Source organism: Pinus tabuliformis, chromosome 9 (assembly GCF_031772625.1).
Source record: "Pinus tabuliformis cultivar Carrire ecotype Pingquan chromosome 9, CPIR1, whole genome shotgun sequence".
In the NCBI taxonomy this organism is placed as follows: domain Eukaryota; kingdom Viridiplantae; phylum Streptophyta; class Pinopsida; order Pinales; family Pinaceae; genus Pinus; species Pinus tabuliformis.
The window spans coordinates 521,306,455-521,378,543 of record NC_142307.1 but is presented as its reverse complement, the minus strand read 5'-3'; positions in this window follow the sequence as shown (position 1 = coordinate 521,378,543).

Genomic DNA, 72,089 nt, shown 5'->3' with positions numbered 1-72,089 from the left:
GGACCAAAGCGAGTAACGATTCTGTATAGAAGAAAATGACCTGGCAGATTATACTTTCATAGGAGGAATTGAAATCATGGCTCTATATCAAGAAATAGTGTACCCTCTTATTTGACGGAGCTTCGAAAGGCCATCCAGGAGCGACAGGTGTGGGGAGGTCATTACTGATCCTGAAGGAAAGAAGGAAAAGGCTCAGGCTTATGCTTTCTTGCCTACTTGCTTTGTCGAAAATAAAATTATATATCTAATTGTAGAGATGATATAGTGTTTTCATGGTTTTGGAATGATGTCAAACCTAAGTTTTTAACTGCACCTACTTGATCATTAGAAGAAGGTCAGAAAGTAAATAGTAGATGAATTCTATCAACAATTTGCAGTTCACTTGAACCCCAAAGGACAGAACCAAGATCTTCATAAGGGATCTGCATAAAGGACATGCTTGTTGGGGCCTGACCCAGGTTCAAATGTGATTTAGCCAAACAAATCCCGGTACTACTGGCCCTTTCGGCAATAGTCTGCGGAGCGCGGACTGAGGTTTCACGCGAAGTAGTATGGGAGGGTGCTAGAACTAGGTTTCCGCACCTTGGAGATGTCTGATGAGTTCAAGTGGTCTGCGGTTCGACCTTGCACGCATGTCACTACTCGCACTTTCCTGTACCTCACAGCCTAAGATGCTTCCTTCGCGCAACCCTACTCGAGGGCCGAATGCTTTTATTACCCAAGTTCTTACTAGTATGCCAATGTTAGTTGATTATTTTAGCCTGCTTCCGTGCTTTAAGTTATACTTAACAACATAAATTATTCATACAGGTGTGCGCAGTAAATAAACAATATATTTGTAATTTATATCAAACATGCATTAACCCAAAAACAGATATATCGAATTATGAGAAAACTTCTCTTTATTATTTCTTCCTCAGTTACTGACTCGACTCTGCCCTGCGCACTTAGCTGCGGACTACTAGGCCTCTGAGCACTCACCTGCAAAGCCTTCTCCTACCCTACGACCCAAGACACACTTAGTCTCTTGCTCTTCTCTTCTACTTCGCTATGCTTTCTTAGTTATCGTTTACACTTCGAGCCTCGCTCCATTTATACAATCCCATGGTCCGCGGACCATTGGTAGGCCGACATTACATTACAAGACTAGGGCAGACAACCCTGTGACTCTATCATACATTTCGCGCTCGGCACCTACAATTCGCGGAGTCTTTGCAACAATATTGGGTCAAAACTTGGGCTTTGAGCCCCAAAACATGCCTTGGGGGGATTCCATGCCCAACAGGCCCACAACACAAACATCGTGACTCGCCCTCGAGTCACTCTGTCGGCGCAGCGATCTTTACATGGAGTCCCTCCAACTGTTCTCGAACTGTATTGAGGTCCGCAGTGCACTGAGTTGTTGCTTGTTGGTTCTGCTGCATTCGCTGTTCCGAGACCTTTGTGTCTGGGGTGCTTCTCTGCATTAATGTGTGCATCCCCTGTATGTGCGTGAGCTTTCCTTCAATGTTTTCCGTGATAGTGAAAGCCTCGTCGATCCAAGGTTGCACTCATGCTTTGAGAACTTCCTCCTTGTGTCGCGCCGCGTCCACCTGCTCCTTCAGTGCTTTGGCTTGCTGCATCCTCGCAAGCCTCTAGGTGAGGACTACTATCTGCGTAGTTCCTCGGACATTGTCATATTGTTGTTGGAGTTCTTGTGCTTCTGTCTCTAAGCGCTGGATGTTGGGGTCCTCCTGCAGAGTTGTGAGGAACTCAAGTGCTTGTTCCAACATGCTAGTACAGTCTCGCACTGCACCTCTAATTTCCTCTAGTCCCGTTGCGATAGCGCTAACGCACTGTTCTCTGACTTCCGGGGGAGTGGATGGCTGCGCCTTTAACCGCAGCTCGACAATCGGAAGATTCAGCTCCAGTTGAACCTTTGTCATTTCTTCCCGGGCCTCGCGAACTCCTGTTGCTAGCCTGTGGATCTGCACCTCCGTTGGTAGATCTGCTAGGATGGCCAACTCCGCGACACTTAAGCAAGCGTCGCCTACCACCTGCACCAAATGTTGATTTTGCGACACCAATTCATCACGCTGCAATCTGAGTTGTTCCATGTTTATCTTTTGCTCACTGAGGACTTGGAGCGCGGGGCTCTCCCTAGCGCGTAGCTCAGTCGTTATCCCATCTTGTAACAGATATAGTGTCTCATGCGGAAGGACAGCCAGATTAAGGCCAATGACTTTCATCATGCTAACCAAAAATCTATCGGCCTCATTTGCTATCACTAGGGCCCCTTCTGACAATACTATTGTGTTTTCCATCTGTGCGTGCAACATCTGCTCTGCTGTCGAGGATCCTGCTGCGAGGTGGGTTGAGAGGGTATCCACCTGCGTGGGATGCACCTGTAACTCCTACAACAACACCCTAAGGGTCCCCAACACAGTCTGGTGCTCTTGCATAAAATCCTGAAGAGCCTCAGTGGTGACATTGCTTACTGTCTCACCGATGTCTTGGAGATCACCCTCGGTTAGGAATTTCGAGGCCTTCACCTTCTTCCTTGGTCCTGTTTGCTCTGCCATGTTTGGGCGCTTCAACTGTGTGGACGCGATCCTTGGGTCCGCGCTTCCTTCTGTTGTTTCTGCTTCCTCTACCTCCTGCCCCTGCGAGGGCATTGCTTGGCCCTCGCCCGCCTTCGCGGTTGCTTCCTGTGTTCTTGCAGCTGCTTTTGCGGCCTTTTTCTGTTCGGCGGTGTTACACAGTAATTTGTCACTGCCTTCCTGTCAGTCACCCTGCTGTGCCAATCACTAAGCTTCATGAACTGGCCCAAAAAAAAAACCCATTTTCCTAAAGTTTTGTTCATCAGCGTGTCTGTTTGAAAAATACCCGCGCGCTGCCAGCTCGGAAGGACATCACTTTTCCACGCTGGTCGCCAGCGCGCCTTTCCCGTGTTCTTCCGCGCTGACATGACTGTCCTAGTTATGTGGACGCGGCAACATCGCGTCAGTTTCCTCATAATCCGCGCTGATCCAGTTTGGGTGAATTTGTTCAAACAACCAGCCTTCCAGATAACTCCAGGCTTGGTTGTTAGCTTTGTGAATGTCGACTCCCTTCTATGGCATGTCTGTTCGACCCTTTCCAACAACTTCCCTTGAAGATAAGCTCATCCTTCCACCCTTATAGGAGACTCCTTCTCCTATATAAACTCTCACCATTACCATGGGCAGCTAGGTTTGGATAGTTAGAGATAGCTTGGATTGTATAGAGCTTATAGTGCTCAGATTGCTGCTACTATAGGTATTTGGTGTGCTAGGTGTGGAAGTGATTGATTGCTTAGGGAAGGTTGTTTTGTGTTGCTTGTATGTGAGAGAGAGTTGTTTGTCTTGGGAGAATCATCCTCAAAGGTGAATGCTTGAGATACATGCTGACTGGCCCCTCCTGGGAAGGTTACCGACGTCAGAACATTTGGTTGTACTCTTCTCTATTCTGATTAATAATAGATGACTGCTATTATTGTTCCATTCTCATTTGTACTTGCAATGGTTAAATGTGAATTACATCTTTTCTGACTGATGTATGGTTGCTTTTACTAGATTTCACGCTTGCGTTTGTTTCCTCTTCGTGTGTGCAGGTATCTATTCGCGGAGATCGCGGAGGATTGTGACCAGTCAAAGCGAAGGAGCGAAGGCAACATCTCTTCGTCAAACGACAGCGCTGGAATCCAAGTAGGTGCTCTTTACCTCTTGTTTAATTGTAATTAGGAACATGCATAGCAGCATTGTTTGATTGTTGCTAGACCCTTGCTGGGCTAGTAGGGATCGCCTCTATCCGTAGAGGGGATTTACCTCATCAACAATTTGGCGACTCCGCTGGGGACCAGCCTTTTTGTCTCTTGAGTCCACTTTTGTGTTTGACTTTGATTGATCTCTTTTCGAGTTTTTTGGGATTGTCTCTTTGCTTATGAACTTTCTGGGTATTTCTGGGAAGCATTTTTATTGTTAAAAGGCTCTTGCCTTAGGTTTGGGGAGTTTTTATTTTTGGCCTTGCTTGTTTTTGCTCTCAGCGCGTTTTAATTCCGAACAGCCGCGCTGACATCGCGACCCTGTTCATTGGTTTTCTATCCATCGCGCCTGTACGTCTAACAGTCGCGCTGACCTCGTTTTTAGAGACAGCGCGCTTTATTCGTGTCCTTCCGCGCTGGAATCGCGGCCCCGCTTCTTTGTGGTTTTTGTCATCGCGTCTGTGTGCTTTCTTTCCGCGCTGACCTCGTTTTTCTGAGACAGCGCGCTTTATCCCTGTCATTCCGCGCTGACGTCGCAAAGTTGCTACAAGCCTCCCCTTGTCAGCGCTGAGTTGCTGAAGGCTACCCGCGCTGATCCTGTAAAGTTCATTTTTGACCAAATTGGCCTCTTGAACCTCTTGCTGTGACTTTCCCTTCTTCTCTCCACCTGTCTGATGACTTGTTTTTCATTGTCTGAACTCTGAACTGCTTGATTGCGGAGCTTGGTTCCATAGGGTTCCGTTTTTGCTCAGTTCTTAAGTTTGCAAATACCTTCCCTTTTTGCTTTCGCTGCTTGGTTCGTGTTTCCATCGTTACTTTTGCAATTGCTGGATTGTGTTGGGTCTCTAGTTGACTGGTTGTGACTCTCGTCCTTCGGGTGTTCGCTTTTCTCCATTGATTTCACACTCTAGCCCTAGGACATCTAGAGGCCGTGTGTGTGTCAAGCCTACCGTAGGGATCTTGTTTGCTTGTTCGACCAGCCGATTTCAGATTTGTTTATGCACTTGTTCAGTGATTGTTGGAGTGTTTGGATTGTGTTTCCGAGTGGTTTTTTTCGCTTCCTCCTTGCTTGCAATCCTCGCTTGTCGAGCAAGAGCTTAGATCACATAGCTCGTGCGGATTTTGTTTTCCTTTGATTTGGAAGCTTTGGTTGAGTGTTTCGCGAACTTTGTGTGCTTTCATTAAGTAGTTTACTTGGTGTTCCGGTTCCTCCAAATTCATTTAGATGCTTTGTGTCATTGAAAAGAAATCAAACTAGTAGCTTCGCTTTAAAAAATTGAAGAGGAAAAGAACATTTCGTTGATTTGCATCTTCAAAAAGAAAAAGTTTCCTTTCCTCGCTTTAGTTGCATTAAGTTGCTTGTTTGCTTGTACTTGTTTTGTTTGATTAAAAATTCCTTGCCCTCTCGTAGCTAGAATTCATCGAACAAAACAGAATTTTTTGGCATATAGATTGCATCTAGGTAATTGTGAGCGAACATACGATAGAGCTTGAAATCGAAACTTAATCTCAAGATCAACTGTAAAATGAACCAAATGAATCTAAAAACGCATTGGAACTAAACGCAAATATCTAGAGGTCTAGGTTAGAGACGTGTTCCGGCGTCTTTAAACATAGTCACTGTTGTTTCACATTAGGTTGGGTGATTCCTCCTTCTGTGACTCGATAGTGGTCTAACACGGACTGCGCTCCCACGTACTGTCGCGTATATAGGGAGACCCCACTAGGCTTTTATCCTTTATCCATAGGAAGCCGAGTCGGCCGCCCTACGATTCGCAATGCAGTGAACACAGCATTCACGAAGATCGACCACCCGTACCCTAAAAAGTATTATGTGGTTTTGCGAAAAGTTTGGCACACCCTCTACCTAGAATTCCAGAGCAGTCAGTTTTGATCCTTTTCGGACTCCCTAAATGAAAAGGTGCCTGTGAGCATCTTGTCACTTCGTTCTCATTAAACATTCGAAGGAGACTGGAGTCATCTTTTCGTCCTTTTCTCGACTCCTGAAACATGAAAAGGTCAAGTTTGGTTCTTGTGTCTTAAAATTAATTTGGCCATGATAACATCACCTGTTTTAGATCTTGTGTGCGTTAGCTTGAGTAGGTTTCGTTTTCGTTTGCTATGGAAACTTTTCCAGGATTCACTAACCCAGGTTCCCCCTCTGATGGGAACTCAGGACAATTCCCTCCTCTTGGGAATGTTGGTGCTCCGTATATGGCGACGTTGTCCCTACCAGGGTTAACTGTCGGGTTGCCTGTGTGGTTGTTTTCAACCTCTTTGGTCCCTACTGTTATCACAAAATCAGTACTAAGGGCTGCTACCTAGCAAGATCTCATGTAACTATTTCAACCAGACTTTAGACTAAGGATTAGCCTCCTTAGTCAGAGAGGGCTCTCTCACAGACTTTTGATAAGAATCAATTACAAAAACAGATGGCTAACTCTTCACACATTTCATGAAAATAAAGCTGGTTGGAAAAACAAAACAACACTTCTTCCATTGGGCTCATGGGGTCAAAAACTTCTGCAGTAAACTATTGATCACTTAATCATAGAAGCCAAGGCATATAACGTTTAACACTCAAAACATCTCTCGAAAAGAACTCAACTCATAAATAAACACAGGAAGTCTGAGCACTAGGTGAATTCAGAGTGATTGTATATTTAGTGAGCTGTAAAATACATAAAAGATAATGAAAAAACCACACATGTTCTGAGCCATAAACATATAATGAATCTTGGGAAGAAAAAATAACTCTTGTATTATTGTCAAAGTCTTCTTACACAAGCTGATAAAAACTCTGTTTTTTTATAAAATCTCCAACCTTTTTTACATCAGAGTCATTTCTATATATAGGAAAACAAAAATACAACTACTTGAGACTCCTCCTCCAGCATGAGGGGAGCTCGAAATCCTATCATTAATTGCCTTATTCATATCTAAACAAACTAATTAATTACAAAGGTATTGCGCTGTGAAAACATAGAGTCCCATTCCCATTGAAACTCTAAGTCTATCTCCTCGTGTGCATTGATGCTTTCTTGAACTTTGACACCTGTATCATTTCAGTAATAGCCAATACATGCTGGAGAAACATTCACTGAACGAGCAGCTTCGGATACTTGTTGTGTGGATGACTCATCAGTTGATGAAGATCTGTGCCCTATTTTCACGGTCTCTGCCTCCCATTAGTCTTTATGCACTAAAAGACTATGCTCCAAGCCATTTAATTCCTTTAATAACCACGCATAATCCAATATGTCTTATGATCTGGACACTTTGTGAGCTGAACAGGTGTACCACTCAAAATTTCGGTAACCCTACCAGAACCCTAAAAATTCGGCTATAAAGTAACTTTAGGAAGACTTTAACAAAAATTTCACCTTTTCCTTCAATACTTACACCTGTCACCTTTTGAATATCTGGATAGCTTTGTATAATCTCCATGCTGGCCTCGAGTCATCCTTTTCAAGATTTGCTGACCTCAGCATCAATTTCATTTTTTCTCATAAAACAGTCATCTACAGCAGTTTCGTAGCGCGCTACGAAACTGCTGTAGGTAATCAAAACAGAACATATGAATCTTAAAGCACTGATGACTTAACTTCGTGATTTCTTCAGCTACTTTGTACAGGTGTAAGGGATCCAAAAAGTTTCAAAATGATGACAACCAAAATTTATCAAAACTTGAAAAGCAAATTTCCTCTTGGATTAATCAGCTAGTTTACCTAGCTTCTTCTTCAAACTGCTGACTTCTTCCTTCAAAGCCTTGTTTTCTGCTCTTAAGCTTGTGTTCATCTGTTTCATGATTTTTGCCTGCTTCAGAGCTGGCACTGTCCACAAATATGCATCAGACACTGAGTCATTTTGGCTCATTAGACTTGTTCTGCCTTTTATTACAGCCTTTTTATAATTTGCATATCTCACTGCCCTTTCCTTAGAAACATTTTTAATCTGAGGCACTTCTTCTTGTGTTGTTCCTGCCTATTGCTTGATAGCAATGACATTTCCACCTTGGCTGATGATGACTCTATTACCCTTGTTTTTACTTCTGGCTGCATGAACTTTTCTGGTCAAAACCTCAAGTACATCTGTACTAGGCACTTCTAAAGGTGCCTTCTCTTTCTGCGCTTTCTCCACCTCTTTCATTTGTCTTCTTGTGACTGGCCTACGTGGCTTGAAAGCATATTCTTTACTAGGCTCCTCAAATCTCAACCTTTTTGAAGCTCTTGGTTTCTTGGTACTTTCGGGTGAAGATTGAGTGAGGTCAATATGCATTGGCTGCACTGGGTGATCTTGCTCAAACTCTATTGGTTCAATCTGTATTGGCTGATCTTGCTCAAGTTCAATAGCTTCAAGTAAGTCACTTAAACTGCCTTTTGAAATAGAGCTTTCTTCCACAGTAATTGACTTACCTTTCTCCTTGTTTAGTTGACCTCTGGTTTTCACCCTTGAAATCTTTTCAACTTCACTTGGTTTAGCTTCATCCTTCTTTTTCTGGATCTTCTGCTTTGATGACTGAGGTGTCTCCTTAGATGATGACTTAGGTGTCTCCTTTGCTGCCACTGACTTCTCTGATTTCCTTAACTTGGTTTTAGGCTTCTTTTGGTCTGTCACCTCTTTTCTGAGCTCAGCCAAAGTAGGTTCTTCACTCCTTTCTTTCCTTTCTCTCACAGGCAATGGAGTGAGGCCTGTTTTGCTTGGAAAGCCAGCCATAAAAACAAATGAATCCCAATCTCTGCCAATCTTTTGTAAACCATCCAATACTAGCAACTTTACCAAGCCATGATGAAACAAGGATGTTTCACAACCATCTTTCTTTAACTGGATTTTATCACACATTTTACTAATGCTTCTGAACAAATAGAAAGGGATATCTATTGAAGCCTTACCTGTGAAATGCAACAAAAGTTTGAAGTGATAGGAATAAACTTTATTGTACCTTCCCTCGCATGTTAGGTATTTCTGGATGCATGTGAGGAGCATAGCATAATGTTCTTTTATGTAACTCCTTGGCACCGCTTTGGTGAGGTCCTTATTTGCATACGGTTCCTTCAAAAACTCTTTACAGGGACTCATGTCGAATTTAAAGTTTTTGAACCATTCTTGACCTCCCCTCGGAATTTCAGTGACAATGGAAATGGCTTCAGGAGACACAGGAAATTCTAACATTGACACCTTTGAATTCAATCCAGTAAAATTCAATGCGAAAGCCTTCGTTACCTCTACATGTCCTCCCTTCAACTTCTCGCAGAACCTCCAGCAACCAGCATTTCGAAAGGCTCTTGCTACACCTTCATCCCTGAGTGTAACATCAAGCCCCTCTGGCTCTATCCTCAGGCACTTACCGGATCGATGTTCCCTCTTTTCCATCTTGCTTCGAATATCTTCACACAGGGAACTAATAGCAGCTACAGCTCGAAAACAATCTCGACTTTGGAGTGCAGGCTCGCTTGCAATGATCCCTTTAAATGAGAACTCGGGCTTCTCATACAGCAGACATGTTTACACATTATGAAAAACACATTATGACACAACCATACCTCACAAAATCCCTTAAGATGATATTCATATGCGTGATTCTGGACCTTATGGCGGAATGATGATTTGTCATGACCTGGAGAGGACATCAACTGACAAACATGAACGGACCTATGACTCACCCCTCCTAGATTTGACATTTCAAGAAAAGGTGCTACAAAAACCCCGAAACCCCGATTTCGTAGCGCAGGTAGTTAAGATTTAACAAAACGCGCTACGAAATGGCTGGTAAACAATACGCTGCGAAAAGACGGAAACATCATTGCGCAGCTAAATTGACCAAACAGATTGCGCTGCGAAACTGCGCAAAGTACTAATGACGCAATCAAGACAAGACATGCCTTAACTGACAATGATAGAGGGTATCTAACGATTTTTTACACGAACTTACATCAATACCTTTTGAAATTCAAATTTCAAAGTGACACACACACATATAAACCTATTCACAAAACTGAAGATTTTTATATGAAACTTGTGGACAACATTACATACATGAACTATGGTTCTAAGTGATAACACCTACCGTATCGGCTGTTAGTCCATCAGTCCCTCCACCTGAACAACGTCATGTTGATCCTAAGGTGGATCTCTCCCCTTCGACGCCTACTTCTACGTCGTCCTCTTGTACTTCGCTTGGTGAAATTCTCGATGTGAATAACCAGGTGGCTAAGAAGAAGAAGAGGAAGACCAAGAAGAAGAAGTCCCCTAAGGGAGAGCCTACGCACAAAGTCCCCCTCTCGAGTCCAGCTATCCACTCCAGTACACCTGAAGTCGGGTCACCTTCTGCTCCTCCGCGGAAGGTTAAGTTTCCTTGTCGATTATGCAGGGAGGACCATCTGCTTCGTGATTGTCCTGGCATTCCCAGGGTATTAGAAGTTTGGTCTCACGATCCGGCCCGCCCTTCATCATCCACTGATGATCATGGCGATGCTACCTCATCAGTTGGGAATGGTAAGGAGAAAGGGAAGCTTCGAATCCCCTGTCGACTTTGTGAAGGCAAACATCCCCTTCACCTTTGTCCACTCATGGATAAAGCCTCTGCTGTGTTGGAAAGTCTTGCTGCTCCTCCGAATCCATTTCCCGCTGGTTATCAACGTCTTTCTGCGACTGCAGATCGCGCCCCTGTTGACAAAGAGATTGCTTCAGATTCCTCTCTTGTCCAGGCTCCTCTTCCCGAACCTGGCTGTCCCCAGCCTGTTCCAGACCCGCCGTTGGTCGGAAAGAGTGTTGATTCGAGTTCCCCTCCTCTCAAGCACTCTGTTTCGGATGAACAAAATTCTCATGTTCTTCTCGTCTCCTCAGATTCTCCTGAGCTTGATAAAGGTTCTCCTGAAACCTCTCCGGAGAATTTAGATTTGGTTCTTTCCGAGCAGGGGGGCAACCATATGGTTCCCCCACGAGGTAGTTCGGTCATTTCCTTTGATTGGAGTCGTTTGACTACCCCTCCCCTTCCATCCCACGTGCCTTTCTGGGACACCGCCTATGCTTGCAATAAGGCGCTGCCTGGCACTGTGTTAGACGAAGGAGCATCGGTTAGTCTTATGCCCGTTACTACTTGGCGAGCTTTGGGTTCCCCATCGCTTGTACCTGTCGCACCGCATCTCACCGCGTTTGACGGAGGAACGAGTCAGCCATTAGGGATCCTTCCAAAGTTTCCTATTACTTTGGGGGGCAAGACTGTCTATATAGACATCTCAGTTACCCAAGGTTCTTTAGACTTCAGTCTTCTCCTTGGTCGTGATTATGTGTATGCCATGGGAGCCCTTGTTTCTTCACTTTTCCGTGTGGTTTGTTTTCCACACGATGGAAGAATCGTGACGTTCGATCAATTATCATTCGTTCGTCCACAAGCCCCTTTGGCGCACTCGTCCTTCCCTCCTGGCTTTCATCCACAAGTTGCATCTGCCTCGTCGCAAATCAACTATGTGGCCACCTACCCCGTGCCCGTACCCAGTGATGACACCATCGTGCATAGTGTCCTGCGGGCATTAGGTCCTGATTTCCAAGATGTCGGCCTTTCCTCTGGAGCCACTTTCTTGGGGGCCTCCACTTCCCGTTCATTATGATGAAGTTCGGATGGAGCATAGTTCTTTTCCAGTGTCAAGCTCCTTAAAAAATGAAACTGGGTTTGGTTGGAGCATAGTTCTTTTCCGGTGTCAAGCTCCTTACAAAATGAAACTGGGTCTGGTCGGAGCATAGTTCGCTTTCCTGTGTCAAGCTCCTTAAAAAATGCAACTAGGTGTCGGAGCATAGTTCCTGATCTTGTGTCAAGCTCGTTAAAAAATGAAACAAGGGTTATGAGGATAGTTCTTTTACTGTGTCAACCTCATTAAAAAAATGAAACAACTCCCTTTTCAGATCGAGTCTTTGATTAAGAACTCGTAAAATCCCAGTCGAGTCTTTCCAAGATCTCGAAAGTGAACCTTCATTCCATCCACTTTGTTGAATGCAATGAAGCTTGGGGGGCATGTACCTCGATTTTCATTATTATGCTAGGGGCATGCGAACTTATAACAAGCATAGTTTTTCGTTTCAAGCTTGTGTAAACATGAAACCGAATCCAAGCAAAGTTCTCCACGGTTCAAGCTTGTGTAAAAATGAACCCATACCTGATTTACATCTCGTGATTGCCTTTTATCTGCTAATTTCTACTAGATGAGCCTTGGTTGTTTCATTCCATTGCTACCATCTCTTTGGCCGATCATATGCTCTCACTTGGTTGTTTATCCTTTCCTGAGGAACCGCAGCGATGAGTGGTTTTGATTAGCCAGCCTCTTGACCATTACATGTTTTGAGCAGTTCCACCATCTCTGGAACCAGTTGCTACCTTTTATACCACTCGTTCCTCTAGGACGAGTCACCTTTAAGCTCTTTTCTGACTTGTAAAATGTGAAAAGATTGCCGAGTATTTTTCCCTTTTTGACTCGTTAAAGAGAATAAAAATGGAGGTCTGCTTTCAGCTCTTTTCTGACCGTTTAAAGATGAAAAGATTGCCGAGTCCCCCTCTCGACTCGTTAAAGAAATGAGAGGCGATCGCCTTTAAAGCTCTTTTTTCGACCGTTTAAACTAAAAAGATTGCCGGGTGTTTGTCGTTTCGCACTCGTTATTGGCTCCAAAACGACGTACTTCCGACTGCTTTTTTACTTTTTCGGATCGAAGTTACTATTTACGAAAAGTACTCCTCGATCGTAATGGTCGGGCGGTTCTTTCGAGCTTTGTTTTATACTTTTTCGGGCTCGAGAGACACAACTTTACGAAAAAGGCCCCCCCTGGAGTCTCCTTTTCTGCTGTCTTTTCAGACTCTCGAAACAAGAAAAGATGCCGAGTTTTTCCTTTGTCAGGCTCGTTAAACACTTGATGACATCGGATATTGTCGAAATGACACTCTTCAAGCATATGCTATCCCCGTCAAGCTTGTCATCCAAAAATAACCGAGGTACCTGCCAGAAATGGTGGGGAAAATGGAACTGTAATCATAGTCATGTCGGCAGTATGTCGCTCTTGAACATGGCACTCTTCTGCTTCGTGTCTGGGTGGGACCGTCTCATCTTGTTTTTCACTGGCCTCCGTGGGTTTGGGTTATCTTATTCGACCTCTCATCTGCCCATTGCCATCATTACTATACCCTCTGCTCATTTGATGTCAAATACTGCCAAACCCGCTACAGTGCTGCCGATATGTTCAAGAGAAGTTGACCTCTGCAATAATACAACCTCATCTGCTATCTCACACAAATCATTTTATTTTTTTTCTCCTCTGTCTCGCGTCGATGATGTGGGAATCATTATGGCCCACCTTCGATCAAGGTCACTTCCTGTCGACTTCAGCTCATTATCCGGGAAGGTGACTTAGAGACTCCCTTCAGGTGCCTTAGAGCCTGCATGCCCTAATGGGAGGTTCTTCGTGTTCGACGTGAGGTTTACATCATTGGCCTCCGATCGAATGATTCCGTGGGTGTTCGACACCAGCTCATTGATTCACATGCCGCGGATTGTACCTATAGTACCTTGAGGGCCATTGTCATTATTGGTGGTACCTATCGCGTCTGTTAACAATTTTCATCATTGACTGGTAATCAGACGATGTTCATGCATGTTCGACTTCAACCCATGTATTCACATGCTTGAACTTGTACTTTGTTCGGATCGGGACGGAGCGCAAGACCCTGGATCCCTGTCTGTTTATGGTCCAGGTTGCGATTTTGTGGATGATCATTACATGACTCATTGATGGATGGCTGCGCCCATACCTGAGTCTTCATGGATGGCTGCGACCATACCTTATCATTATTATGGTCTCTTTAGCTGGGTGGCTGCGTCCATTCCACAGACCTTTTCGCATGTCTTTTGGATGGCTACGCCCATGCCTCGACTGCATGTACTTGATTATCAGAGATATTTCGGTCCTTCCTGGTGATGTTCCAGTTCGGCGTGTGTTGTAAAGCATTTCACCCCTCCCACTCTCTCGGTCTTCATGCTTTAGGGGGCATCTGTTACACAGTAATTTGTCACTGCCTTCGTGTCAGTCACCCTGCTGTGCCAATCACTAAGCTTCATGAACTGGCCCAAAAAAAAAACCCATTTTCCTAAAGTTTTGTTCATCAGCACGTCTGTTTAAAAAATACCCGCGATGACTGGCGCCCCATAGTGTATCCCGCGCACTGCCAGCTCGGAAGGACATCACTTTTCCACGCTGGTCGCCAGCGCGCCTTTCCCGTGTTCTTCCGCGCTGACATGACTGTCCTAGTTATGTGGACGCGGCAACATCGCGTCAGTTTCCTCATAATCCGCGCTGATCCAGTTTGGGTGAATTTGTTCAAACAACCAGCCTTCCAGATAACTCCAGGCTTGGTTGTTAGCTTTGTGAATGTCGACTCCCTTCTATGGCATGTCTGTTCGACCCTTTCCAACAACTTCCCTTGAAGATAAGCTCATCCTTCCACCCTTATAGGAGACTCCTTCTCCTATATAAACTCTCACCATTACCATGGGCAGCTAGGTTTGGATAGTTAGAGATAGCTTGGATTGTATAGAGCTTATAGTGCTCAGATTGCTGCTACTATAGGTATTTGGTGTGCTAGGTGTGGAAGTGATTGATTGCTTAGGGAAGGTTGTTTTGTGTTGCTTGTATGTGAGAGAGAGTTGTTTGTCTTGGGAGAATCATCCTCAAAGGTGAATGCTTGAGATACATGCTGACTGGCCCCTCCTGGGAAGGTTACCGATGTCAGAACATTTGGTTGTACTCTTCTCTATTCTGATTAATAATAGATGACTGCTATTATTGTTCCATTCTCATTTGTACTTGCAATGGTTAAATGTGAATTACATCTTTTCTGACTGATGTATGGTTGCTTTTACTAGATTTCACGCTTGCGTTTGTTTCCTCTTCGTGTGTGCAGGTATCTATTCGCGGAGATCGCGGAGGATTGTGACCAGTCAAAGTGAAGGAGCGAAGGCAACATCTCTTCGTTAAACGACAGCGCTGGAATCCAAGTAGGTGCTCTTTACCTCTTGTTTAATTGTAATTAGGAACATGCATAGCAGCATTGTTTGATTGTTGCTAGACCCTTGCTGGGCTAGTAGGGATCGCCTCTATCCGTAGAGGGGATTTACCTCATCAACAGGCGGCTTTCTGGGTTACTTCCCGCGCTGCCCGTACTTCAGATATTGCTGTTTCCTTCCGCCTTTTCTCGCCCAACTGTGTGACACGCAGCTTGGCATCATCCTTCTTCTTCTGTGCTGCCGCCCTCTTGAGTTCTACAAGATCGGAGGTGCGCCATTCCGAAGGCCATGCCTCCAAGACAGTGAAAATGGCGTCGTCAGTGGCTACAAAAGGTAGCTTTGTCCACTGCTTTGTCAGATCCTTTCGCGCCCCGATAAATATGTTATGCATGTCTGCCTTGAATTCTGCAAAACTCTACAGACTGTTTGTAATATTCCTAATTAGCCATGGCTAATTGGAATATTAGATTTTTTCTCAATTTTGCCTTCTATAGTTATTTATAAATAAAAAGGTGAGGAAATGGGGACATAGCTCACTTTATGAATAAAGTCACTCCCTAGTAGCACAACGTTGTAACTTAAAAGGGGAGCCAAGGGGGCCCAAGGACCACGTAGAGAAGGGGCCCACGTAGACACTTGGAGGGACTGTGCAGATGGAGAAGGAACATGTGGCAAGAGAGAGGCTACGTTGGAGGAGGTGGGCCTTAGGGTTTTGAGAGAGGCCAACGCTATAAAGGAGAGAGGAGCCTCCTCATTTTGATCATTCAATTATGTTGCATTTCAGCTAGTCACTTCGACTTAGAGCACGCTAGTTGTTTAGCCTGTCTGCAGCGTTGTTTAGTGCATCGAGTGTCTCCGTTCGGAGATCTCACCCTTAGCCCCGAGGGACTTCAAGTGCTTGCTCTGGCAAGGCAGTTTCAACAGTATTTTGCAGGAGGAGTGATTTCTGGAGTTGAGGAGGAACTGAGCATTTTGATGACTGCATAGTCTTGAGAGGGAGGACGCAGTCTCTTTGGTAGGAGCTCTAGATTGGGTTTATGTGGAGGATTTGAGCTGGGAGATTGAGCAAGGGATCAGCCCTTGCATATTGGAGGATTTTGGCAGAATTTTGGGTAGAGTTTTGGAGGATTCTCTTCAGGGGCAGTGCAGAGCCTTGAGGGATTGCGTAGATCCCCAAGGGGATGATTTTTGGGGGTCAGATATTTTAGAAAAGCTTTCTGGGGTTTTCTGGGTTTATTGAGCAGAGGCTGATTCCAAAGTTTCAGCATTTTCTGACGAGGGGAACAACCCCAAATCCTCATTTGATTCCAGCAGTAGCAGCAACATAGTAGTTCTCTAATAGTTTGGACGTAGTTCAGAGAGAGGCCATTTCCTTACCATTTTGAGTGTATTTTTTCACTTGCCTTGTGCAAGTCGAGGTGTTATCTTTCTGATCACCTCTTGTACTCTTTCCATTACTCAATATAATAAAATGGCTTAGCATTTCTCTCTACATTTTTCATGTATCCGCTTATATTCCATGTATACATTATTGTATGTTGCACTACTATTATTTCTCCAGTTAGAGTTTGCTTGTGTTTGAGGGATTCCCCTGATAAGGGATATTACACTGTTGTACATCGTGGGCGACAAGTGCGGGAAGCAGCGCAGAAAGCCGTCGAGCAGAAAAAGGTCGTAGAAGCAGCCGCAACAGCACAGGAAGCAACGCAAAGGCGGGCAAGGGCCAAGTAATGCCCTCGCAAGGGCAAGAGACAGAGGAAGCAGAAACATCAGAAGGAAGCGTGGACCCAGTTACCACGTCCACACAATTGAAGCGTCCACACATGGCAGAGTGAACAAGACCAAGGAAGAAGGTCAAGGCCTCAAAATTGGTCATTGATCCGATCACCCTAACGAAGGGTGATCTCCATGACATCAACGAGACAGTGCGCGATGTCACCAATGAGGCTCTTCAGGATTTTATGCAAGAGCACCAAACTGTGTTGGGGGCCCTCAGGGCACAGTTGCAGGAGTTATAGGTGCGTCCCCCTTAGGTGGGTACCCTTTCAACCCACCTTGCAGCAGGATCCTCGGTAGCAGAGCAAATGTTGCGCGCACGGATGGAAAACACAATAGTGTTGCCGAAAGGGGCCCTAGGGACATTGAATGAGGCCGATAGATTTTCGGTTAGCATGATGAAAGGCCTTGGCCTTAATCTGGCTGCCCTTCCGCATGAAACACTATATCTGTTACATGATGGGATAACGGCAGAGCTGCACGCTAGAGAGAGCCATGTGATTTAAGTCCTCAGCGAACAAAAGATAAACATGGAACAACTCAACTTTCAGCGCGACGAATTGGTGTCGCAAAATCAACAGTTGGTGCAGGTGGTAGGCGACGCTTGCCACAGTGTCCCGGAGCTGGCCATCCCAGCAGATCTACCAACGGAGGTGCGATCCACAGGCTAGCAGCAGGAGTCCGCGAGGCCCGGGAAGAAATGACAAAGGTTTAGCTAGAGCTGAATCTTCAGATCGCCGAGTTGCAGTTAAAGGCGCAGCCATCCACTCCCCCGGAAGTCAGAGAACAGCGCGCTAGCGCTATCACAGCGAGACTGGAGGAAATCAGAGGTGCAGTGCGTGACTGTACCAGCATGTTGGAACAAGCACTTGAATTCCTCACAACTCTGCAGGAGGACCCCAACATCCAGCGCTTAGAGACGGAAGCGCGAGAACTCCAACAGTAATACGACAATGTTTGAGGAACTGCACAGATAGTAGTCCTCACCCAGAGGCTTGCAAGGATGTAGCAAGCCAAAGCACTGAAGGAGCAGGCGGACGCGGTGCGACACAAGGAGGAAGTTCTCAAAGCGCGCGTTCAGCCTTGGATCAATGAGGCCTTCACTATCACGACAAACATCAAAGGAAAGATCGCACACATACAAGGGATGCACACATTAATGCAGAGAAGCACCCCAGACACAGAGGTCTCAGAACAACAGATGCAGCGTATCCAGCAAGCAGCAGCTCAGTGCGCTGCGGACCTCATTACAGTTCGAGAACAGTTTGAGGGACTCAGTGCAAAGATTGCCGCGCCGATAGAGTGACTCGAGGGCGAGTCACGAAGTTTGCGTTGGGGGCCTGTTGGGCATAGAATCCCCCCAAGGCATGTTTTGAGGCACAAAGCCCAAGTTTTGACCCAATATTGTTGTAAAGACTTTGCGAATTCTGGGCGCGAAGTGCGAAATGTTGATAGAGTCAGAGGGTTGTATGCCCTAGTCTTGTAATGTAATGTCGGCCTACCCATGGTCCGCGGGCCATGGAATTGTATAAATAGAGTGAGGCTCTAAGTGTAAAAGATAACTAAGAAATCATAGCGAAGTAGAAGAGAAGAGTAAGAGTCTAAGTGTCTAAGTGTGTCTTGGGTCATAAGGTAGGAGAAGGCTCTGCAGCTGAGTGCGCAGAGGCCTAGTAGTCCGTGCTTGTTGGGGCCTGACCCAGGTTCAGAGGTGATTTAGCCAAATAAATCCCGATACTACTAGCCATTTCGGCAACTGTGCACGGAGCACGGACTGAGGTCTCACCCAAAGTAGTATGGGAGGGTTCTAGAACCAGGTTTCTGCACCCTGGAGATGTCTGATGAGTTCAAGTGGTCCATAGTTCGACCCTGCGCACACATCGCTACGCACACGTACCCGTACCTCGCAGCCTGAGATGCTGCCTTCGCACAGCCCTACTCGGGGGCTGAACACTATTATTACCCAAGTCTTTACTAGTATTCTGCTGTTAGTTGATTAACTTAGCCTACTTGTATGCATTAAAGTATACTTAGCAATATAAATCATTCATACAGGTGTGCGGAGTAAATAAATAGTATATTTGAAATTTATATCAAACATGCAATAACTCAAGAACAAATACACAGAATTAAGATAAAAATTCTCTTTATTATTTTCTTCCTCGGTTATAGGCTCGACTCCACCCTGTGCACTCAGTTGCAGGGGTCTGCGCACTCAACTGCGGACTACTAGGCCTCTGCGCACTCAGCTGCAGAGCCTTCTGCTACTCTACGACCCAAGACACACTTAGACACTTAGACTCTTACTCTTTTCTTCTACTTTGCTGCCCGTTCTCTTTTACACATAGAACCTCGCTCTATTTATACAATCCCATGGTCCACGGACCATGGGTAAGCCAACATTACATTACAGGACTAGGGCGGACAACTCTGTGACTTTATCATACATTTCGTGCTCCGCGCTCGCAATTTGCGAAGTCTTTACAAAAATATCGGGTCAAAACTTGGGCTTTGAGCTCCAAAACATGCCTTGGGGGGATTCCATGCCCAACAAGTCCCCAACACAAACATCGTGACTTGCCCTTGAGTCACTCGGTCAGCGCAACAATCTTGGCGTGGAGTCCCTCCAACTGTTCTCGAACTATGCTAAGGTCCGCAGCGCATTGAGCTACTGATTGTTGGATCTGCTGCATCTGTTGTTCTGAGACCTCTGTGTCTGAACTATTTCCATACATCTGTACTGGTATTTGCTGCATATGTTTATAGTCCCACGCCTTTGTCTGGCTCCTTGGAGCACAAGGACTGTGCTTCTGCTGGCTAGTCAGATAGTCAGCCCACCCGTGTAGGGCTTCAAGCAACTGCCATTCACTTTGCCTGGGAAGGGTTCTCCATTTAGTTTGACTAGCTGGACTGTGCCTCCATCTGTGACCTCCTTAACCACGTATGGTCCCAGCCAATGCATTCTGAATTTTCCCAGAAAATTTTCAAACTTACTGTCGTACAGCAGCACTAAGTCATTTACCTTGAATGTGCACAACTTAATATGGCGATCGTACCAGGCCTTTTCATGCTGCTTTTGTACCTGCTGATGAAAACCAGCTAAGAACCATTCCTCCTCAAGTTCTTCTAATTGCGCGAGCCTTTCCTCCAGAGCTTCGCGGTCCGTCATCCCTGTGAGCGCTGCTATGCGCAGACTAGGTACAATATATTCCATCGGCATGACAGCTTCCACGCCATAAACTAATCGGAAAGGTGTTTGTCCCATCAATTTCTTGCATGTTGTCCTGTAAGACCATAGCACTGCAGGTACGTGCAGGTTCCAGTCGCCTCGCTGCGCGTTGCACACTTTGGTCAGCGTAGTCTCCAGTATTTTGTTAAATGCTTCTACAATCCCATTGGCTTGTGGGTGATACAGTGTACTTTTCTGATGATACACCTCGAACTCTTCTATGAGCGCGCTGATGGTTTCATTCAAGAAATGTGTTCCGCGATTACTCATTAAGATTTTCGGTTTCTGATGATACACCTGGAACTCTTCTATGAGCGCGCTAATGGTTTCATTCAAGAAATGTGTTCCGCGATCACTCATTAAGATTTTCGGTCAGCCAAATCGGGTAAACACGTTTTCAAACAAAAACTTTTCATCTGTAGCGGTCGTGCAGTCTTTGACTGGCTGCACTTCTTCCCATCATGTCAGGTACTCCATCGCGGTGATGATGTAGCACCCGCCCATCTTTCCCCGAGGTTTGATAGGTCCCACAAAGTCGATTGCCCATTTCTCAAACGACTGTAGTGTCATTTGTGGATTCAATAGCATCTCGTCCCTCCACGATGGTTTTCCGGTCCTTTGACATATATCGCAGGCCTTACAGTGTGCTTTTGAATCCTGGTGAAGGGTTGGCCACCACAACCCTACGTGAAGAATCTTTTGTGCGGTCGCTCATCCTGCATAGTGTCCTCCTGCAACGCCCCCATGTGCTTCCACGAGGATCTGACTTCATTCAAATTCAGGTATGTATCTTCGCAATATCTCATCATTTCCCATTTTGTATAGGTGCCCCGCGATGACAGAAAAATCCGTCGCATGCACCACCAATTCCTTCTTCTGTTGGACAGAGTATTCCTTCGACACAGCCCCTGTTGTCAGAAAGTTGATTATATCTTCGAAGTGCCCGTCCGCAATGCACACAACAAAGAGCTGTGCGTCAGGTAATCCTTCCTCCAAACTAGTAGGTTCCTCACCCGTCTCAATACGCGACAAGTGATCCGGTCCTGCGTTCAGGCGTCTAGGTTTTACCACGACCTCAAAGTCATATTCTTGGAACAATAAGAGCCACCTACATATGCGCCCCCCCAACACAGGCTTATTGACCAAGTACTCTAGCGCAAAATGGTTTGTACACATCTTGAAATGTCCTCCTAGCAAATAGTGCCGGTATTTTTGGAGCGCGTACACCATCGCCAACCCCTTGCGCTCCGTTGTGGAATAGTTCTTCTCGGCTTTGGACAAACTGCGACTTGCAAACGCGATAGGATGATCCAAGCCCTCTCCTCCCTCATGTGAGCACTGCTCCCAGCGCAATACATGACGCATCAACATGGACATGAAACTCCACATCCCATTTTGGGAAGACCAAGATTGGAGCAGAGGCCAATTTCTCCTTTAGGACATCCAGGCTCTTCATGCAATCATCATTCCAGAAAAATGTGACATCCTTTTTCAATAGTTTCTCCATTGGCGCGATGATTTGGGCATAGCTTTTGATGAACTTCCTGTAGTACCCTTTGTGTCCCAAGGTAGCGCGCAGCTGTTTAACACTTCGCGGTGCTTCCAAATTTAGAATCACTACAATCTTTGCGGGGCCCACCATCAATCCCTGTTTGCAGACCACATGTCCCAATAGGTTCGCAAAGGGAACGAGGAATGTGCACTTCTTAAGGTTCAGTGCAAACTAGTGTTGTCGGAAAGTATCCAGCATCAAGCGTAAGCTTGCTACGTGGTGCTTAACCAATCCAAAGACAAACCAATCATCCAGATAGACCTCCAGGAACTTGTGGATGTATTCTTTGAATGCGGCAATAACGATGCGCAAAAATATGGCTCACGTGTTCTTCAACCCAAATGGCATAACGGTGTATTGAAAGTAGCCCCATTCCGTTGTGAAGGTTGTCTTGCTCCTGTCTTCCGGCGCGATTTTGATCTAGTGGTACCCTGAGAACCCGTCCGTGAATGAGTATGCTTCTTGTCCGCTAACATTTTCCAATACTTCATCTGTGAACGGTGTCGGGAATGGGTCGTGTACACAAGCGTCATTCAGCTTCCTGAGGTCCACGCATATTCTTATTTCACCCTTCTGCTTTTTCTCCTGCACTACCATAGGGCTCACCCAATCGAATTCTTCCACTGACTCAATAATTCTGGCTGTGAGCATTTTGTCTAGTTTTATGCGAACCTTTTTCTTATACTTCAGATTCATGTGGTAAGGCCTCTGTTTGACCAGCTTCACATCAGGTTTTAGGGTGATCTTCATCATCCCTAAGTCGCCAACGATCCCTTTTAAATCCGTAATTTTGGTCGGGAATAAGTCTTGGTACTCACGGAGTAACTCAACGACCTTATCCACCATGGCATCATCCCAATAGTCATTGAACGTTGCATATTTTGGTTCAACCTCCATCCCAATGTTTACTTGCTTTGTTTTTAGTGGCGCGGTGATGTTAGGATCTTCAATCAATGGTCCTCGCACCTTGCGACAACCTTCAATTTCTGCAATGTTAGTTTTCCGTGGATCCTCATCATCCTCCTCAATATTTACATTGTAACACTCTAGTGCGTAGCTCAGCTGGGTCGCCCATTTCGGCTGAAGCACTTCCATTGGCTCCTAGGGTATTTTGAAGATAGCTACTTTTACTGCTTGTAGCGCATCATCAACAGTATCCCACCAACGATCTTCAAACGTGAAGGTTAACAGGAATCCTTTGCGCAAGATATCCCATTCGCTCGTGCCATGGCAGAGCTCCGTCTCAGTATACCAATTCATGGGTATGATATCCAAGGTATGACAGAACAGATGCACCCATTCAGGTTGTGGCTCTTCCCTGTAGACCTTGGTCCATTTCGCAAGGTGTGCATGTGGATCATCCCATCCATCATACTTGTCTATTAGCCACATCTGCAGTTTCCCAAATCATAGGCGCATCATCCTTCTGCATCCCTACCAGTCCTTAAAATTCCACTGGTGCGTACCCCACCACCTTGCGGGCGTAGCGCGCAGTACCCATTTCAGAGCATCTAACCACTACTGTTCTGGCACCTCTCTTTCAAATTTTTTCAGGAAATCATCCACCGCTGTCAACCCATCATACATAGGCAAATCTCTTACCTCTGTTGTCACGAAGCGCCATGACCTTGAAGGGACATTATGAACAACATCATGAGAACATCCTAATGAACCACATCGGCTTTTGAGGTATATGTAGAAAATCTTTCCACATGATCAACTCCAAAAGATGGATCACCATTAAACTTGGGCACCCTAAATATCATGTTGAAGGTCATATGATTCAACTAACCAGGAATGCTAGCAATGTCCAAGGCGGGGATCTCATCAAAGTAAGACATTTTGTTCGGTTACATATAACAACCATGCAAGAGTCGCTATGGTGAATTCAAAATGCCTTGTGAGATGCTTGCTTCACCCTACAAGCATTGAATTTGAGGTTCAATGAAGAACAAGGGCTTCGTTCTTCCAATGGAGTCGCCAGAGGATGATCTATATTGTCATTGAAAGAGTCACCTCTCCAAAGATTTGACCAAGAAGGTAGAATTGCTTCCTCCCTGAAAACGATGCCAAAAATGTTACCACAAAATCTAGTAGCCCTTGTTGTCGCCCGAATCGTACACCCAACATGACAATGCTTGAGGCAGGGGTTGTCACTCTGATCCCTACCCACTTCATTCTAGCTATATCCTAGGCTAGCTAAGGGGTCTAGTCCCTAGAGGTAGATGGAAAGGGGAGATTTGTTGAAGCATTAAAGCTCTAGGAGATGCAATTACTTATCTCGGTAACTTGAAAGGATTTGATGGGCAAGTGAATTAATGATGTTGTAGATTAATGAGACACTTAAGGATAAAAGAGATGATAGACTAGTGCCTTATTAATAATGCTCAAATTACAAATTAGAAACAGTTGTAAGTAGAATTCCAAGTCATAAGATAGGTAACTGCTGCAAGGAAAATGTTAGTACAACGAGATGTCACAATATTGATATGAAATATGACTTGCAAAATGAATAAATCTTGTACTTTAATAACAATATTACAAGGTAAGAATAAGTGACAAGTACAAGGAAAATACAACTTTTGCAAGTAAATCGATGATGCTCACAAATCAATGAGAGATGACACAATGGATGCAACCTTTGTTATGTGAACTGCAAACTGCCAAGGTACTTCAGTGTGGGAGATGCCCAACCCATCAAGATTAACCAATGAAGTACTTCAGGACTGCTTAATGAGATAATGACAGTTGAGACGGTGAGAGAAAATGCTTTAGTTATGCACTTATTTAGGATGCTTTCCCACTTATGATTTAACAGTTAGAAACAAGTGCTGCGAACACAAACAACTGGGATTTGCTAACAATGATTTTGGATGACAGAATGCAACAAGGAAAGCTAATTATGCAATGTAATTTGCAATGTGGGAGACACTTATGCATATGAGATGCAACTAAAGTATAACCATGCAAAACAAGGCTATCAAGACCAGAGAGAACTTATGCCAATATTCAAATGACTTCAAATATGTCACTGTCATCAAAGATTAGACTGTTGTAGCTTAATATATGACAGTCCACTTTAGATACCAATGCATGTATAGAAGATCCAATGTACTATAGCTAACTAGATGTTAAGAGCACTTGCAATAGATCATAAAAGTGTTGTTGCAACCTCAAATCGGACTTTTACGGTAATGAAATCAGCCACTGTATCCTACTAATCAGTCAAGATCAGTCACTAAAGAGCCCATGATTTACAAGAAGAGGGTTAGAAGAAACAATCAAACTCTTTGTATGCTTAGTGTGTAATTAACTTTGATTTCTTTAGCCCTTTTATTGTTAGTTTTCTTATGTATTTAACCTCTGATTTCACTGCTTCAGTCCTGCTTGGTTGTGACAGTCTGTAAATAGGTGGCTGTGGAGAAGAATAAGTTTACAAGGCCTTGTGGCCTTACTTGGTGCCTGGTGTATCAAATGAAAAGGCCAAGTGACAATTTTTTGGTCTCAATTAGACAATGTAACCCACTCCAAGAGCGGCACAAAATCCTGCACCCACAGAACGTTATCTCTAAAATAACTTAAGTAGGAAACCAGACTTAAAATGCCCAATGCTAAGTTAATCAAGGCCTCTGGGCCTTGCGGCTAGGACAACTTGGCCTAATAACCCTTCCTGCTATCTCAAAAAGTTTCAACAGGCCTGCAAAACCACAAAGTCCACCTTTAAACTAAATGTAACAAGATAAATCATTTTTCAGGCCTACGGCTGAATGAGATCAGGCTAGATATGTCTGCGGCAGAGGAAAACAAGAATTTATAAGCCTATAGTAGAGGGAAATAGTTCAAAATAACAATCTAAAAGCCTTTCGCAAGTGATGGATATGACTGCAACACAAGGGATTAGTCCTCAAGTTGTGATTGCAAATTTTTTATATAAAATCGATGTCAAATCCTCAAGATCCTTGATAGTCCTGCAAAACAAAGATAGTAGTTGAAAATCTCAAGTGTAGCAAGTTGATCAACCTCCAATGCTTGATGTCTAGGGTATTAGGCTCTTTTCAAGGGCTGTGTTAGGGCTGAAAAAGCCAGCTGATAGGCTATTTTGGCCTTTTCAAGCCTACGGCTAGGCCTTACTGTCCTCTCAAACTTTGCGTCTACGTTAAATAAGCTTGAGATCAGACTCTTGTCCTCCCAAAATTCCTCCAGAGACCTACAAACTAAAAACAAGGGAACATTGATAGCAAATATATGATTGTAATCACAAAGAAAATTGTTTATAAATTATTTCTAATGGTGAACTCTCTGAAAACCCTGTTTTTCACATAATCCCATAGAGCAACTACTAGGTCAAGGGGAAACAATGGAGCAATAGCCCACTGTCACCTCAGCTATAGCTCCATGCTCTTCACAGACTTTCACTGATGGGAGGTGACCCGGTATAAGAAGAATCACAAGGATGAATAGATCAATGAATGGTTGAAGAGTGATTCCTAGAGCCTATTCACAAGAGAGACTCAATTAAATGGCTTACTCACTTAAGAAGCAAGGTAACGAGCTCTCTAGGAAGGGTTAAGAGGATACTTAAGCCTAGGTTTGGGGAATATCCTTTGACAAGCAGTTTCTTAGAGCTAAGAATCCATGTGGAGAAATAGCTTCTATGCAATCCTTCCAGAATTTGAGTTATAAGGTTGTGGGACCACAAAGAGCCAAAGCGGACCCAAACCAGGTCAAGGAGGTGGAGTTGCTCAACACTATAGGGTCTTGGCCTGTAAAGAGAGGAGAATAGGATCAAGGAACAAATTTTCCTTTGAAATACAAATGCAATGACCCAAGTGAGGACAAATCAACCTAGGGAAAGAGATGGTCTTGTGGCTAGGGCTTGTCTTATCTCAGGATTCCACTGTCATATTTGCCTCAAACTTGGAGAATAGATCAATGAATGGTTGAAGAGTGATTCCTAGAGCCTATTCACAAGAGAGACTCAATTAAATGGCTTACTCGCTTAAGAAGTAAGGTAACGAGCTCTCTAGGAAGGGCTAAGAGGATACTTAAGCCTAGGTTTGGGGAATATCCTTTGACAAGAAGTTTCCTCGAGCTAAGAATCCATGTGGAGAAATGGCTTCTATGCAATCCTTCCAGAATTTGAGTTATAAGGTTGTGGGACCACAAAGAGCCAAAGCGGACCCAAACCAGGTCAAGGAGGTGGAGTTGATCAAAACTAGAGGGTCTTGGCCTGTAAAGAGAGGAGAATAGGATCAAGGGACAAATTTTCCTTTGAAATACAAATGCACTGACCCAAGTGAGGACAAATCAACCTAGGGAAAGAGATGGTCTTGTGGCTAGGGCTTGCCTTATCCTGATTCTTAGGATTCCACCGTCATATTTGCCTCAAACTTGGAGGACTCCTTGAGAAAACCCCAACGCAGTAATGGACCAAAATTTGAGGGTTTTGGATGGCTATAAAGAATTTCGCTTGATGTCCTATGTGACCTACTAGGGTTAGGCCTAGAAAGAGGGAAAAAGGCAAGAAAAATATTTTTCTGGGTGACCACTAAGAGGTTCGATCAGTGCCTTGCCCTGGGAGAGATGGAGTAAAGGTAAATTTGAAATTTGGAGAGACTTTTACCCAATCAAGGAGTCCTTAGGCAACTTCACATGGCAAATTAGGGCATGAACTCGGTTACCAAAGAATTTTATACTTTGATGTGTAAGAATTGATGCCTTATCGAGGTGTATTCAATGAAATTAAACCTCTAGGAACATTCATTCATCATACATGACACATGTAACATATGAAACACTTCAAAAGTCCCAAATTTCCACAATTTAGCATAGATTAGGGTAATTTTCAGATCTAGAGAGTGAAAATCCCATACATTAATCATGTGACAAGACAAATGTAAAAAATAGACATGAAAAAGAGTGCTTACATGTACAATTAGTATATCCAATAATTAATTCAAGATAAATATGAAGCTCCAAGACTAAGAGAATAGTATCCAAACATCAAAATTCATCCATGAAACCAAACTCGTCCTCCAAAAGGGAATGTAGAAATTTCACAAGACTAATCCAATCCAAGTGATGATGAGAGGAATGAATGAGCCTCTCATCAATTTATATCCCCTCTAAAGAGTTCAATTTTCCTAATTAGGCCTAATTAAGCACCAAATATTAAAATAATGTACAATAATAACATCTCTTGGTGACAAGCCCACCAAGATAGCTCCAAAATAGAAAGAGAAGCCTCTCATGAAGGAAAAATAGTAAACATAATGAGTCGTTGGGCCATTGAGAAGGCCTAGTGGAGTCTAAAGTGTGCCAAGGGGAGAGAATAGAATCCAAATATAGTGAATAATGCGTTGGCCCCTTGATTTCCAAGCAAGTCACATGTGCTGTCCCCAATTGTTTGTGGGGGCACAATAACATCCTCATGGGTCTCCAAGTGGATCGATAATGCCTGTAAACCATCTGTAAGGGATAGGATGATGAAATAAACCCTCCCTTTGTCTCCCGCAGTGAGACACATCCTCATCTGGACCCTAGAACCTCTGCTAGTGCGTGGTACAAATGTGAAGCCAACTGGGCATTGGTGATCTAGGTGCATCATCCTCATCCAAAAAGGTGGAACACGAGCAATCACTGAATGGTGTTGGGGATCCATGAAGTGCTCTCTACTATGGTGGAGGCCCATGGCTCTCAATTCTTACCCTAAAAGTGCCAATGTGGCCCTCTGGAGGGCTTGGACCTCGTATAGGGAGACCAAACCCCAAATGGAGACCACCTTCAATCTTGGATAAGATCCAATGCGTCCCCTTGCCCTCCTGTAAAAAAAAATCATTAGAGTAATCAAAAGAGCAGACAAATCATGGAATCAAATGGACACTTCATGGTGGCATGCCCTTCCATAGTGGGCTTTGGCATGCATAGGTGTCTCCAACTTCAATAGGGGGGTTAACCAAGGGCTCTATTAGGTGGTTTCAACCTTTAAAATGGGTGACATGTCCATGGCACATCCATCAAGTGGTAGTTGGCTTGTGATATAATGATGGAATGGAGTGGGAATCAAGGGAAGGCTCCAAGCACATGCCAAGGTACAAGGGTAGGTATAATAGGGGAAGTCCACAATTGGGTATATGAGTGTAGCAGGGAGCAATTGTGGTACATGAGTTACTCCGAAATTTGCTTTTCCACCCTTCTTCATATGGCTTTTGCCTCTGATTTATTTTTCTTCACTTTTACTTGGGGCTCGAGGGGCTAAGAGAATGATGTGTAGGGTACAACATTAAATACCCCCTTAAGGTGGGGTAGTTCATTGCCTACCAGGGGTTGGGACAATCATGGGTTCCTTAATGTGGAGGGGGCTCATCTAGGGCCCATATGAACTAGTATGATGGCCACAGATAAGGGGTAGAGCTCATGTTTGTATTTTGTCCACATGCTAAATTTGTATGTCTTGGCCATCTTTCGCATTTTGTGTTATATTTCTTATTGTAAGTCACCAAATTATGATTTTTCTTTTCTTTTTAACTGCATCAACCTTCAAGGCATCGTTTCTGGCCCGACCCAATGTGTGGGCAAGGGATGGGGAGGCTAACCCTATGTGGACCTATTACCACTCAAACTAGTAGGGGTCCTAGGAGGGGATCCTATTGAGCAACTACTAGGTCAAGGGGCAATGATGGAGCAATAGCGCACTATCACCTTAGCTAAGGCTCCCTGCTCTTTACGGACTTTAACTGATGGGAGGAGACCTGGTATAGAGGGAATAACGCGAATGGCTGGATCAATAATAAGATATGGGTGATTCCTAAAGCCTATTCACAAGAGAAGCTCAAATAATTGGCTTGTTTGCTTAAAGCAAGGTGATAAGCTCTCTAAGAAGGGCTAAGAGGATGCTTGAGTCTAGTTCTGTAGGATATATCTTGACAAGGGGCTTCCTAGACTTAAGGATCCTTACGGAGAAATGGATTCTATGTAATCATTGTGGAATTTGAATTGTAAATTTGCAGGACCACAAAGAAGCCAAGTGGACCCAAACTAGGTTAAGGATATGGAGTTGATCATTCAAGGATGGGCTTGACCTAATTTGGGAGGAGAATAGGATCAAAGGACTAATTTTCCTTGAGAGTTTAATGCAATGATCCAAATAAGGACACTAACATAAAATCAACCTAGGGCAAGAGTTGGTCTTGTGTCTAGGGCTTGCTATATCTCGGGATTACACTGTTGGAATTGCTTGAAATTTGGAGGACCTCTAGAGATAACCCCAACGTAGTAGTGGGCCAAAATTCAAGGGTTTTGAATGGCTAGAATGAATTTCTCTTGATGCCCTAGGTGATCCTTTAGGGTTAAGCCTAGAATTTGGAAAAATGAAGAAACAGAGGTAAATTTGACCACCAAAGGGTAACGAGGATCAGTGCCTTATTTCTTAGACTCAATGGATTCAAGATACACATAGATCGAGAATTTTCGTGAGCTAAGGAGTCCTAATCGATCTTCGCTAGCCTCTCTAAGGGAAGCAACTAGGTCAATAGGGATTTATACTTCAAATTTGCCAAAGAGATGAAGTTTCGAGGTCTTTCAACCTAAGAGGTGCCTCTAGGAACATTCACCCAATCCCTCAAAGAGAAACGCACACATTAAATCACTTATTCAAGGTCCCAAAAGAATTTCACATTACAATTAACCCATACAAGAATAATGATAACAATATACATGCATTTGACAAGTAAGATAACAAGACAACATCAAAAATGTGACTTACATGAGAGAGAGAGTATATCCATTCATCCATTTTGCATTGGAAAGAAGCTACAAAGACAACAATGAAAATCCAAACATCATAGTGCATCGAGAAACTCCAAATAGTCATCCCAACAAAAAGTGTGAAAATCTCTCGAGAGATACTAATCCGATCCAAGTGATTATGAGAGAAATGAATAATCCTCTCATCTATTTATACAATATAATAGGGGATTCAAATAGCCTAATTTATCTTATTTAGCCCCAAATAATAAAATAATGCTCAACAATGACATGACTTGGTGACAAGCCCACCAAGTTAGCTCAATAATACAACAATAAAACCTCTCAATAGGCAAAATAGCATACATAATGAGTCATCGGGCCATTGAGAAGGCCTAGTGGAGTCCATAGTGTGCCATCATGAGAGAATGGACTCCAAACAAAGCGGATGAGGGTTTGGCCCCTTGATATCCAAGCAAGTCACATGTGGTGTCACCAAGTGGGTGTGGGGACACGATGACATCCTTATGGGTCTCCAAGTGGATCGATAATGCCTGTAAACCATCTAGAAGGGCTAGGATGACAACATAAGCCCTCCCTTTGTCTCCTACGGTGAAACACATCCTCATATGGACCCTAGAACATCTGCCAAGTGTATGGTGCAAGTTCGGGGTCGATTGGGGCATGGTGAACTAGGTGCATCATCCTCGTCCAAAAGATGGAACACGAACAATCACTGAGTGGAGCTGGGGATGCATGAAGTACTCTTTTCTATGGTGGAGGCCCATGGCTCTCAACGCTCACCCTACAAGTGTCAATGTGGCCCTCTGGGGGCTTGGACCCTATATACGGAGACCAAATACCAAATGGAGACCCACCTACAATCCTAATAAGATCCAATGCGTCCCTTTGCCCTCTAATACAGGAAATCATTAGAATAATCAAGTAAAAGAGCTTACAAATCATGGAATCAATGGGCCATTTCATGGTGGCATGCCCTTACATATGTTGATTTTTGTAGCTTGGGAGGTACTCCAAGCCTTATGGATCGAGGGTTTGGAGGAAGGAGATCCACAAGTGGCCTTGTGGGCTTGAAACCCAAGTTTGGGGTTTTGCACCCATCGTGATTTGGGCCAAAACCATGAGCACATTTAGACATGTGATGGATGAGGATGATAGCTCTCATCGAGACGAATCGGTGCAATGAAGATCATCCGATTCCAAGTTGTAGAAATGGAGTTATGAATTTTTGAGAAAAGAGCAGGTCGGCTTGTTTCCAAATTAGACTTGTTGACACCACATGTAGCCCTCATGTTTGTGTATAAATATGAGGTGAGTGAGGATCATTTGAGCACATCCAAAAGTGTCTTATCTCTTGAGAAAATACATTGAAGTAGCCCCTTGATATCCAAGCAGTCACATGTGATGTCGCCAATTGTTTGTGGGGGCACAATGACATCCTCATGGGTCTCCAAGTGGATTGATAAGGCCTGTAAACCATCTATAAGGGCTAGGATGATGAAATATGCCCTCCCTTTCTCTCCCGCAGTGAGACACATCCTCCTCTGGACCTTGGAACCTCTGCCAGTGCGTGGTACAAGTGTGAAGCCGACTGGACATGGTGATCTAGGTGCATCATCCTCATCCAAAAAGGTGGAACACGAGCAATCACTGAATGGTGTTGGGGATCCATGAAGTGCTCTATGCTATGGCGAAGGCCCGTGGCTCTCAACGCTTACCCTGCAAGTGCCAATGTGGCCCTTTGGATGTAATATTCCTAATTAGCCATGGCTAATTGGAATATTCGATTTTGCTCAATTTTTCCTTCTATAATTATTTATAAATAAAAAGGTGAGGAAAGGGGGACATAGCTCACTTTTTGAATAAAGTCACTCCCTAGTAGCACAATGTTGCAACTTAAAAAGGGAGCCAAAGGGGGCCAAAGGACCATGTAGAGAAGGACGCCCATGTAAACACTTGGAGGGACTGCGCAGATGGAGGAGGAGCATGTGGCAAGAGAGAGGTTACGTTGGAGGAGGTGGGCCTTAGGGTTTTGAGAGAGGCCAATGCTATAAAGGAGAGAAGAGCCTCCTTATTTTGATCATTCGAATATGTTGCATTTGAGCTAGTCACTTCGACTTAGAGCACGCTCGCTGTTTAGCCTGTTTGCAGCACTGTTTAGTGCATTGAGTGTCTCCGTTTGGAGATCTCACCCTTAGCCCCGGGGGACTTCGAGTGCCTGCTCGGGCAAGGTAGTTTCATCAGTATTTTGTAGGAGGAGCGATCTTTGGAGTTGAGGAGGCACTGGGCATTTTGATGACTGCGCAGTCTTGAGAGGGGAGGACGCAGTCTCTTTTGGTAGGAGCTCCAGATTGAGGTTATGTGGAGGATTTGAACTTGGAGATTGAGCAAGGGATCAGCCCTTGCATATTGGAGGATTTTGGCAGAGTCTCGGGTAGAGTTTTGGAGGATCCTCTTCAGGGGCAGCGCAGTGTTAAGATATTCCGACACATAGGAAATAGTTAAGTACAACTTGGTCTAGTGTAGAGTTAGGTATAGAGTTAGGTAAAGTGTGTTTCTTTACCGTTGTACATTTTGTAACTTACAATCCGACGGTCACGATATGTAGTGATCCGACGGTTCATTCTCTCCTCGGTATTACCGACACTTGATCCGTGGCTTGACACCCGATTGGTCCATGAATTCTATTTAAAGCGCATGGAGGGTCATTTGTAGGGTAATCCGTGCATGAGAAAAGCTTATGTAAATTTTCATTCTTTGATTAATAAATTGCCTGAAGTGGCCGCGTTGGCTTAGGCCGTGGACTGTTTCCCTCTTTGAGGGTTTTAACCACGTCAAAAATACTGGTGTATTGATCTGTGATCTAGTTGTGAGCGGTGTCCTTTTGGTGTTCTTTCTGAGGAACTTACCCTGTAAATTCCAACATGGTATCAGAGCTATTTGAGGGCCGCGTCCGTTGGTGATCCAAATCTGAAGCCGGTAGAACTGCATCCGACTGCCGTTTCCTAGATCTGCTGTTTCTGACTGCTTTCGGGCCAAGAGGACTGCTCTGTTGTGTTCGGAGCATCTGTTCCAGTGAGGAACCCCTTTCGTTTCATGCGAAAAGGTTTCCAGTAGCCCTAGCTGCGTCATTTTTAAGATTTGGAGGTATACAGTGTTTATTTGCAGTTTACTGTTATTTTCTCTCTGCTTATTTCGGTTTCGGTTTATTTAGCTTTTTTTTAACCGGATCTATACCTTTCATTTCTGCGTATGCTCTTTGCCCTGCGACTCTGTGCGATCTGGGCAAATCAGAAACAGAAAGGAAGGATTTTTCTCATGCGTATGCTATTTTCCCTGCACCTTAGTGTGATCTCGGAAAATCAGAAACATTGAGAAAAATATTTAGTTTTTCGGCTAAAGCTAACTTTGAGCCGCAAGGTTCATTTTTGAAAATATTTAGTTTTTTGGGTAAAGCTAACTTCGATCCGTAAGGTTCGTTTTCTTTGCATCTCCATGTTGGGTTTTGTGTTTTGTGTTTTGTAGGGAAAAAGAGCTTTCTCAAGGCAAGCACGCAACCCAAAGCCCCCCCCCTCTCTCTCTCTCTCTCTCAAATTTTTTGTATAGATCAATTGGTTCAAAGCTATTTTAAAAGAGTGGAGGTCTTGGGTTCATGTCTCCATTTTGTGGGGGCGGATTTTTTCATTTCCGCACATTCCCGCACTTCGTCGGCAACTTCAACAACTTTTTTTCAAAAAGCCATAACTTCTTCATCCGGAAGCCTTTTTCAGAGCCGTTTTTTTTAAACCAGCCTAATTTTTCGAGATCTATCCATTGGAACACTTACTTTCAGCATCTTCAGCTTCAGTTTCTGTTGAAATGGAAAGTCAATACCAAGTTACCCTTGACAGCACCAACTACTTCCAATGGTTGTCCTACATGGAGGATTTACTTAGAAGTAAAGGTCTCTATCGAATAGCCACAGGCCAAGAAAAGAAACCGAAAGATGAAGACAAGGCTGCTAAATGGGAAAATAGACAAGATCAAGCACGTGGTTTGATAGGGATGTCTATTTCTCCTGATCTTAGATTCCATATTGCAGAACTTGATACTCCTCATGAAGCAATGGAACAAATCAATAAAGTTTTTGGGATTAAAAATGAAATTAGAGCCCATCAACTTGAAAATGAGTTGCTTACATTGGACCCTAATAATTTTTCTTGCATTGAAGATTTCTTGTCTAAGTGCAAGACCCTTAGATATCTTTTGGAAGGTGTTAAGGTTAAGAAAGAAGATAGTAACCTTATTTATTCCATCCTTACTAAGTTGGGACCAGCCTACTCTGTATTTGTTTCCACCTTCCATTCTACAAGAGAAGCCTTCATTTCTCAAGGAAAAGACTACAAGCCCCCTTCCTTTGACTGTTTTTGTGATTCTTTAATAAGAGAACAAGAAAAACTCTTACACCTTAGTCTTCTTAATCTTGGAAACTCTTCCAAGAAAGCGTTAGCCGCCCAGCAGCAACCAAATTCAAAGAATCCTAAAAATTCATATCCTAAAAAGAATGGTCCTCAACCAAACAAGGGTCCTAAGCAATTTCAGCCCCAAAATGAAAGATCATTTCAACAAAATGATAAGACAAATAAAAACAAAGGAAAGAAGACTGATAGACATTGCACTTTTTGTAATCGAGATGGCCACTTAGAATCAAAATGCTTTAAAAAGATGGAAGCCTTGGAAGCAGCAATGAAGAAGCATAACATCTATTTGGGGCAATCTTCAACTTCAACTTCATCTTCAGGAATGGCACTTTCTGCATGTGGTTGTCAAGCATCTCGGTCTGGCTATGCATTAAATGTATCTTCTTCTTCTCATTATCATGAGTGGCTCATTGATTTTGGAGCTTCTTATCACATGGCCAAAAACAAAGCCATGTTTTCTTCTTTAAATGATTGTAACACCAAAAATATATATGTTGGTGATGATAGATCTCTTAATGTTGTAGGGACTGGAACTGTTCATCTAGACAATGGTCAGTTTAATGATGTATTATGTGTTCCAACCTTATCCTGCAACCTTCTATCTGTATATCAGATAACTCATTCAGGTGAAGGTAAAATCGTTGAATTTTCACCTCATGATGTTGTAATCAAGGACTTAAAAGATCCTAAACAGATTTTGGCTACTGGCATTGCTGATGATTCTACAAGGTTGTATAAGTTTCACAACTTTGGGTCATCAAATCTTCCCTCAGTATTTGTTGCTCATAACGATGAAGTGAGCAAACTTTGGCATGAGCGATTTGGTCACTTAAACTATCGCTCCCTTCAGCATCTATGTAAAGAAAATATGGTGACAGGTCTTCCTATGGTATCTTGCAGAGATGGTGTTTGTTCCGGATGTGTACTCGGAAAACATCATCGGGACAGTTTGGAAAAACGTGCCTCTTGGCACGCCTCAGCCCCTTTACAGCTTGTGCATAGTGATTTATGTGGTCCACTTCCAGTTGTGTCATTCTCTGGTTGCAAGTATTTCTTAACTTTCATTGATGATTTCTCCAGACGCACTTGGGTATACTTCTTAAAACTCAAGAGTGAAGTATTTAACACTTTTTTGGCCTTCAAGGCCTTTGTTGAAAAACAATCTGGACATCAAATTCTTAAGTTAAGATCTGATAATGGCGTAGAATATGTTAAAAACACATTCATCAACTATTGCACCGAGAATGGAATTCAAATGCAACATACTGTTCCATATACTCCACAACAAAATGGTGTAGCTGAAAGGAACAATCGCACCTTAAAGGAAATGGCTAATTGTATGCTACAATCGAAAGGACTTGGTCTTAGTTTTTGGGAAGAAGCAATTAACTGTGCAAATTACATAATAAATCGCACTCCTACTAAGTCTTTAAAGAATATCACTCCAGAAGAAGCATGGAGCTCAATCAAACCAGATGTAAGTCACTTTCGTGTTTTTGGAAGTGAAGCGTGGGCCCATATTCCAGATGAAAAGCATAAAGCTTTAGAACCTAAGAGTGAAAAATGTACTTTTGTTGGATATTATGAAGATGTCAAAGGCTATAGACTTATTCCATTTAAGTCCAAAATGTTATCATTAGAAGAGATGTAAAATTTGATGAAAATATATCGGCCTGCGAGCCTAGTTCGGCGGATGTGCCACCTCTCCCTATCTCTTCTACCTTTGAAAACATTTCTTCTTCAGATGATGAAAGTGAGGATGACAATCCTCCCCCACCATCTCAAGATCCTCCTTCAGCTCCTAAGCTTCCAAAATGGGTTCGTGCTACTCGAGATGCAGCAGGTGATCTTGCCGGTGATCCTACAGATCAGCGACGCACACGTTCTCAGTTCGAGAGAGCCTCTTCTTTACTGGCTCAAGCTCCAGTAAATTATGATCCTGACACCTTTGCAGAAGCTTCAGGCCATCCAGATTGGGAAGCAGCTATGAATGAAGAATATCATTCATTATTGGCAAATGATACATGGGATCTTGTTCCTTTACCAAAGGGACGAAAACTTGTTAGATGCAAATGGGTTTACAGAACCAAGTATGGACCAGATGGGAAAGTTGATAAACATAAAGCTCGTCTTGTTGCTAAGGGCTTTTCACAGGTTGAAGGCATTGACTACACTAAAACCTTCTCCCCTGTTGCCAAAATGAACTCTATCTGCCTTGTTCTTTCCCTTGCTGCCTCTTTCAAATGGGAAGTCCATCAGATGGATGTTAAATCTGCCTTCTTGCATGGGGACTTGCATGAAGAAATCTATATGGAACAACCCATTGGCTTCATACAAACAGACTCCAGCCTTGTTTGTCGACTTAAGAAATCCCTTTATGGTCTCAAGCAAGCTCCTCGGGCTTGGTATGCCAAAATGGATAGCTTTCTTTTAGAATCTGGCTTTTCTAGGTGTCATTCTGACAATACTGTCTACACCAAGAAAGTGGGCAACTCTCTTATCATCCTTGTTCTTTATGTTGATGATCTTATCCTTACTGGTAGTGATCCCAACCTTATAAACCATGTGAAGTCTAGCCTCAAAAGCAAATTTGAAATGACAGACTTAGGACACTTACACTATTTTCTCGGTCTTCAAGTCTTGCAATCCAAGGAAGGTATTTCCCTTTCCCAGTCCAAGTATGCTTGTGATATTCTACGTCATTTTCACATGGAAGATTGTAAGCCAGCCCCTTCTCCCTTTCAGTCTGGAGTCAAACTCTCAGTCACTTGTACTTCTCCTAAAGTTGATGCTACCTTATACCGTCAATTTGTAGGAAAACTTTTGTATCTAACCCATACTCGTCCTGACCTTTCCTTTGCTGTTGGCCTTGTTGCTCGGTTCATGCAAAACCCCCGTGAAAGTCATTGGAAAGCAGCTAAAATAATACTTCGTTATGTTCGAGGTACAGTTCAGTTTGGGATTCATTACAGTGCCGAAGCAGCTCCTCTATTGGTTGGTTTCACTGATTCTTATTGGGCTGGTGACCCTGATGATCGGAAGTCTACTGCCGGTTATGTGTTCACTCTTGGTTCAGGACCTATTACATGGGCTTGTAAGAAACAAGCTGCCATTTCTCTTTCATTAGCAGAAGCAGAGTATCGTGGTGCCGTAGAAGCTAGTAAGGAAGCCTTGTGGCTTCGTCAGATCCTGTCAGAATTTGGCTTTCAGCAGCAGCATCCGACTACACTTTGGTGTGATAATCAAAGTGCCATTCAGCTATGCAAAGATCCAGTTCAACATCAGCGCAGCAAACACATTGAACTGCACATGCACTTCATCAGAAAGCTCATTCACGACCATGTTCTTGAAGTGCAATATTGTTCAACAGATGATCAAGTTGCAGACATCTTCACAAAGGCTCTCACAGAGGCGAAGTTCACTAAACTTCGATTTATGGTTGGAGTTCAGGAAGTTGTCACTAAGGGGGGATAGGCTCTAGTGCCTCCTTCCTTCTCCTACTGTGTCATATTTGTAAATCCTTCAATCCTATCCCAAGTTGTTCTTAAGGGGGGATGTTAGGATATTCCGACACATAGGAAATAGTTAAGTACAACTTGGTCTAGTGTAGAGTTAGGTATAGAGTTAGGTAAAGTGTGTTTCTTTACCGTTGTACATTTTGTAACTTACAATCCGACGGTTCATTCTCTCCTCGGTATTACCGACACTTGATCCGTGGCTTGACACCCGATTGGTCCATGAATTCTATTTAAAGCGCATTGAGGGTCATTTGTAGGGTAATCCGTGCATGAGAGAAGCTTATGTAAATTTTCATTCTTTGATTAATAAATTGCCTGAAGTGGCCGCGTTGGCTCAGGCCGTGGACTGTTTCCCTCTTTGAGGGTTTTAACCACGTCAAAAATACTGGTGTATTGATCTGTGATCTAGTTGTGAGCGGTGTCCTTTTGGTGTTCTTTCTGAGGAACTTACCCTGTAAATTCCTACACGCAGAGCCGTGAGGAATAGCGTAGATCCTCAAGGGGGTGACTTTCGGGGGTCAGCTATTTTAGAAAAGCTTTCTGGGCTTTTCTGGGTTTATTGAGCAGAGGTTGATTCCAGAGTTTCAGCATTTTCTGAGGAGGGGAACAGCCCCAATCCTCGCTTGATTCCAGCAGTAGCAGTAGCACAACAGTTCTCCGACAGCTTGGACGCAGTTCAGAGAGAGGCCATTTCCTTACCATTCTGAGTGTATTTCTTCACTTGCCTTGTGCAAGTCGAGGTGCTATCTTTCTGATCACCTCTTGTACTCTTTCCATTACTCAGTATAATAAAATGGCTTAGCATTTCTCTCTGCATTTTTCGAGTATCTGCTTATATTCCATGTATACATTATTGTATGTTGCACTACTGTTATTTCTCTCGTTGGAGTTTGCTTGTGTTTGAGGGATTTCCCTAATAAGGGATATTACAGTGGTATTAGAGCATAGATCTAGCTCAGCCTGTGGAGCTAGCAGTCTATGACACCGAGGGAGAAGCCCTACATCTGTTACAGAGGTAGGAAATACAGAGATATTGAGCGTAGGTTGGAGAACACCTACGGAGAGGGAGACTGTGTTCGGGTGGTGGACACAGAACAGGAGGAGCCTGTGGTGAACACAGAACAGGAGGAGCCTGTGGTGGACACAAAGCAGGAGGATCCGATGGCAGATGAGGACGGGAAGAGATTTGCGGACATGCTCCTCAAATCAGTGCAAGATCTGTCGAGGCAGAACAAGGTGATGGGGCAGAGATTCACGGCGGTGGAGGCTAGACAACGTGAGAACCCAAGGGTTTTCCAAGTTGGTGAGGGATTGGGTACATCCCACCATTTTCCAGAGAAGGGTGCCACTCAGCGTGATACTACTCAGCAGATGGCCTCACATGCCCCTACATGCTCTACCATGCCCACTTTCCTAGGAGCAGACACAGGGGCCGGAGCCCAGCAGGAGGCAGAGCCTGGTCATATGGGTGATTATTTTGCAGAGTACCAAGCCTATGGGCAGGAGTTCAGGGATGCTCTCTCATTCAGAGACTTTGTTCAGCTCCAGCGGGATAGTAGAACCCACGACCATCACAGAGGATACCGGCACTATCATGATGGAGACACCCACCACACAGCTAGTAGATTCCACTTGCCTACGTTTGATGGCTCATCAAACAGTTCGACAAATTCTTGGGTGGAGAAGCTGGACATCTATTTCTAGCTTAACTAGATGTCGGAGACAGAGGCCATCAAGGTGGCGACATTACATTTGGATGGTGAGGCCCAAAACTGGTGGTTCCATGGGTTGGTTACACTCAGACACTCCACAGTGACGACATATGCCGAGTTCACCAGGAGACTGATAGAGAGGTTTGACCAGTAGGATCCGGAATAGCACTTTGTTGAGCTGACGAGGGTCAAACAGGCCAGGAACTCAAAGACCTACATTGCAAACTTCTTGAGGGTTTCAGTGATGGTGCCAAATCTATTCGCGGCACGAAGGATCTACATGTTTGTTGAGGGGTTAGCAGAGCCACTTCGAGGTCTAGTCAGATTCACTAGAGCAGCCACACTCCAGGATGCCATTAGCAGGACCCGGGGCTTACAGGATGCCTTACCCAGGACCCGGACACCTTACCCCCAGAGACAAGCTTTCCAGCCAAAGGGGAAGGATGTGAGGATTCCGCCTCCAAAGGGGAATCCACGACGAGCACAGATTGATGATGATGCTAGGAGGGAGCTGAAGAAGAAGCGGTTGTGCTTTACCTGTCAGGAGCCGTGGGCACCAGGACATAGATGTGCTGCTAGCAAAGAACATTTTATTGAGGTCTTCTCTGAGAGCAGCGGGGAAGAGGATGAGGAGGATGATGTGGAGGTAGGAGATAGTCATGTCGCGCAGGATCCTTTGCCACCTCCACCACCACCAGCAGGTGGTGTAGCTTTTGCAACTACCAGAGGGGCCCTTGCAGCATTGTGAGGAGTTCCCAAGTATTTGACGCTGCGCGTACGGGGTACAGTACGTGGCCAGCGAGTATTCATGATGCACAGATGGTTGAGCGGAGAGGTATACAGACAGAGAGCTTCAATGGATTTTCAGTTTTGGTCGCAGGAGATCAGACCATGGTGTGTGCTCATTATGTTCCAGAGTTATCAGTGACGATGGGCACCTACACACTGACTGACCACTTTTTCGTGGTTGATATTCCGGACACCAACATGATATTGGCTGTATAGTGGCTTATCACTCTACGGAAGGTCACGATAGATTGGAAGGCCCTAGAGATGGAGTGGGATGATGAGAAGATAGGGAGGCATGAGAAGATACGGGGACAACACACATATCCGCCTTAGACTGTTTCGGCTCATCAGATGGAAGTAGTCTTCCGGAAGGGAGACATAGAGTGGGCAGTGGAGCTGCGTGCATCAGAGGTAGGGACTACAGGGTAGACGGTGCACCTAGAGATACAGTCCATCCTTGACCAGTATGCCACAGTGTTTAGGGAGATTCCGTCGGGACAGCCACCGGACTGGGGTTTTGAGCACACCATTGAGCTTGAGCAGGGCATACAGGCAGTGATTACTACCCCCTATAGGCATCCCAAGGCCTATCAGGATGAGATTGAGCAGGCCATTCAGGAGTTGATGGATCTTGGGCACATTTGGCCGAGCACGAGTCCTTTTGCTTCTTCTGTGGTGTTGGTGAAGAAGAAGGATGACACATTGAGGATGTGCATTGACTACAGGGCCCTGAACAAGAAGACCATGAAGAACAGGTACCCCATACCCAGGATGGATGAGTTGAGAGGAGCATGGTTCTTCTCAAAGATTGATTTGAGATCTGGGTACCATCAGATTCACGTGAAGGAGCAGGACATTCCCAAGACCGCCTTCAGGTGTCACTATGGGCACTTTGAGTTTTTGGTGATGCCCTTCGGGCTAACCAATGCCCCAGCTACATTCCAATCTTGCATGAATCACATCTTCCGCAGTCACTTAAGGAAATTTGTGTTGGTGTGCTTTGATGATATATCATTTACAACAGTACTTGGGAGGAGCATCTCCAGCACATTGAGACAGTGTTGTGCATCTTGGAGGAGCAGCAGTTCTATGCCAAGCTCTCCAAGTGTGAGTTTTGGTTGACGGAGATGTTGTACTTGGGACACATCGTAGGGGTGGATGGAGTGAGATTCCACGAGGAGAAGATCAGGGCCATCATAGATTGGTCGGAGCCGAGGAACGTGACAGAACTTCGAGGATTCATTGGCATTTGTACTTACTACCGGAAGTTCGTCAAGAGTTTCTCACAACTTGCTGCACCCCTGACAGATCTGACGAGGAAGGGGGAATTCAGTTGGTCGGACACAGCGCAGCGAGCCTTGGACAGGCTCAAGGAGCTTATGAGCAACTGCCCAGTGCTTGTATTGCCAGATTTTTTGCAGCCATTTGTTTTGGAGTATGATGCGTCGAGAGAGGGGACCGGTGCAGTGTTGATGCAGGGAGGTCACCCTCTAGCCTTTGAGAGTCGGAAGCTCCTTCCGCATGAGAGGTTGTATTCTATATACGACAAGGAGATGCTGGCCATTATGCATGCATTGGCCAAATTCTGGCAGTATTTAGTGGGTAACAGGTTCAGGGTGAGGACTGATCACAACAGCCTTAGGTTCTCTTTGGAGCAGAAACAGCTACAGGAGAGGCAGCAGAAGTGGATCAGTAAGATCCAAGCGTATGACTTTGACATTGAGTATGTCAAGGGTAAGAACAACGTGGTAGCAGATTCCCTTTCACGTAGACTAGCCGCGTTGTCTCTTATGAGCTTGGAAACAGACTAGAGGGCTCGACTCTTAGTAGAGTACTCCAAGAACAGATTTGCATGTAAGGTTCTGGATGGGCAGGTGGCGGATGACAGGTACAGGGTAGTCGATGAGATCATCTACTATAGGGACCGGATCTTCTTGACTAAGGGATCTCAGCTCAAGAAGAATATACTTCAGGCATCACATGATTCATTATTGGCCGGCCATCAAGGGTTTACCAAAACCTACAATGCCATTAGAGGGAGGTTCTCATGGAAGGGCCTCAAGGAGGATGTACTCCAGTATATCTGGGAGTGTGATATTTGCCAGAGGAACAAGGGGGAGATGAGCCATCCCGCAGGACTATTACAGCCTCTTCCCATTCCGGAGGGGAAATGGGAGTGTATTTCGATGGACTTCATCACAGGGTTGCCCATGGTGCAGGGCAAGGATTGTATCTTTGTCGTCGTTGATCGACTGACAAAGTACACACTTTTTCGCCATATCCGCACAGTACACAGCAGCGCAAGTGGCCGAGCTGTTCTTCAGAGAGGTCTTCAAGCTACATGGTCTTCCTAAGACCATCATCAGTGACAGGGACAGTCGTTTCATGGGCGGGTTTTGGCAGGAGCTTTTCCAGTTGGTGGGGACGGAGTTGACACCGAGTACCAGTTATCACCCACAGACGGACAGGCAGACAGAGATAGTTAACAAGTGGCTGGAGGGCTACTTGCGTAACTATGTCAGTAGGCAACAGCGAGCATGGCTGAAGTGGCTGCATCTGGGGGAGTATTGCTACAACACTACACATCACATGTCCATTGGTATGTCACCATTCTATGTTTTGTATGGATATCATCCTTTATCTTTTGCTGACATGATGTTTGGTGCTAGCAAGGCTTCGAGAGCCAAGATTTGGATCCAAGAGAGTCAGGATATCCTCCGAGCTCTCAAGGATAATATGGCTACAGTGCAGAACCAACAGAAGTTGTATGCTGACAGGGGTCGAGTGGAGAGACAATTTGAGATGGGGGACTTGGTCTACCTACGATTACAGCCATACCAACAGTCGTCACTGAAGCAGAAGGGAGCTAAGAAACTCAAGCCCTACTTTTATGGGCCATACAAGATGATATGCAGGATTGGGCAGGTTGCGTATGAATTAGAGCTGCCCCAAGGCAGCAAGATTCATAACGTTTTTCATGTATCATGCCTGAAGAAGGCATTGGGGCAACAGGTGACAGTGACAGATGAGCTACCACCCACAGATGATGAGGGGCATTTGGTGTTGCAGCCAGAGGCTATTATTAATACCAGGGAGAGGCAGCTGCGGAATAGGACGGTCCGAGAATTCTTGGTGAGGTGGAAGGATTTACTGGATGAGGATGCCACATGGGAGAGTGAGAAAATTTTGCAACATCCATCATTTTAGTTGCTTGAGGACAAGCAACATTTTTTCGAGGGAGATTGTAATATTCCTAATTAGCCATGGCTAATTGGAATATTCGATTTTTCTCAATTTTTCTTTCTATAGTTATTTATAAATAAAAAGGTGATGAAAGGGGGACATAGCTCACTTTTTGAATAAAGTCACTCCCTAGTAGCACAACGTTGTAACTTAAAAGGGGAGCCAAGGGGGCTAAAAGACCACGTAGAGAAGGGGCCCCACGTAGACACTTGGAGGGACTGCGCAGATGGAGGAGGAGCACGTGGCAAGAGAGAGGCTACATTGGAGGAGGTGGGCCTTAGGGTTTTGAGAGAGGCCAACGCTATAAAGGAGAGAGGAGCCTCCTCATTTTGATCATTCAATTATGTTGCATTTGAGATGGTCACTTCGACTTAGAGCACGCTAGCTGTTTAGCCTGTCTGCAGCACTGCTTAGTGCATTGAGTGTCTCCGTTCAAAGATGTCACCCTTAGCCCCGGGGGACTTCGAGTGCCTGCTCGGGCAAGGTAGTTTCATCAGTATTTTGCAGGAGGAGTGATGTTTGGAGTTGAGGAGGAACTGGGCATTTTGATGACTGCGCAGTCTTGAGAGGGGAGGATGCAGTCTCTTTTGGTAGGAGCTCCAGATTGAGGTTATGTGGAGGATTTGAGCTTGGAGATTGAGCAAGGGATCAGCCCTTGCATATTGGAGGATTTTGGCAGAGTCTCGGGTAGATTTTTGGAGGATTCTCTTCAGGGATAGCACAGAGCCTTGAGGAATAGTGTAGATCTTCAAGGAGGTGATTTTCGGGGGTCAGCTATTTTAGAAAAGCTTTTTGGGCTTTTATGGGTTTATTGAGCAGAGGTTGATTCCAGAGTTTCAGCATTTTCTAAGGAGGGGAACAGCGCCAAATCCTCACTTGATTCCAGCAATAGCAATAGCATAGCAGTTCTTTGGCAGCTTGGACGCAGTTCAGAGAGAGGCCATTTCCTTACCATTCTAAGTGTATTTCTTCACTTGCCTTGTGCAATTCGAGGTGATATCTTTCTGATGACCTCTTGTACTCCCATTACTCAGTATAACAAAATGGCTTAGCATTTCTCTCTGCATTTTTCGAGTATCTGCTTATATTCCATGTATACATTATTGTATGTTGCACTACTGTTATTTCTCTGGTTGGAGTTTGCTTGTGTTTGAGGGATTCCCCTGATAAGGGATATTACATTGGAGGGCTTGGACCCCGTATAAGCAGACCAAACCCTAAATGGAGACCACCTTCAATCTTGGATAAGATCCAATGCGTCCCCTTGACCCCTGTACAAAAAATCATTAGAGTAATCAAAACAGCAAACAAATCATGGAATCAAATGGACACTTCATGGTGGCATGCCCTTCTATATGGGCTTTGGCATTCATAGGTGTCTCCAACCTCAATAGGGGGGTTAACCAAGGACCCTATTAGGCGGTTTCAACCTTTAAAATGGGTGACATGTCCATGGCACATCCATCAAGTGGTAGGTGGCTTGTGATATAATGATGGAATGGAGTGGGAATCAAGGGAAGGCTCTAAGCACATGCCAAGGTACAAGGGTAGCTATAATAGGGGAAGTCCACACCTGGGTATATGAGTGTAGCAGGGAGCAATCGTGGTACATGAGTTACTCCAAACTTTTCTTTTCCATCGTTCTTCATATGGCTTTGGCCTCTGATCGATTTTTCTTCACTTTTACTCGGGGCTCGAGGGGATGAGAGAATGATGTGTAGGGTACAACATTAGATACCCCCTTAAGGTGGGATAGTTCATTGCCTACCAGGGGTTGGGACAATCACAGGTTCCTTAATGTGGAGGGGGCTCATCTAGAGCCCATATGAACTAGGATGATGGCCACAAATAAGGGGTAGAGCTCATGTTTGGCTTTTGTCCACGTGCTAAATTTATATGTCCTGGCCATCTTTCGCATTTTGTGTTATATTTCCTATTGTAATTCGCCAAATTATGATTTTTCTTTTCTTTTTAACTGCATCACAACCTTCGAGGCATCGTTTTTAGCCCAACCCACGGTGTGGGCAAGGGGATGGGGAAGCTAACCCTATGTGGACCTATTACCACTCAAACTAGTAGGGGTCCTAGGAGGGGATCTTATTGAGCAACTACTACGTCAAAGGGCAAGGATGGAGCAATAGTGCACTAAGGCTCCCTGCTCTTTACGGACTTTCACCGATGGGAGGAGACCCGGTATAGAGGGAATAACGAGAATGGTTGGATCAATAATAAGATATGGGTGATTCATAAACCCTATTCACAAGAGAAGCTCAAATAATTGGCTTGCTTACTTTGAAAGCAAGGTGATAAGCTCTTTAAGAAGGGCTAAGAGGATGCTTGAGCCTAGTTCTAGAGGATATACCTTGACAAGGGGCTTCCTAGACTTAAGGATCCTTATGGAAAACTGGATTCTATGTAATCCTTGTGGCATCTGAATTGTAAATTTGCAGGACCACAAAGAAGCCAAGTGGATCCAAACTAGGTTAAGGATATGGATTTGATCATTCAAGGATGGGCTTGACCTAATTTGGGAGGAGAATAGGATCAAAGTACTAATTTTACTTGAGAGTTTAATGAAATGATCCAAATGAGGACACTAACATAAAATCAACCTAGGGCAAGAGCTGGACTTGTGTCTAGGGCTTGCTATATCTCGAGATTACACTGTTGGAATTGCTTGAAATTTGGAGGACCTCTAGAGATAACCCCAACGTAGTAGTGAGCCAAAATCCAAGGGTTTTGAATGGATAGAATGATTTTCTCTTGATGCCCTAGGTGATCCATTAGGGTTAAGCCTAGATTTTGGAAAAATGAAGAAAGAGAGGTAAATTTGACCACCAAACGCTACAACGAGGATTGGTCACTCGTGAACTGTTGGAGAGCAGCATGAGAGTGGACCAAGTGTGGACGTGATTGGGCATTTACGGTCTAATGGAGGACAGTGTGATAGTTCCCAAGTTGGAGCCCGGTGTGAAACACTTTGATGGACAAAAGTAGTTGCTAAAGTGGCAGTTGTTGAGCTCAAGGGTTTGATCAACCAGGAGAAGTTTGTGCAGCCCTAGACTTGTGTGCTGAGAAGGACTTCTACAGCAAATGATGGACAGTCCTCCTAGCTCGTGTTCATTGTGGGACATGGACACCTTGTAGTGATAGGTTGCAGCCCTCTTTGCAGTATGTTGGTCTTCATCGGAGCAGCGCAGGAATACCATAGTGGGCTAAAGTCCCTAAGTAGCTAAGGATCAACAGTGGGCAGATTGAGAGTTGTTCACAAGTGGAGCTATGAGCAACTCGACAAGAGTCTCAATGTGTTGTGCCCTTGATGGACTAGGACACAACTAGTGAGAAGATCGACAACCGAGGTTCAGTGGCTGGATGGACTTGGAGCATTGATAGAGGCAAGAACTGCAAATCGGGGGTCAAAGGACCAAGTAGGTAAAGGGTACGCCCGAGAGGAGCTGAGAGCATGCAATAGCCAGATGGTCAGAGTATCTTGTTGAGGTAGATTGGTTGTCGATGGACCAACACCAAGCCCTAGTTTTGTATCTTCTACTAGTGGATGTATGAGGGCCATTATCCCTGGTATGGGAGCCCTAGACTATTGTATTATACGTTTTTTAATATAACGAAGTTGGGTTGAAAAACGTAAAAAGTTGTCTATATTCAGTGCATGTGTGACTTACTGTTGTTTATATTCCATTGTGTAAAGTAGTATCGTTGAGATTCTTGGTTTGGTAGCATCAAAGATTTTAAGATTCTATCCTAGACCCAAGATCGTGGAAATTCAACATGGTATCAGAGCGTATCTGAGCTACTTTGAGGGACAGTGAATCAGAGTGTTCACAGTGAAGCAAGTCAGAGGGAGTTGTGGGTTTCTAGATCATGCAGAAGAGGGTTCAGTTGAACACATGGAGATGTCGTCTTGACTGGCTTGGCAACGAGATTGTCTGGGAGTTCTAGTGGAATGGTGGTGAGCCTGGTGAACAACAATTTGTTGTAGGGCAGATTGTTGATCATCGACTTCCAATGATTTGCCATGGATGGTTGGGACAACTCGAGGATTGCTTTGGTATGGACAAGATCAACATGATTGAGATGGCTTCATGTGATGGACTACAGGTTGGCAGGCTAGAGTCTTCATCGGATCGTGATGTTGCATATCCGAGATTGGAGGGATTTGCACAAGTGGTATTTGATCTAGGAGGATGAGTGCTTACAAGACTGAGCTAACGGAGATCATGTAGGCTCAGAGGGAGCCTAGCCTCAGAGGGAGCAACCCTATGGAGGTTTGGGATCTTCAGGTTCAGATGTGATGAGGCAGAGGCACTACTGATATTGTCCGATTCATTCTATAGGGTGTACTGCAGTGATGGATGCTAGATGGGCTAGTGTCGTCGACGATGATGATGGTTACTTCCTAGTCTTGAAAGTACCTCCCTCGCTAAGAGGGAGTGTTGATTTTTGTAGCTTGGGAGGTACTACAAGCCTTATGAATCGAGAGTTTGGAGGAAGGAGTTCCATAAGTGGCCTTGTGGGCCTCAAACCCAAGCTTGGGGTTTTGCACCCATTGTGATTTGGGCTAAAACCATTAGCACATTTCAACATGTGATGGATGAGGATGATGCCTCTCGTCGAGACGAATCTGATGCAATGAAGATCTTCTAATTCTGAGTTGTAGAAATGGAGTTATGAATTTTTTAAGTTAATATATGTGGTTGTGGATTAATTTGGGAGAAAAGAGCAGGTTGACTTGTTTCCAAATTAGACTTCTTGACACCACATGTAACCCTCATGTTTGTGCATAACTATGAGGTGAGTGAGGATCATTTGATCTGGCTTGATCCATGTCTTTTGAACCACTCTAACATAGATTCATATTAATACACATTAATATTATATTTTCCCTAAGTTTAGACTTAGGGACTCCATTAAAAATATTAATTATTTTAATATCTCCTGATCTGTTTAGAATCTACCCAAACTCTTTCTGGGTATTGGCGATCTCATGTGCCCCAACCTCTTCACCAAATTTCTAGAGCACACATCTGATGCTACCCAAAATCAACACTCCCTCTTAGCGAGGACTGTGCTCTAGCAATACTCCTCACTGAGTATTACTTTGATCATCCGGCATCGGTACCTGTGCTGATGCTAGGCCTTACTGCCCAACATCCTCTGCACTACTGCATCCTGTACTGCTACCCATGGTTCTGCCACTGCCACTGTTGCATCTGTACGATAGCTCCCTCTGCATCCGTGCTGCTGCTGGTCCTTCCTCCCAGCATTGTATCTGCACTGTGCCTCCTCTCATCATGTTGCATCACGCTGCCCACTGCTGCACTGCAACTCAGTTACTGAAAAGTAAGTAATTGATCTCCCAACTGACCTCCCTGTTTGGCTAGAAACACCAACTGATGCTGAAGCTCCCTCGGCCGCTGTGGAAGTAATAAGAGATAGAAAGGGAAAATTAGTTATGGGTCAAGACCACGATGTAGAGGCATCCACCTCAAGGGACTCATGCAGATTTTCAGAAGATTGCACAAGAGAGAGATTTCAATTTCTCTATGTTGGCTTCCAAGTTGGAAAAAGAAGTGGCATGCATGACTAGTGCTGCATCATTAGAAATATGGTATATAGATAATGGAGCCTCATGGCATATGATGGAAATCAGGGAGTGTTTCTCAGAATATCGAGAAGAGAAGATGAAATTTCAGATCACCATGGGGAACAAGGCAAAGTGTACTCTAGTAGGAAAGGGTACCATAGTTTTTAAGACAGAATCAGGAGAGCGGTTTCGTGCCACCAATGTGCTGCATGTGCCAGGATTGGGGATGAACTTACTTTCTGTGTCACAACTACAAGGAAAGGGCTATGACGTCTACTTCATCAAGGAAAAGGTATACGTCAAACACCCGAGTTGGAAAAAGAAAGTGCAGATTGGGATCAAAAGTAATCGGTTGTACAGATTACAACTAGAATCTCCAATGGCACTAATAGGCAGTCATGGGGACAAAGACTTGAACGAACTATGGCACAAAAGGATGGGTCACTTGCACCATGGAGCTCTGAGAATTCTCAGGAGCATTGTAACAGGAGTTTCGGATCTGAGTACGGAACAAGATGATGTATGCAGTGGATGCGCTCTAGGAAAGTATGCCAAGGCGGCATTTCCTAGGAGCAACCACAGGGCCAAGAGTGTACTAGGATTGACACACTGAGATATCTGTGGACCTATGTCCGTCAAAGCTCTCAGTGGTGGCGAGTATTTCCTTACCTTCATTGATGATCACTCGAGGAAAACTTGGATCTATTTTTTGAAAACCAAGGATGAGGTTTTCTGTCGATTCAAGGAGTTCAAGGCTCTAGTGGAGAATCTGACAGGTAATAAAATCAAAGTCTTGCACCCAGATAATGGTGGAGAATATGTCGATAAGGACTTCATTGATTATTATGCTAAGGAGGGCATCAGAAGAGAGTGGTCAACTCCCTACAATCCGGAGCAGAATGGGGTGGCAAAAAGGAAAAACATGACTATTGTAGAAGCAACTAGGGCCATGCTGTATGATCAGGATATGCCAAAATTCCTATGGGTAGAAGCATGCAACATAGCTGTCTACGTTCAGAACAGGACTCTCATCGGGCATTAGGCAAGATTACTCTAGAGAAAGTCTTCACTGGGAAGACACCTGAAGTCAGTTATTTCAGGATATTTGGGAGTTTGGCATATTGTCACATACCCGAAGAAAAGAGGAAGAAGCTGGATCAGACTGCAGAAAACGGGTATCTAGCAGGATATAGTGAGAACGCTAAGGCATACAGGATCTATCTTCCAGGGAGTAGGAAGGTAGTAGTACGACGAGATGTAAAGTTCATGGAGGACAGAGCTTTCAGAAGATCTCGCGAAATGCCTTCCAAGGAGCAGTGGAAAGAGGATCCGTTGGTCATGCCTCTTCAACCAACGGAAGTGAAGAATCCTTCCTCAGATCAGGAAGATTCTCAGGATGAGGAAGAGGAGCAAACAGAAGCACTTGTTGGCAGAGGAAGAACCAACAGGGAGCTTCGTCAGATTCTGCGTGATGTAGATAACTTCATCAGAAAGCCAAGGAACAGTAAAAGGGAGTGAAAACAGCCAGACAGGTATCAGGCGTTAGTAGCTCAGTATGGAGAGCCTGCCAACTTCAAGGATGTAGCTCAGCATCAAATCTGGCTAGATGCGATGTTGGAGGAGTATAACTCCATAATGGTAAATGATGTCTAGGAGGTGGTGTCAAGGCCTCAAGATAGATTTGTGGTAGGTTCAAGATGGATCTACAAGATCAAATATGTTGCGGACAACAGTATTGAAAAATACAAGGTCAGGTTTGTGGCTAAGGGGTATGCTCAAAAGGAAGGGATTGACTATGAGGAAACCTTCGCCCCGATAGCCAGGTATACATCTATTAGGACCGTGATATCTCTTGTAGCCCAAATGGGATGGGAGATCCATCAAATGGATGTCACGACGAAATTTCTGGAGGGGATAATAGAAGAAGTATTCATTGAACAACCAGAGGGCTTTGAAACTCATGAGAAGAAGTCACATGTATGCAGACTGAAGAAAGCCTTGTATGGGCTGAAGCAGGCACCAAGAGCGTGCTATGGTCGAATAGATGGCTACTTGCAAAAGATGGGGTTTGTCAAGAGTGACACGAATCCAAATCTCTACTATCTGGTCATAGAGAGTGAGCCACTTATCTTAGTATTATATGTGGATGATCTCTTCCTGACAGGATCATCCAGCCTCATTGAAGACTGCAAGAAGAATCTAGCCACAAAGTTCGATATGAAGGATCTGGGACGAATGCACTATTTTGTAGGGTTGGAAGTTTGGCAGCAGAAAGGAGAAATCTTCCTTGGGCAAGAAAGGTATGCTACAGAAATTCTGAAAAGGTTTGGGATGGGAGACTGTAGACCTATGCCTATGCCAATGATCACCAACTGGAAGAAGATCGATGCATCAGAAGACAAGGATGTCGATCCCACCCTATACCGACAGCTCATAAGGTCCTTGATGTATCTAGTCAATACCAGGCCAGATATTTGCTACGCTGTCAACACCCTCAGTCAGTGCATGGTGGAACCAAAGAGGGCTCACTGGGTAGCAGCCAAGCATGTTCTCAGGTATTTAGAGGGAACAGTTGATTATGGGCTCTTGTACAACAAGGGGAAGGATATTGGATTGAGTGGATTTACTGATGCAGATTGGGCCGGAAGTTTAGTGGATCGGAAAAGTATCTCTGAGTACTGTTTCAACATTGGATCAGGGATAACCTCCTAGTGCAGTAGGAAACAGAAGTCCATGGCTCTGAGCTCGTCGAAGGCAGAATATATGGCAACAATCATAGCTTCATGTGAGGCCATATGGCTTAGAAAAATGTTGGTAAACCTATTCAAAAGAAATATGGAGGCGACCAAGATCATGTGTGATAATCAAAGTTGCATCAAACTCTCTGAGAATCCAGTGTTTCATGATAGGTCAAAGCATATTGATATCTAGTGTCACTTTGTTAGAGATTGTGTCCAACGTGGAGCTATACAGTTGTGCTACATTCCTACAGGGGAACAAGTGGCAAAGATCCTCTCCAAGGCCCTTGGAAAGTCAAAATTTGACTACTTCAGGGAAAAATGGGGATGGTAAAGAACCCCTTTCAGAAGTAGCATGTTAGCAGCACGAATGAAGAGGGAGTTGTAGTGCAGATGCAGTGTTGGGAGAAAGGACCAACAACAGAACAGATGTAGAGGGAGTTGTAGTGCAAATGCAGTGTTGGGAGAAAGGACCAACAACAGCAAAGATGCAGAGGAAGGTGCAGTGCGGATGTAGTGCTGGGAGAAAGGACTAGTAGTAGCACGGATGTAGAGGGAGATGTCGTAAAGATGCAGCAGTGGCAGTGGTAGAACCATGGGAAGAAGTACAAGATACAGCAGTGCAGAGGATGTTGGGCAGGGAGGCCTAGCATCAACACAGGTACCGATGTCGGATGATCAGAGTAATACTCAATGAGGAGTATTGCTAGAGCATAGTACTCGCTAAGAGGGAGTGTTGATTTGGGGTAGCATCGAATGTGCTCTAGCCACGAAATTTGGAGGAGAGGTTGGGGCACATGAGATCTCCAATACCAAGAAAGGGTTTGGGCAGATTCTAAACACATCAGGAGATATTAAAATAATTAATATTTTTAATGGAGTCCCTAAGTCTAAACTTAGGGAAAATAAAATATTAATGTGTATTATATGAATTTGTGTTAAAATGGTCCAAAAGACATGGATCAAACCAGATCTAATCTTAGTTGTTGATTAGGGACTTAATCTCGGCCGTTGAGATGTCAACAAAAAAAGTATAATAGGAGGCTTGAGGGGCACTTGGAGAACACATTGAGGGAGACCAGTCAGTGCAATTTCTGGAGCAGGGTTTGCTGAGAAATTGAACCAGTGGTCTGGAGAGCAGTCAGGAGGCAACGAGTATAGAACAAAGAGATGGGAGATCAGCGCAGAAGAGGCAGACGCAGAACCAAAGGAAGCCATGTAGAGGCAGCAGAAACTGTGCATAGCCAGAAGGGCCTGCGTCATCCACGTAGAGGCTGCAGGAGTGGCGCAGAAGCCCAGAGAGGCTGCGCAGAGCCTTAGTAGGCTAACGTAGAGAGTTTCAGTAGGGCTAGAAGTTTGTCTATCTGTGGGTAAGCCAGTTTGGCACCCTGTTGTACAAGAAAATTGTTGAATAATAAAATCCTTCCTTGCTGCACCGGTTTTCCCACATTGGGTTTTTTCGAGGACATTAGTCCAAAATAAGTGTGTCAATGTGTGCATATTTTTGTCTCTACATTACGATGTGATATCTGCAACAGTATTTATTTTAATGTTTGTTGAAGTGATTTCATGAATAGCTTATGATGAAATAAGTAGGAAAAGTAAATCAGTTGCTACAGTGATATAATTTTCACAATGTCCACGGAAAACCCAATGCGGGAAAACCAGTGCAGCGATCTGAGGGTTTTCTTATTAAGCAATATCAGAGTACAATCTGGGTGCCAAAACTGGCCTACCCAACAGAGAATTTTCTTAGCAGCTATACCTCACAGTTTGAGAGAAATATCCTGGCTGAAACCTCGGAAAACCCTTCTGGCAGCTCCTCAGCACAAAACTGCTCCTACAACCCCAGCGTCTGCCTAATCTGGACTGCGTCAACCTCTCTCTGTCTCACGCTAGCCCTCTGTCAGCCTTTCGAGGCCTGCATCAGCTCCAGGAGGCCCTGCGTCAGCTCTGGGAGCCTCTGCTTCAGTTGCGCTGGCCCCTCTGGTGCTCTGCGCAGCACTTGGCTGCCTTTGCGTGGCCCTGCGTGAGCCCTTGCTGGCTCTGCGTCACCCTCCTTGGCTGCTACGCTGCTCTCCCTAAACAATCTTTGCCTTCTCTGTTTCTCTGTACTTAATGCTCCTTGTTGTCGCACAGATTGTCACGACAACGCTCAGACCGGGGGCTATCACCCTGATCCCTGATCTCTCCATTTAAGCCGTCTCCCTAGGCTAAGGGGGGTAGATCCTATGGGACAAAGGAAGACCAATTGTGGACCAGTTGGGCTAGGAGACAGTAAGGCAATACCAGTACTTGATTGATTTTAGGAGTTAATGTACCAGTGCCTTATGGAGTTAACGATTAAATGATTATTTATTAAATGTTGCAGAAATATGAACCTTGTAAAACAATCATTTATTATCAAATAACCCAAGCAATTCAAGATATTTGATAAATGCACAATGCTTTAACAATGCTCCAACAATTAAACTTCAAGAAAAATCAAATGCTTTAAATGATCATAAAATTTAAATGCTGACCAGTTACCATTTTCACATAGCTAACTGTTAAATAAGCATTTAAGTGCAGTTAACTATAGAAAGGCGTAACATAGATACCACAAGAGATGCCAAAAAAATGAGTTTTCAATTTTTCAAAATTTTTTATTTTTTATTTTTTACATATTTTTGCTTTTTTATGACCTTTTTTTAACTTTAAAGTTAAAATTTATTTTTTACATATTTTTTATTTTTTATGACTTTTTTTTAACTTTAAAGTTAAAACAAGACTAAACTTCAAAAAAAAAAAAATCAAAACTAAAGCCTAACCCAAAGAAAACTAAAACTAAGAATATTTTTTTGATATTATCAAAATTTAAAAATTAAACTAAACTTTAACTAAATCTAAAAAATGAAACCAAAAAATTAAAAGCTAAAACTTTTTATGATTTTTTTTTAAATTTTTATAAAAATTTAAAAGTTTAAAACAAAATAAAACAAAACTAAATAAAACTTAAATGAAATTTATCTATTCTAAAATAAACTAAATAAAAGTAATATCTAACCTATGTTAAATTTAATGAAACTAAAAGATATACATATGCTAACCCTAAGCCAAATATACAAAACGGAAACGAGGGAGACTAACACATATGTACAAACAAGAGGGAAATCGAATGTTTGTCTTTGTGCATTGCAGGTTAGGCGGCGAAGAGAGGAGCAGAGATAGATGCTACTGAAGATTGCTGTGCAGAGGTAAAGGATATGACTGCATGGATTTTGACTGCGTGAAGGCAGTGGGTTTGTTTGCAGGTTGAGGGGACGCAGAGAGCCACAACAGAAAGGGAATAGCATGAAGAAGTTTGGATAGCTGGAAGACAGCACGTAGGTATGCAGAGAGCTGAGGAATGGATGCAGGGAGAGAGGAAGTTGCGTTTAGATGATGATATTGCGTGTGGATGGATGCTGGCAAAGGTGATACTGGAACAACGTGAAGGGCAGGATATTTGGTAGAGAAACACGTGAAAGGGTTGCAGGTTTAGCTGCATTTGCGTGAGGAGCAGGGTCGGATTTGGAAAGAGAGAGACGTGGCTGAAGAGAGGGGCACGTGAAGGAAGAGGGAGAGAGCTAAGATGCGTGGGTGAATTTTTTTTTTTTTGCAGGTGGCTGAGAATGGAGTGAGGAGCAGGCAGCATGGAGCAAGGCTCTAGCAATAGATTGCGATGAATGAGGGTCTACCTGCAAGTTGGATGCAGATTCTAATTGATAACACGTAGGTTCGGGAGCCATGATGGAATAGGAACCAGCGTAAATCTGGAGAAATACAGGTCCAAGGGTTTAGACACTTGAAGAAAAGAAATTTTGAAAATTTTCCAAAAAAATTTGAAGACCCCAAGTAGCAGCAAACAAATTGCCCTAAAAAACCCCTAAAACTTTCCACAAAATCAAAGAAATTTAAATTCTCTGTTTCAGATTTTTCTACAAGATAAATAAAAAGCTGAGCTAAAAGATGATAGTGCTGAAACTTGGCAGCAATCCAGGGGCTCTCTAAAAAAAATTTGAAAATTTTCCTGCGGAAATGAAACCCCAGCAAGCAGATAGCTGACCCTCTTCAGAAAAATTGAAAAACTGTACCTGCAACCTGAAAACAATGAAAACAAATAGCCAGAACCTGAAAATGTAAAAAAAAAATGAAACCCTAAAAACCCTAAGAACCAACTAAATTACAGCATTCACAGATTTATGACTCTAAGCAGCCAGATTTGTCAATAATCCACATAAATGTTTTCAGAATTTCAGATTTACTATGAGATACTTTAGAAATCTCTCATGCATTCAAAAAATAAACTTAAATGATAGACCCAGAATCAAAACTCGCTGGGCTCTTCAAAAAAAAAAACGCAATCCGGAGTTGGCTGGTTCAGCCGAGAACTTCCCTGAACACCGGGTAATCTGAAAAAAAAAAATTCCTACACAGTTTAAATTCAACCATTAACATAGAAGGAGAAAACAATAGTGAAATTCAGATCAAATGGAGATACCTGCCATTATATTTCAAAATATAAACTATCATTCAAACCCTAGAGATCAGACAAGATACCTGTGCCTGAATCAATCTTCATCAAGCTATCATCAATGGCTGAAAATAAAATTATGCAGAAAAATAAAACATCTTACAGAATTTCAGAAAAGTAACACTAGCAAAATTTCAACCCCAAAGTCTTTCTTTATTGCACAAGAAAAGATTACAAGAGAGCTTTCTTTAGCACAAGACTCACAGATCGAATCTGATCTCAAATGACCCTTGACACCCTATTAAAGGAAAAATTCCCAACGGCTAGTTCAAGTGATCCATGTCAAAATGATCTCGACCATCAATGAGGATCAAAATCCCTTTTAATCTCATCCGTCGAAATTTTTAAATGCATTTTAATATATTAAAATTTTAAATTTTGCATTTATTTCCTCAAAAATTTTGAGTTATTATTATTTTATTTTATTTTTCAAATTTTTATTTGTTTTTTAATTTTTTAAAATTTAAATTTTTTTTTTTATTTTTGGATCCTCGAACTTGGCCTTTGGAAAAATCACCTAGGACTTAGGACTTATGAGGGGATCAAAACATTTTCTAACCCTCAAGACATTTTACATCATGACTTTTACAATTTTACATCTCAAGGGGGAAAACCCATTTGACATAGACCCTCATAGACCACCTAGTTCTGCGACACAAATATAATCTAATAGATCAAGCAACTTGTAATAACCTAACCAAATAGTTAGAATTATTTCCAAATTACTTTTACATAGACTCGAAGCACACTAGGATTCCCCTAAGATTCTAATGACAAAATTCATTCTGGCTTTGGGGTTAGGCTGAAGGAAAACTCTGCCGATCATGGATCGGTGAGACAAAAAACCTTCCGGAACATAGATTATCACTAGAAAATTAGGTTTGCCTAGGAAATTTACATACATGACTCGAATCTGCTAAGATTATTTACAATTTACACATGCAGACTGGGTTTACAACATAACATGATAGCGCTGATGATGACAGTGGAATGGCACAGACACATCAATCAAGCGCTATCCCTTTTGCGAAAAAAGGGGGTGTACTGCTATGGGTAGTTGATACGTAGTAATCAACATTTGGCTCTACTTGGGGACATGCTGCTGCATTGTAGGAATGTGAGAATCCAGAATCTACATCCACGCAACACACCACAAAACATAAGTAGCGTCCATCCAAAAATCATCATATAACATTAAGCACAGGAAAGACATAAGCTCTTCAATTATTAACTATCTAGTAACATGAAAAGTAAATCTAATCCTAAAACAGAAAATGCTAAAAAAACAAGGAGTAGGGTTAGAAATACAGAGGATGCCCCATGGCATCAGAGGTGTTCAATATAGTGTATACTGAGCATTTGCTTGCTTTCAGGCAAATCTGTCGGTTGCTTTTCGGATGTGCCATGTCCAATTTTGCATACGGTAGGACTTTTCCCTATCGAAAATCAAGCTGCTTGCGACCGTATGATGCATCAAATCTTCTTCTCGTTTTCTTTTTCTTGCACTTTTTCTTCGTGGCAGGTTGTATCACTGATGATGTGGAACTTTCTGCTTCAAAGCTCTTAGATGATGTAAGATATGCGTGACATGTCTTTCTTCATTCTGCATCTGCCCTGTCAAGGATGATGGATCAATCTCACAAGTGCCATGAGTTATAACTTGATCTTCTATGTCTGGTGGATTAACTGTGTGAGCATCAACTCGATTATTAATTTCCCTTTTATCCAGGTCACCTTCATTTATCCACTTTTCAACGGAACAAAGGACCTCATAATAAGATGGAGCTTGCTGTAACAGATAAGGAGGCTCCTGATCTATTGACGTTCCCTGGTTTCTTTCATCCTCTGACAGCTGTTGAAATTTCTGAACCTGAATTGTAATGGCATCCATCTGACTAGAGTGTTCAACCTTCATAGCACTGATTTCCCTGGCATGGTCTTCTTCCATGGTCAATAACTTATTTTGCATAAAATTAATTTCCCTATCATCATTAGCTTTCATGGTCATCATATTTTCCTCTAAGCCTGATAACTTGCTTAACTTGATTTGCATAAAACTAATTTATGTGTCATGATTAGTCTTCATGGCCTCAATTTCCTTAGCATGTTGATTTTGCATGTCGGTTATGTAATCAGAGTGTTTAATTTTCATGATCTCCATCTCCTTATTACATTTTTCCAGGTGGGTGCATAAAGTTCTCACATCATTAGCGTAATTAGTTTGATTGATCTCCATATTTTTTAACAGTCGCATTAGTTCTTGTATAATTTGCTTATGATCTTCCTTTTCATTGTCGACACTGATTTTATAATTTGTCCCTGCTTTTCCACTTTCATAGATTTGATCTGCAATGGTACAGGAGGATGCCACAGTCTGATACGAAGAATTGTCTTGAAATTTTCATCGACAGATGAACTGTTCATAAGATTACTTTCATTCTGTTGCACAATTTTAGGGGAAAAAGGCGAGCTATCTAGATAACCATATCTATCCTTAAAAGCATTGACAATGTCTTGTAAAGAAGTGAAAGAATCTTCAGGACAATTATTAAACCAGTTCAAAGCATCACCCTCTAAAGAACGGACAAATAGACGCATTTTGACATCTTCATGATTATATTGAGGAAGTCTACAATATATGATTATTATACAAGTAAACTTGTTTAAATGCTTTCTAACAGCGACTGAATCACCATCTGAGAACAAAAGTAATTTAGAAATGGCCTCTTCCGGAAAATCATGGAGATCATCGGCAAAATGACATGGTTTAAACGAATAATCCATGATGAATAACAAGGGACCAAATGGATGATAGAACGAGATCTCTGCTCAAGAAAGTCAATAGATGAAAGAAGTGGAGTCGCCACTTGAACAATGAATCTAATTCTAGGATCCAAAAAGCAACAAACACGCTGATATGAGGGAGGCTTCTTGTCTGGGAAAAATAAAAGAAACAAAATGGAGTCGCCACCCAAACAAGAAATGAACTGAAGAGAAGCTGTTGATATGACAAAAGATAAGGGGATGAAAAGATCCAAATGATGCCAAAAAATATTGAATCTGCCAGCTCAATTGAGAGATGAGAAATGAGAAGATGAATGTCGTTGAAATGCCAAGGATAGAAAAACTCTATCCCCGGCAACGGTGCCATAAAATGTTGTCGCACAGATTGTCACGACAACGCTAAGACCAGGGGCTGTCACCCTGATCCCCAATCTCTCCGTTTAAGCCGTCTCCCGAGGCTAAGGGGGGTAGACCCTATGGGACAAAGGAAGACCAACTGTGGACCAGTTGGGCTGGGAGACATAGTAAGGCAATACCAGTACTTGATTGATTTTAGGAGTTAATGTACTAGTGCCTTATGGAGTTAATGATTAAATGATTATTTATTAAATGTTGCAAAAATGTGAACCTTGTAAAACAATCATTTATCATCAAATAACCCAAGCAATGCAAGATATTCGATAAATGCACAATGCTTTAACAATGCTCCAACAATTAGACTTCAAGAAAAATCAAATGCTTTAAATGATCATAAAATTTAAATGTTGACCAGTTACCACTTTCACATAGCTAACTTTTAAATAAACATTTAAGTGCATTTAACTATAGAAAGGCGTAACATAGATACCACAAGAGATGCCAAAAAAAATGAATTTTCAATTTTTCAAAATTTTTTGTTTTTTATTTTTTACATATTTTTTATTTTTTATGACCTTTTTTAACTTTAAAGTTAAAACAAGACTAAACTTGAAAAAAAAAATCAAAACTGAAGCCTAACCCAAAGAAAACTAAAACTAAGAATATTTTTTTGATATTATCAAAATTTAAAAATTAAACTAAACTTTAACTAAATCTAAAAAATGAAACCAAAAAATTAAAAGCTAAAACTTGAATGAAATTTATTTATTCTAAAATAAACTAAATAAAAGTAATATCTAACCTATGTTAAATTTAATGAAACTAAAAGATATACGTATGCTAACCCTAAGCCAAATATACAAAACGGAAACGAAGGAGACTAACGCATATGTACAAACAAGAGGGAAATCGAATGTTTGTCTTTGTGCATTGCAGATTAGGCGACGAAGAGAGGAGCAGAGACAGACGCTACTAAATATTGCTGCGCAGAGGTAAAGGATATGACTACGTGGATTTTGACTGCGTGAAGGCAGTGGGTTTGTTTGCAGGTTGAGGGGACGCAGAGAACCACAGCGGAAAGGGAATAGCGTGAAGAAGTTCGGATAGTTGGAAGACAACACGTAGGTATGCAGGGCGCTGAAAAATGGACGCAGGGAGAGAGGAAGCTGCGTTTAGATGATGATACTGTGTGTGGATGGATGCTGGCAGGGTGATACTAGAACAACGTGAAGGGCAGGATATTTGGCAGAGAAACGCGTGAAAGGGTTGCAGGTTTAGTTGCATTCGCGTGAGGCGCAGGGCCGGATTTGGAAAGAGAGAGACGTGGGTGAAGAGAGGGGCACGTGAAGGAAGAGGGGGAGAGCTAAGATGCGTGGGTGAATTTTTTTTATTTTTTTTTTGCAGGTGGCTGAGAATGGAGTGAGGAGCAGGCAGTGTGGAGCAAGGCTCTAGCAGCAGATTGCGATGAATGAGGATCTGCCTGCAAGTTGGACACAGATTCTGATTGATAACACGCAGGTTCGGGAGCCACGATGGAATAGGAACTAGCGTAAATCTGGAGAAATACAGGTCCAAGGGTTTAGACACTTGAAGAAAAGAAATTTTGAAATTTTTCCAAAAAAATTTGAAGACCCCAGGCAGCAACAAACAAGCTGCCCTAAAAAACCCCTGAAACTTTCCACAAAATCAAAGAAATTTAAATTCTCTGTTTCAGATTTTTCTGTAAGAGCTGATAAATAAAAAGCTGAGCTGAAAGATGACAGTGCTGAAACTTGGCAGCAATCCAGGGGGCTCTCTAAAAAAGTTTCGAAAATTTTCCTGCGGAAATGAAACCCCAGCAAGTAGATACCTGACCCTCTTCAGAAAAATTGAAAAACTATACCTGCAACCTGAAAACAATGAAAACAAACAGCCAGAACCTGAAAATGTAAAAAATAAATGAAACCCTAAAAACCCTAAGAAACAGCGAAATTACAGCATTCACAGATTTATGACTCTAAGTAGCCAGATTTGTCAATAATCCACAGAAATGTTTTCAGAATTTCAGATTTACTATGAGATAATTTAAAAATCTCTCATGCATTCAAAAAATAAACTTAAATGATAGACCCAGAATCAAAACTAGCTGGGCTCTTAAAAAAAAAACCGCAATTCGGGAGTTGGCTGTTCAGCCGAGAACTTCCCCGAACGCCCGGTAATCTGAAAAAAAAAGGATTTCCTGGACAGTTTAAAATCAACCATTAACATAGAAGGAGAAAACAATAGTGAAATCCAGATCAAATGGAAATACCTGCCATTATATTTCAGAATCTAAACTATCATTCAAACCCCAGAGATCAGACAAGATACCTATGCCTGAATCAATCTTCACAAGCTATCATCAATGGCTGAAAATAAAATTATGCAGAAAAATAAAACATCGTACAACATTTCAAAAGAGTAACACCAGCAAGATTTCAACCCCAAAGTCTTTCTTTATTGCACAAGAAAAGATTACAAGAGAGCTTTCTTCAGCACAAGACTCTCAGATCGAATCTGATCTCAAATGACCTCTGACACCCTATTTAAAGGAAAAATTCCCAACGGCTAGTTCGAGTGATCCATGTCAAAATGATCTCAACCATCGATGAGGATCAAAATCCCTTTTAATCTCATCCGTCGAAATTTTTAAATGCATTTTAATATATTAAAAATTTAAATTTTGCATTTATTTCCTCAAAATTTTTGACTTATTATTATTTTATTATTTTATTTTATTTTTCAAATTTTTATTTATTTTTAATTTATTTTAAAATTTTTTATTATTTTTGGATCCTCGAACTTAGCCTTTGGAAAAATCACCTAGGACTTAGGACTTAGAACTTATGAGGGGATCAAAACATTTTCTAACCCTCAAGACACTTTACATCATGACTTTTACAATTTTACATCTCAAGGGGGAAAACCCATTTGACATAGACCCTCATAGACCACCAAGTTCTGCGACACAAATATAATCTAGCAGATCAAGCAACCTGTAATAACCTAACCAAATAGTTAGAATTATTTCCAAATTACTTTGACATAGACTCGAAGCACATTAGGATTCCCCTAAGATTCTAATGACAAAATTCATTTTGGCTTTGGGGTTAGGCTGAAGGAAAACTCTGCCGATCATGGATCGGTGAGACAAAAAACCTTCCGGAACGTAGATTATCACTAGAAAATTAGGTTTGCCTAGGCAATTTACATACATGACTCAGATCTGCTAAGATTATTTACAATTTACACATGCAGACTGGGTTTACAACATAACATGATCGCTCTGATGATGACAGTGGAATGGCACGGACACGTCGATCAAGCGCTATCTCTTTTGCGAAAAAGGGGGTAACTGCTATGGGTAGTTGACACGTAGTGGTCAACACCCCTCAACTGCTCTCCCAATCACTGATTCTATCTCTCTTAGCAAACCCCGCTCTAGAGAATAGAATGACTGAACATCTGGTGTGATCTCCAAGTGACCCTCAAACCTCCTCTTATACTTTTCCAGTTGACGATTCAACGGCCGAGATTAAGTCCCTAATCAACTGCTAAGATTAGATCTAGCTTGATCCATGTCTTTTGGACCACTCTAACATAGATTCATATTAATACACATTAATATTTTATTTTCCCTAAGTTTAGACTTAGGGAATCCATTAAAAATATTAATTATTTTAATATCTCCCGACCTGTTTAGAATCTGCCCAAACCCTTTTGAGTATTGGAGATCTCATGTGCCCTAACCTGTCCACCAAATTTCATGGCTAGAGCACATCCGATGCTACCCCAAATCAACATACTTGTTGGGAAACAGGTTCCGAGTGAAGACAGACCACAATAGCCGTAGATACTTCTTGGAGCAGAAGCAACTACAGAAGAGCCAACAGAAGTGGGTGAGCAAGCCCTCTAAGTTGCTGCTCACTCTGCACTGTGCCAACTGCACTGTTTCCAACTCTACTCTGTGTTGTTCAGTCTCTGGCACTCCTAGCCACTACAACTATCACTCTGGCACTCCTCTCCACCAATTGACACTGGTCCATCCTGCTACTACTAATCTGGGATCCTGTAGCAAGGTATTGATCCATGTGGTGGACTCCTCAAGGATCCTGCCCAACTGCAGTTCTTTTGAACTACGGTTCTAGATCACCCCACCTCTCCCTTGGAGGTATCTAGGCAACCATGGAAAACTCTTCCTCCTCGATCTTTGCGGATGCAGCCTTCAGATCATGCTTCTCTTCCTTGTCCTTCTTCTTGAGAGGACACTGTGTAGCGTAGTAACAAAGTTCACCACACTGGAAGCACTTGACCTTCGAAACAACTTTCTTCTTCTTTCACTGCTCCTGCTGCCCCTTAGATGCAAGGGTTGCATTCTCTTCCTCCTCCTTTGGCTTTGTCCCACTTCCGTTGCTGCTACTATCAACTTTGCACTTGAGTAAGTCTCTCCTCATCTCTTCCTGCTAAAGAGCGGCCCACATTCCTTCCCAATCTGACAATATCTCTCTCCCCAGGATACTCTGGACAAACACTTGCTATTCTTCTGAGATTGATTTCAGGGTCAGCCTCACCATAACGGTAGGTTGAGGTGTTGACCCCACAACTACCAATGAGTCTTGAATCTCCTGAAGCTTCGTAAGGAACGGATGAATGAATTCCCCCTTTTGCATCTGCGTGGATCTCATCTTCTAATCCAAGTACATCTTCCACTGCAAGATCTCCCCAATCGATTTCCCTCTTAAGAACTTCTCACCTCAGAAAATCGATTTCCTCAATCTCTTTGTGTGTGTTCTCCAACTGACCCCGAGCCTCCATTTATACTTTTCTAGTTGAGAAATCAAAGGGCATGATCTAATCTCTAATAATCGCACAAACCTTTATACTTGAGTGCGATGCATCAAGGGAGGGCGTAGGAGCAGTCTTGATGGAGGGGGACACCTGATAGCTTTTGAGAGCTTGAAGCTACTACCCCATGAGAGGTTGTACTCCACCTAGAACAAAGAGATGCTAGCCATCATGCATGGACGAGCCAAGTTCAGGCAGTACTTGTTGGGAAACAGGTTCCGAGTGAAGACAGACCACAATAGCCTCAGATACTTCTTGGAGCAGAAGCAGCTACAGGAGAGCCAACAGAAGTGGGTGAGCAAGTCCTCTGCATTGCTGCTGACTCTGCACTGTGCCAACTGCACTACTGCCAACTCTACTCTGCGTTGTTCAGTCTCTGGCGCTCCTAGCCACTGCAATTGTCACTTTGGCACTCCTCTCCACCAACTGACACTGGTCCATCCTACTACTCTGATCTGGGCTCCTGTAGCAAGGTATTGCTCCAAGAGGTGGACTCCTCAAGGATCCTGCCTAGCTGCAGTTCTTTTGAACTAAAGTTCTAGATCACCCCACCTCTCCCTTGGAGGTATCTAGGTAGCCATGGAAAACTCTTCCTCCTCGATCTTTGCAGATGCAGCCTTCGGATCATGCTTCTCTTCCTTGTCCTTCTTCTTGAGAGGACACTGTGTAGCGTAGTGACAAAGTTCACCACACTGGAAGCACTTGATCTTCGAAACAACGTTCTTCTTCTTCCGCTGCTCCTGTTACCCCTTAGATGCAAGGGTTGCATTCTCTTCCTCCTCCTTTGGCTTCATCCCACTTCCGCTGCTGCTACTATCAACTTTTCACTTGACTAAGTCCCTCCTCATCTCTTCCTACTGAAGAGCGGCCCACATTAATTCCCAATCCGACAATCTCTCTCTGCCCAGGATACTCTGGACAAACACTTGCTATTCTTCTGAGATTAATTTCAGGGTTAGCCTCACCATATCGGTACATTGAGGTGTTGACCCCACAACTACCAATGAGTCTCGGATCTCCTGAAGCTTCGTAAGGAATAGATCAATGCATTCCCCCTTCTACATCTGCGTGGATCTCATCTTCTGATCCAAGTACATCTTCCACTGCAAGATCTCGCCAATCGATTTCCCTCCTGAGAACTTCTCACCTCAGAAAATCGATTTCCTCAATCTCTTTGTGTGTGTTCTCCAACTGACCCCAAGCCTCCATTTATACTTTTCCAGTTGAGAAATCAACGACCATGATCTAATCTCTAATAATTGCACAAACCTTTATACTTGAGTGTGATGCATCAAGGAAGGGCATAGGAGCAGTATTGATGCAGGGGGACACCTGATAGCTTTGGAGAGCCGGAAGCTACTACCCCACGAGAGGTTGTACTCCATCTAGAATAAAGAGATGCTAGCCATGATTCATGCACGAGCCAAGTTCAGGCAGTACTTGTTGGGAAACAGATTCTGAGTGAAGACAAACCACAATAGCCTCAGATACTTCTTGGAGCAGAAGCAGCTACAGGAGAGCCAATAGAAGTGGATGAACAAGCCCTCTACGTTGCTGGTGACTCTGCACTATGCCAACTGCACTGCTGCCAACTCTACTCTACGTTGTTTAGTCTCTGGCGCTCCTAGCCACTACAACTGTCACTCTGGCACTCCTCTCCACCAACTGACACTAGTCCATCCTGCTACTACTGATCTGGGCTCCTGTAGCAAGGTATTGATCCCAGAGGTGGAATCCTCAAGGATCCTGCCCAACTGCAGTTCTTTTGAACTACAGTTCTAGATCACCCACCTCTCCCTTGGAGGTATCTAGGCAACCATGGAAAACTCTTCCTCCTCGATCTTTGCAGATGCAACCTTCGGATCATGCTTCTCTTCCTTGTCATTCTTCTTGAGAGGACACTGTGTAGCATAGTGACAAAGTTCACCACACTGGAAGAACTTGGTCTTCGAAACAACTTTCTTCTTCTTCCGCTGCTCCTGCTGCCCCTTAGATGCAAGGGTTGCATTCTCTTCCTCCTTCTTTGGCTTCGTCCCACTTTCGTTGCTGCTACTATCAACTTTGCACTTGACTAAGTCTCTCCTCATCTCTTCCTGCTGAAGAGCAGCCCACATTCCTTCCCAATCCGACAATCTCTCTCTGCCCAGGATACTCTGAACAAACACTTGCTATTCTTCTGAGATTGATTTCAAGGTCAGCCTCACCATATCGGTAGGTTGAGGTGTTGACCCCACAACTACCAATGAGTCTCGAATCTCCTAAAGCTTTGTAAGGAACGGATCAATGCATTCCCCCTTCTGCATCTGCGTGGATCTCATCTTCTGATCCAAGTACATCTTCCGCTGCAAGATCTCCAAAATCGATTTCCCTCCTGAGAACTTCTCACCTTAGAAATTCGATTTCCTCAATCTCTTTATGTGTTTTGTCCAACTAACCCCAAGCCTCTATTTATACTTTTCCAGTTGAGAAATCAACGACCATGATCTAATCTCTAATAATCACACAAATCTTTATACTTGAGTGTGATGCATCAAGGGAGGGCGTAGGAGCAGTCTTGATGGAGGGGGACACCCGATAGCTTTTGAAAGCCGAAAGCTACTACCCCACGAGAGGTTGTACTCCATCTAGAACAAAGAGATGCTAGCCATCATGCATGCACGAGCCAAGTTCAGGCAATACTTGTTGGGAAACAGGTTCCGAGTGAAGATAGGCCACAATAGCCTCAGATAATTCTTGGAGCAGAAGCAGCTACAGGAGAGCCAACAGAAGTGGGTGAGCAAGCTTCAGGCATACAACTTTGACATTGATTATGTCAAGGTTAAACACAATGTGGTAGCTGATGCGTTGTCCAGGACGTCGGCCACCAGTTCATTGATGAGAATTGCGCCAAATTGAAGGGCGCAATTGCTAGTGGAGTATTCCAAGGACTGATTTGCATGTGAGGTCCTTGATGGTGCAGTGACGGATGACCAGTACAAGGTGATGAATGAGGTGATTTACTTTCAAGACCGGATTTATTTAGTGCCCAACTCCTAGTTGAGGGAGAAAATCATGCAAGCTGCCCATGACTCACCGTTAGCAGGGCATCAGGGGTTTACCAAGGCATATATGTGAAAATTCCTAAACCCAAAATCCCTACTGCAGCAAACTGATGTTACTTCTCCTACTTTTTAATCCATACAAGTTATTTACTATGTTCTATGGTAAATATCAAAGCAAATACAACTGCAGCATTCAATATTTAAAACAATATGCCGAAACAAGAAACTGAACAGGAAAAAGATACAACACAAGTGACACAGTTGTTTTTAGACAAATGTCCCTGGAAAAACCCAATGCCGAAAAACCGATGCAGCATCTCTGAGGGTTTTATTATTATGTAGTAGTAATTTTTGAATACAACTTCTGGATGCCTTCCCGACAATCCAGTTACAGAGAATAATATTGAGAGAGAGATCTGTGAGATTACCTCACACTAACACTGGAAATCCTGGCTGATCCAGCCCTTGAATGACTGCCCCTGGCTGACTTTGCACAGTCTCTACATCAACCTAGTGTCAAACCCTCTAGGGATAGCGTCACTCCTCCAGCTGATCGATTTGCTGCCTAGGAGCTTCGATTTTTTCCTCCAGGTCTCACACCCCGGCTTCTAGCTCATAAATTAATCTCCCGAGCAAATTTTCAGACCAACTCAAGGCTTTGTGTTGCCTCTAAGTGGCCCTACGTAGCAAAATGTCAGCCTCTTCTGGCTCAGCACTGCCTCTCCTGGATCTCTCTCTGCCTCCTCTGTTAAGTATTCCCAGATTAGGAGAAATCTCCAACCGGAACAATCCCTGCCCCTCCCTGCAAAAGCTCACTTTGAATTTCTCACCGGCAGCTGCTTTGCTTCAAAAATTTGATCTTTTGAACTCTCTCTATGTGTTCTCCAAGTGCCCATCAAGCCTTCTCTTATAATCCTTTCGTTGAATAATCAACAGCCCAGATTAGATTCTAATTAATGTCTAGGATCATATTGACTTGATCTCCTCCTTCTTCTAGAAGTTACATCCACAGTTTAGAGTAATACCCATTAATTATTTTAATTTCCTAAGTTTAGATTTAGGGTCCCATTAAAAATAATTAATTATTTTAATAAAATTGTCTCCAGGTGGAATTTCCTGGAATGATTTCTGGGTATTGGAGAATGCATGCGTCTAAGCCTCGCTACAAAATTTGAGACTTAGAGCACATCCGATGCTACCAAAAATCAACAATATAGGGCTATTTGGGAGCACTTTACATGGAGGGGCCTTAAGGATGATGTTCTAAGGCACGTCCAGGAGTGTGATACATGCCAAAGGAACAAGGGTGAGAAGACACACCCTGTTGGGTTGCTACAACCTCTTCCTGTCCCTAAGGGAAATGGGAGAGCATATCGATGGCTTTTATTACCGGGTTCCCCACAGTCTAGGGCAAGGACTGCATATACGTGGTGGTAGACAAATTAACGAAGTTTTCCCACTTCTTCCCAATTTTAACCCGGTCTTCGACCTCACAAGTGGCTGAACTATTTTTCAGGGAGCTATTTCAACTCCATGGTCTTCCAAAGACCATTGTCAGTGATCAAGACCCCAAGTTCATGGGGGGATTTTGGAAGGAGTTGTTTCAACTGGTGCGTACATAGCTCACCCCAAGTACTAGTTACCACCCCCAGACTGATGGGAAAACGAAGATCATAAGAAAATCACTGGCAGGCTACCTACGAAACTATGTGACCAACCAATAGCATGCATGGATGCAGTGGTTGCATTTGGGCGAGTGCTGCTACAACACAACGTACCACATCTCCATAGGTATGTCCCCATTTAGAGTTTTGTACTGTTATGATGCATTATATTTCGCTGCTGTGATGTTTGGATACAACAAGGCCCCTAGGGCGAAGGATTGGATTTGGGAGAGCCAAGATATTTTGCGGGCTCCAAAAGATAACCTACAGACTACACAGAACCAGCGGAAACTCTATGTAGATAGAGGACGAGTAGAAAGGCAGTTTAAGGTTGGGGATTTGGTCCTCCTGAGACTTCATCCATACAGACAGTCGATACTCAAACAAAAGGGGGCCAAGAAGCTCAAACCCCGATTTTATGGGTTGTACAAAGTCACTAGGAGGGTTGGGGAGGTGTCATATGAGTTGGAGCTACCCCTGGAGAGTCGATTTCATAACATTTTGCATGTGTCTTGCCTGAAAAAGACATTGGGCCAGTGGATGATAGAAGCTACAGTGTTAACACCCATGGATGATGAGGGGCACTTGGTTCTGGAGTCGGACGCTATTCTGGACACCCGTGAGAGACACTTGTGGAATAGGGTCACCAAAGAATTTTTTATCATATGGAGGAATCTACCTAATGAGGAAGCCACTTGGGAGGGAGAGCAGATACTTCAACATCCTTCATTGCAGTTGCTTGAGGACATGCAACATTTTGGCGGGGAGGACTGTGATATTCCCACTTAGAAATATTGCTAACGGGAAATATCAATTTTGCCAATTTTGTCTTATTCTGCATTTACACTTGGGAAAAGTGGGTTATGGGGACCAGGAGAAACATCTTCCCAGACAGCAGCAGACTAGACGGCTTGAGGAGAGGTTGATTCAGATTGAGAGCAAAAGGGGTTGCGCTAGGGTGACGTAGAGCCTGCACAGAGGAAATTTGAATGGCTAACTTGGAGCTGCAGTCAGAGCCTAGATTTCCCTGCGGGGTGAGGATAATTCTTCACTAGATTTTTGTCAGTATTTTTCTTTGAAGGATTTCCAGATTTCGGCATCCAGTTGTACTCAGAATTACTCACTGTTGCTTAATAATAAAACCCTCAGCTGCTGCAATGGTTTTTCCGGGGACTTTTGTGCAAAATAGTTGTGTTATTTTTATGTGTACGTGCTAGGATTTCTTCCAGTGTTTATTCTTCCGTAGTTTTATTTGTGTAGATTGCAATGTGATTTATTCAGTATTTTCCATAGCAAACAACAAATAAATTGTTAAATAAATTTAACAATTAGGAGAATAATTTCTAGTTGCTGCAATAGGGTTCCATTATTGGAATTTTCACATGGTATCAGAGAAAAGTTGATCAGCCGAGAACTCAGAAGCAAAAAGAGAAGGAATTTCATTGCTCAGTATGGGCAGCAAGCCGAAATTCCCAAGGGTAGCGCAATCATTCTGCGAGGAGGTCGAGTCACTTGTGGACGTTCGATTTTTCTGAGTGGGGTAGAAAAATTCAAGCCTACCAGATCGAGTGATTCCAGAGGCAGAGGGAGAAACTCAGATTTTTTTCATTGAGCAGATCTCTAATTGGACGCAGAGGTTTTGCATCAATACGCTAGCACAGAGTCAGCGTCAGGTGGAAGAGAGAAGAGCACACACAAAGGGAAAATTTTCCTCGGGGAACTTCTAGTCTTAAGAAGTTTGATTTTTCCTTGCAAATCAGCAGCCATTGTAAGCAGATCCTCACTCCAAAAGGGATTGCGAGTAGTAGAGCAACAGCTGAGAAAAAGGAAAGAGGAATTTTTCGATAGATCGTTGAGATGGCCGTTGTTGGGCTTCGTGATCAGGACAGGTTGGATGGAGCTTCCAACTACGTCATCTGGAAGGCAAGGATGTCCTTCCTTCTAGATGAATATGGCTTGAAAGCATATATTGATGCGGTGGTAGCAGTTCCTACAAATGCAGATCAGTTGAAAGAGTACAAAAAGAAGATGGCGCAGGCAAAGAGGTTGATCCTAGACGGAGTCCGAGATCATATTCTCTCACCTATAGCATGCAAAGGAATGGCCAAATAGATGTGGGAGACTCTCTCCACGCTATACCAGGTACTTTCGAGCAGCGAAGGATGTACTTAGAGGAGAAGCTGAGATGCATCAGGATGCAGAAGGGGGAAGGTTCGAGACCAGTTGTCAGTTGTTGGGGCAACACCTCAACCCGCAGAGTTAGTGCGATTGGCACTCAACAATGTCTCAGAGGAGTGGCAGGTATTTGTCCAAAGTATCTTGGGCAGAGATACGTTGCCAAGGTGGGATAGGATGTGGGCTGATTTGCAGCAGGAGGAGTTAAGACGAGCCCTATTGAAGAGCTCCATCAGTGGGAGCATCAACAGATTGAAGCAGGTGAAGGAGGAGGAGAATGTAGCCCTCGCATCAAAGGGTCCCAGTTAGAGATAGGGGGAGCAGAGGAAGAAGAAGAAGGACCTATCAAAGGTTAAGTGCTTCAGATGTGGTGAGCTTGGTCACTACAAGATCTAATGTCCTCTCAGGAAGAAGGACAAGGAGGAGAAGTAGGACCAGCAAGCAACTTCAACAAAGATCGATA